The 70,625-nt window shown below is 36.5% G+C and overlaps 5 protein-coding genes across 5 annotated transcripts; 2 read left to right on the top strand and 3 right to left on the bottom strand.

The window, feature by feature from the left end:
* Window positions 1-17,320: 17,320 nt before the first annotated feature.
* LOC111402434 (tryptophan synthase beta chain 1-like) lies at window positions 17,321-20,317 on the top strand. The gene is made up of 5 exons (XM_023030728.1): window positions 17,321-17,748; window positions 18,494-18,850; window positions 19,135-19,568; window positions 19,713-19,807; window positions 19,972-20,317. The coding sequence occupies exons 1-5, from the start codon at window positions 17,392-17,394 to the stop codon at window positions 20,172-20,174; spliced, it is 1,446 nt and encodes a 481-aa protein (XP_022886496.1). The 5' UTR covers window positions 17,321-17,391; the 3' UTR covers window positions 20,175-20,317.
* LOC111402433 (polyadenylation and cleavage factor homolog 4-like) lies at window positions 20,252-27,091 on the bottom strand. The gene is made up of 7 exons (XM_023030727.1): window positions 26,549-27,091; window positions 24,962-25,063; window positions 24,597-24,860; window positions 23,230-23,814; window positions 21,934-22,749; window positions 21,293-21,841; window positions 20,252-20,696 (listed from the first exon to the last, which is right to left on the bottom strand). The coding sequence occupies exons 1-7, from the start codon at window positions 26,900-26,902 to the stop codon at window positions 20,652-20,654; spliced, it is 2,715 nt and encodes a 904-aa protein (XP_022886495.1). The 5' UTR covers window positions 26,903-27,091; the 3' UTR covers window positions 20,252-20,651.
* A 1,978-nt stretch (window positions 27,092-29,069) lies between these two features.
* Window positions 29,070-38,043, bottom strand: LOC111402431 (derlin-2.2-like). Its single transcript, XM_023030726.1, has 6 exons — window positions 37,729-38,043; window positions 37,304-37,403; window positions 36,545-36,759; window positions 36,378-36,461; window positions 35,866-35,919; window positions 29,070-29,619 (listed from the first exon to the last, which is right to left on the bottom strand). Exons 1-6 carry the CDS (start codon window positions 37,825-37,827, stop codon window positions 29,437-29,439), a joined length of 735 nt encoding a protein of 244 aa, XP_022886494.1. The 5' UTR covers window positions 37,828-38,043; the 3' UTR covers window positions 29,070-29,436.
* A 2,672-nt stretch (window positions 38,044-40,715) lies between these two features.
* Window positions 40,716-43,155, top strand: LOC111402430 (UPF0051 protein ABCI8, chloroplastic-like). Its single transcript, XM_023030725.1, has 2 exons — window positions 40,716-42,202; window positions 42,785-43,155. The coding sequence occupies exons 1-2, from the start codon at window positions 40,772-40,774 to the stop codon at window positions 43,001-43,003; spliced, it is 1,650 nt and encodes a 549-aa protein (XP_022886493.1). The 5' UTR covers window positions 40,716-40,771; the 3' UTR covers window positions 43,004-43,155.
* A 24,884-nt stretch (window positions 43,156-68,039) lies between these two features.
* On the bottom strand, window positions 68,040-70,004 carry LOC111400718. Its single transcript, XM_023028108.1, has 4 exons — window positions 69,993-70,004; window positions 69,067-69,738; window positions 68,562-68,983; window positions 68,040-68,142 (listed from the first exon to the last, which is right to left on the bottom strand). The coding sequence occupies exons 1-4, from the start codon at window positions 70,002-70,004 to the stop codon at window positions 68,040-68,042; spliced, it is 1,209 nt and encodes a 402-aa protein (XP_022883876.1).
* Window positions 70,005-70,625: the final 621 nt, after the last annotated feature.

Here is a 70,625-nt window from a genome sequence, read left to right as displayed (position 1 = left end):
GACTTATCAACTTTATATCAACTCAACTCGGGAAAAGCAATTACCCGCCCACTCTACAGACGCGGCTGATTGACACCTATGAGCAGACACCTCATACCGTCAGATGTATACAAGTGCCCCACATCCAATAGTTCATTCCACCTATAAATACCCAAGGGTTGGGAAGAGGTAAAGGTAATGAAACTCTTACTAGATAGCACTCCATAACAAGTATACATATACATATACATACATGTATATATATATATATATACATACATGTATATATATATATATATATACATACATGTATATATATATATATATATACATATATATATACATGTGTGTATATATATACATGTGTATATATACATATATATATACATGTGTATATATATATATATTTTCTCCTCCCCTTTATTATTTTGCACAACCCCTAGGTACTGTTCTATCCACCTGAACCTGATTTGACCGTCGGAGTGTATACGGCCGCCACCAACCCTACTGGTCCCGGCTGTGTGCGTCTGACCGTGCGTTGATTGTGCACAGAGAGGAATACGTTGAGTAGCTCTCGGTTGGCCACGTGGAAGGTCCAATTTTTGAGGTCAACAGATTGACGCCGTCTGTGGGAAACATTTCCCGTTCAAAGTTCTGCATTCTCCACCGGAGAGATCATCGAAAAACTAGCGACTAACCCTGAAAAGGGCACGTTCTTGAAAAAGAACAAAGTCGAGTTATAATCCAAGTTCTCACCACCCTTTGAAAATGAGATAGGATGAGTTATATTCATGAAGACGACAACCCCATGAGAGGCCTCTAAAGAGGAGGTGCTCCATAATAATGTTACTCACCAGAGACTCCATCACTGGCGACGCCGAGGTGGAAGAACAGCCATGCTCACTGAAGGAATGACTCAAATAGCTGCGGGTATGAGAGACATCGCAGCTCAGAATATGGCGATGCATGAACTTCTCATGCAAGCCCGAGGTCATCAGGGCTCTCAAATGCCCCAAGGATCTTACCCAGTGGAGGAAGCCCCAGTATCTCGTTCCCGAGGCCACACCAATCAGCACAGAGAATGCCCCCTCGAAAGAGAAGCGGACGCCGAAGCCACATCTTTTGTGCAAGGGAACCAGCCATCAGAACCACACTTGGGGGACAATTACCCTCAAGAATATGCGGAACAGAGGTCGGTAAGCATCTTCGATCGGATTGGGGAAGATCCTAGAAATAGGGTCCGCCCAGTGAGAAGATCAGTTCGGTCAGACCAGGAACAAGAACAGGCTCCTCCTCCTCCTAGAAATAGGATGGACAAGAGGAACCTAGTCGATTGGGGGAGTCAAGGAGAAACACCTCCACCTCCCCAGAACATTCAAGATGATGAAGGGTCAGATGGGGTCTGTCGTTCTTATGAGATCGACGATGATGATGATAACTTCCCTTTCTCAAGGGAAATTCGAAGCTTCCCAATGCCAGCAAATTTCATGCCCCCTAAGATCTCCAAGTATGAAGAAAGGGGGACCCGGAGAAGCACCTCACCAAGTATATGACACAAATGAGTCTCAAGGGAGCCTCGCCTGCTCTGAAATGTCGAGCCTTTCATTTAACACTAGGCGGAGCCGCCGAAGTGTGGTACAGCAGGCTTCCCCCCCTAAGCATTAGAAGTTGGCCAGATTTGAAGAAGGCATTCTTGAATCAGTACCTCTCGCGAAGAGAAGGAGAAGCCCCAGTACAACGCTTGCAAGATATAAGGCAAGCCCCTGGAGAGACGCTGCAAAGCTATCTCGCCCGGTTTACGAACAAAATCACATACTGCGAACATGTCATTGACAGAGAAGCCCTTTCAGCTTTGAAAGGCGGCCACAACATGAACACTTTGTTCTGGAGGGACGTGCGTAGCAAGAATCCTTCCACCTATAAGGAACTCTTGGAAATGATGAGAGTTGAAATCGTGAGTGAAGAAATGCTTGATCACCGAAACCGTATCGCGCAGAGACTCCCTCCTCCTCAGAGGTAGGTAGGTCGAGGACCCGCAGCACACCTTGTTACTCAACAATGGACTCAGGCAGGACACACAATAGCTCCCACCTCCGGATAGGCATTGGCCTCCGCCACACTAAATGCAGTGCCGGTATTGGCATATAAAAATGTTACTAGCGAAGTGGGGCCATCAGGAAGAAATGATAGCAAGAAAAAGAAGAAGAAACGATCAAACAGGCCCTTGGAAGGAGCAAGGTTTTGCACTTTCCATCAACTCTATGGGCATGACACCAACGAATGTAGAGATGCTCCTCAACGTTCAGACCGGAGCGACCCACATCCCTCCGGGAGGAATGAATATCCTCGCAGATCAGTCTCCCCAAACAGGGGAGATCGAAGGCACAGAGAGCAGTCACCCCGGAGAAGAGAATTAAGGGACCAAGGGAAGTCCAGGCAGAGAGATCAGGGCCCATTTTCTGGGGGCCAAATCATCAGGGAAATCGACACCATCATTCGTAGACCCTACATCGGTGGCAACACCAGGAATGCCCAAATGAATTATACAAGGGAAGTAAATGACCCACCAATGATCACTTACATTGTCAATGAGTCCCAAGGGGCCAATAGGATGGCCCCAATTACCTTCTCCTAGGGAGATGCGCAAGGAGTTCACCATTCCCATTGCGACGCACTGGTTGTGAGAGCCGTAGTAGCCAGAAACGGGCTCAAACGCATGCTCGTCGACAATGGCAGTTCGGTGAACATATTGTTCGGCTCCACCTTTGACAAAATACAGATTGAACATGGGTTGATCCCCATGACCGACCCACTATTCGGGTTTACTGGGGACAGCATCATCCCATGAGAGCGGATCACTCTGCCCGTCGAGATGGGTTCGGTACCCCTAGTGGCCCAACACTTCATGGAATTCTTAGTGGTAGACCACAGATCGACCTATCATGGAGTATTAGGCAGACCCGCTTTGAAAGATTTTTGGGCCGTCACATCCATCCACTACTTGTGTATGAAATTCCCAACTGAACATGAGATTGCAATAGTCCGTGGCAATCAGATGGGCTCCAGGGCATGTTACTTAAACTCCTTGTGAAAGTCGGAGCTCCGAACTGTTAATGTAATCCTAACTGAAGTTCCCACTGAAATTGGTACAGACGTGGAAATGCTCGACACCCCTGAACAAGGGCAGACCTCTGAACAAGAGGAAGACATCGACATGGAAGAGGCCCTTGAACAAGGGCACCATCTTGATGAGTTAGATCCCCGAATAATTGACTCTGAACCAAATGCAACCCCAATGGAAGAACTGAAATCTTTCTCCGCCAACCCAGAAGACCCCAGTCAGGTCTTGCGTATAGGGAAGGCACTGTCCCCCGAAGTAAAAGAAGAGATGATGAGCTTCCTGAAAAGGAACTTGGACGTTTTCGCTTGGAAGCATGAAGACATGAAAGGAATAGATCCAAGGATCAGTTGTCACCATCTTAACATCAACCCTTCTTGTGCCGCCCATCGACAGAAGAGACGTGCCCTCAACCCGGAGAGGTACGAGGCACTGAAAGACGAAGTAAACAAACTTAGCCATAGTGGTTTCATAAGGGAATTCATCTACTCGAAGTGGATATTCAACCCGGTCCTGGTGAAAAAGCACAACGGAAAGTGGAGGGTGTGCGTAGACTTCACAAATTTGAATAAGGTGTGTCTTAAAGACAACTTCCCACTTTCAAGGATAGATAAACTTGTGGATTTCATTGCTGGACACGAATTGCTGAGCTTCATGGATGCATAGTCAGGGTACAACCAGATACCCATGTTCTGACCTGATGAGGAAGCTACGTCGTTTATTACGAACAGAGGTCTGTACTGCTACAAAGTTATGCCCTTCGGATTGAAGAATGTCGGAGCTACATATCAGAGGCTGGCCAACATGATGTTTGTCGAACTCATAGGCAAAACCATAGAGGTCTACGTGGACGACATGTTAGTCAAAAGCCTCCAGGCAGTCGAACACGTAAGTCACATCGACTGAACTTTTCAGATACTTAGAAAATATAAGATGAAGTTAAATCCCCTTAAATGCACCTTTGGAGTGGCTTCGGGTCAGTTCTTGGGATATATTGTCAATCAAATCAAAGGGGAATTGAAGCAAATCCAGTGAAAATAAAGGCCTTGCTAGAGATGAGGTCACCTCAAAAGCCAAAGGAGGTCCAAAGCCTCAATGCTCGGATAGCCGCACTCAGTCGCTTCATCTCGAGAGCCACAGATAAAAGTTTGCCTTTCTTCAATATGCTTAAGCAAGGAAAGAAGTTCCACTGGACTTCTGAGTGTGAGGAAGCCTTCCAGGCGCTGAAAAAGCACCTCGGAGAGGCACCCCTCCTGTCGAAACCTCAACCAGATGAGTCACTACTGCTATAATTGGTGGTTTCAGACGTGGTGGTCAGCGTCGTCCTAGTTAGAGAAGAAAGGGAGCGCTAGCTGCCAGTGTACTACGTCAGCAAAGCACTTCTCCCAGCTGAAACACGCTACCCATATATGGAAAAATTGGCACTCGTCCTTATCACGACCTCAAGAAAACTGAGGCCATACTTCTAGGCCCACTCAATCGAAGTTCTCAGCAATTTCCCATTGAAGCAGGTGATGCAAAAAACAGACGCATCAAGACGCTCGCTAAAATGGGCAATCGAGCTCAGTGAGTTAGATCTATCGTTCCAATCTCGACACGCCATCAAGGGCTAGGCCCTTGCAGATTTTATGGTTGAATTTGCCAAAGCCCCAGAAATGGAGGCGACAATGGAACCAGCCGAGCCCCCTGAGTGGAAACTTTTCGTAGATGGGTCCTCAGGAGAGATTGGCTCCGGGGCAGGGATCGTCTTGGAAAGCCTGGAAGGCCACAAACTAAATTGCGCAGTAAGGTTTAGCTTCAAAGACTCGAACAACGTCCCTGAATACGAGGCCCTTTTGGTAGGTTTTAGACTTGCCAAAGAGATGCAGGTCAGAAGGCTCCTGGGGAGCAGTGATTCTCAACTTATAGTGAATTAGGTCAATGGGAACTTTGCGGCCAAGGACAGTAGCATGGTTGCATACTTGAAGTTGGTTCTGGACCTAGTTCCTCATTTTGAAAGGTTCAAACTGACTCAAGTCCCTCGCCTAAAAAATACACATGCAAACGCCCTTTCAAAATTGGCCAGTAGCAAGGATTCAGAGCTGCTAAGGGTTGTCCCTATCGAGCACTTATTTGCCCTCCACTTCCGGAGGTGAAGAGGTACTATGGATAGAAGGCATCCCATTATGGATGCAGCCTATCATCACCTATCTGAAAGATCAATCTCTGCTTGCCTCTAAAAGTGAGGCGCGAAAGTTAAGAAGAAGGGCTGCACACTTCGTCCTGCAAGAAAATACTCTTTACAAGAGAGGCTTCGCCTCGCCACTTCTCCGATGCGTGGGAGGCGAAGAAGCCACATACATACTCAGGGAAATCCATGAGGGAATCTGTGGAAATCATTCTGGAGGAACGGCTCTGGCACACAAGGTTCTCCGTCAAGGCTACTTCTGGCCGACCCTGAAAAGGGATGCTTGCCAGTTTGTCCGAAAATATGACAAGTGCCAGCGCTTCTCAAATATCCAAAGGTAGCCTTCTTAGAGCCTTTCCGTAGTAACCAGTCCTTGGCCATTCGCCAAGTGGGGTATTGACTTCATTGGTCCACTCCCCAAAGGAAGAGGAAGCGTAACTTTCGCCATTGTCGCTATTGACTACTTCACTAAGTGGGTCGAGGTCGAACCTCTTGCCAAGATCACCGGGACGAACACTACTAAATTCGTCTGGAAGAACGCCATTTGTAGGTTCGGCATTCCCCACTCCTTAGTGTCCGACAATGGAAGACAGTTCGACAACAGGAAGATGCGAGAATTATGCGACGAGCAAAGCATAAAAAAGGACCTCTCAACGCCTCATCACCCTCAAGCAAACAGACAAGTTGAGGCAGTGAACAAGACTATCAAGCACACCCTGAAAAGGAAGCTTGACACCTCAAAGGGGGCTTGAGTGGACGAACTCCCCCATGTCCTTTGGGCCATCAGAACATCTAGTCGAGCTGCAACAGGGGAAACATCATTCTCGATGACCTACGGAGCCGAAGCCATAAGCCCGGTCAAGGTCGGGGTCCCATCACACCGTCGGATACACTTCGATGAGATTAGCAATGACGAGGCTCGAATAAGCGAACTCCACTTACTTGAAGAAAGAAGGGATGCTTCCCAAGTGAACTTGGCCAAATATCATCGAAAGATGACCTGCTATTATAACTCCAAGGTTAGAAACAGAACTCTTCGATTGGAGGACCTTGTCCTAAGAAGGATATTCCAATCCTCAAAACCAACAGGATCCGAAGTGTTTGGATCGAATTGGGAAGGCCCTTACTGCATTCGCAGAGAGTCCCGACCTGGCACCTTCGAAATTGAAGACATGGCAGGAAAGGAACTACCTCATCAGTGGAACATCGAACACTTGAGGAAGTACTATCAATGATGAGCCTTTGTTCCGATTCAATCTCAATATTGTCTAATGAATGGGAGTTCTGATTTGATCTCAGTTGTAAATTCCCTAGCTTACTAAGTGCTGAAATTACCTTGGTAAAGTGTGGTGTAATTTGTCAAAGTAATGAAACTTCGGTTATGTGTCACATCGATTAGTAAATTCTTTTCTCAGCCCTTCAATATGTTTACTTAAGTGATCCGATCCCAAATTGTTAGCTGATTAACGCTAAGAGGCACTTCATGCTTACTTAAGTGATCCACTTCATATTAACTTAAGTGATCCGATCTTCTATTATTAACTGGTTATTATTAAGAGGTGCTTAGTCTTGAATGTTCATACAAGGATAAATAGATTAACACAATAAAATAGCAGAAGCACCAATATTTAACAAAATATTTCATTTCATTTACTTCAATTCGAAATACAAAAAGGTGAAAGCCATTACAAAAGTTGGCCCTATTCTACCGGAGGGTCTTCTCGGGCTGCTTCTGCCTCGACCACCTCCGGAGCTTCTTCAGCAAGCCTGTCAGGCCGGCCTTCAGTTGGTCCACCGAACTCCACCTATAAAGTGGAGATGTCCAGAGTAGGGTGGACCTCTGTCAGCTGACCCAGCAAGCCTTGGGCACTCCAGGAGGCCCAAAAGTTGGCGAAATCATCGTACAGGGGGTGTTATTCGAAGTGGTCAATGAAATTCTGAACCGCCACCTCCCCTGCCAACTTCAACTCCTCCTTCAAGGAGGCGATCTCCTCAGATTGAGCCTCCACCTTTTGCCTTAGCTTCGCCTTTTCTTTGTTTGAGGCCTCCAGAGCCTCCGTGGCGAGCCGGTGGTGCTCGTTGGCATGATCCACTCGTCGAGTCATGGCAGCCACCTGATACTCCACCTCATATAGCTCCTTCTTCAGCCGCTTTACTTCAGCTTTGGGGGCAGATATCTGGGCCTCGTCCTCTTTCCTACCTTTCTCCTCCTTAGTGGCCTTGGCCCAGGCCTCCCTCACAGCATCCCCATAATGCATCGCCTCCTCGAGGAGCTTGGCGAGGTCCTCCCTCTTAGCATTTAAATCCTTCACCAAGCCCTCCAGTTGGATGCTGGTGCTGAGTGCCCAGGCCACACAGGCACTGTTGGCCGCCACCAGGTCTTCGGCCGTGCAGGAAGCGGTGTGGTCCATTCAATCTTCAGTCCAGTATTTGTTGTGGACCACCACCACTGCAACTGTTTCCAGAGGAAGAGCCTCCAACACTTCTTTAACCGGCTCCTTCGGATTGGTGCCGAAGAAGTCGACCTCCTTAGAGGGACGAACTCTTTTTCTCCTTTGCTGCCCCGGCACTTGGGCAATAGGAACCGCAGCAAGTGGCGAAATGGCCGGGGTAGTAGCAACTTCTGCTGGTGCAAGCCTCTTCTCCGGAATGGCCACCCTGGTTGGAATTGTAGTATGCTTCAGAATAGGGAGTGGCCTCGCCACAGTTGGGCATTTGGAAAGGGCGGCACTCTTCTTTCCCTTCCGTAGTAGATCCACCACGGGGTCCTCTGCCACCTTCTCCTCCATTGGAGGTTGGAGCTTTTACTGGCATCTACCAAGTCCTCCATTTGCTTCTTATAGGTGAAGGAGAAGGTCTTCAGCGCCCGCGCCTCTGGCATCATCCTTTGGATGGTCTTGAAGTCGGGGCGCACGGGCATCTTCTTGTTGAAGTTATCTGCAAAGAACAAACAATGAATCAGTACAAGTGTAAAGACTTCAGAAATATGGAAAGGTGAAGGCTTCGGGACAGTTACCTTAAGATGCCATCAGGTCGTGTGTAACGAACTGTAGATTTTTTCTAATCAGCCGGTGGTATAACCTCTTCTTCTGAGGCAGCTGATAAATGATACAAATGGTGTCAAAGTCCTCAGAAGACAGTTCGTACCGAGGAAGAGTACCTTCAAAAGAAATGCAAAGGTTAGTCACGATCCGAACCGAAGAGAAATATAAAGAAACGCAACTGCGATACTCACTAAGTGTCGAGTACTTTGTGGGGATTGTAAGAGGTGCCAGGGGGTCCCCCTCCATCGTGTCCCATCGTCCCGCGGCCCAGCACCACGAGCCCTTCCACTCTTTGATGGAGCTTGGCAGATCGAGCACAAATGGAGTATGGAAACCCCATGAAGTTAGGTAATACCAGCCCCAGGTCTTATCCCCCCAGCTAACACTTTAGGGATATAAAGGGTCTGAAAGACGGAGAAGGGCAGTGACGCCTCTTTCCACAACATCTAGGAGCCCATCATTTGGCTCCAGGAGTTCGGGTTGAGTTGGGTCGGGGCTAACCCATAGGACCTAAGTACCATCCTAAAGAAAGGGTGGATTGGAAGCCTAAGGCCGGCTTTAAGAATCGCCTCACTTATGGCGCCACACACCGGCCTAGGATAGCAGGCCCTCTCTTCAGGCTCGGGGAGGATCAGATCTACGCTATCTAGAATCCTATATTCTATCCTAAGTCTCTCTAGGTCGGCCTCCTTTAGTTTGGAGCGGTAATCTGATGTCCCTCGGTGCACAGAAGTATCAGTCGGGCTATCCGGCCTCCTCCTTATGTTCTCTCCCCAATAATTGCTTCGGCTATCTCAAAGGAGGTCGCCACAGTGGGCTCGTCCATCCTTACTAATTCTAGCCCCCTCCCCGAGCCAGAACTTCCCTCAGACGCTATTTTTCAGAAAATAAATATCCTAAAAAATACTGAAACTTACAAATTCAGAGGGTTCCCCAGCTGGAAATGGTCAGAAAGGAATGTAAGGTCACTGAAAATCGATATTTCTCACCGAAAACACTCGAAAAACGTCGAAAATCGCGAATGGTATGAGAGCAAAATGAGTTTTCTGTTTGCACAAAGGTGAACAGCTCCAAAGACGCTCAAAGTCCGCCTTTTATAGAACACTTCAGCTGATCTCCACCGTTGAATTCAAATGCAATCAATCTAGACCATCCGTCGCATCATCAATCTAGGCCGTTGAAATGAAACGCCAGATTTTATCTACACCTAAGATCTTGCTGTGACCCTCACGTTCGCATAAAAAGTGTCACCTCGGTCACCACCAGGCATCGACAATAAGTAGCCGTAGCAACCTTTTAGGAGAATGGGCATAGCACCCAACTGTCACATTGGAAATACGCAATAGCTGTCAAATCATTTAACGTCAGATGCCTACCTCGAGTCGATCTCCTCACTCAACTTTACAAAGCTTAGACGCACCTGGCGCGGAGTCCCCTGTGGGTTATCGCCTCGGTCGCTGCGTTCCCTCCTAAACTTTACAAAATTTTAGCCATCTCCCAACTCGTCGTCCCCTATGGGTCAGCGCATTAGTGACAGATGAGCTCCTCACTCAACTTTACAAAGTTTAGATGCACCTGATGCGGAGTCCCCTGTAGGTCATCGCCTCGATCGCTGCGTTCCCTCCTAAGCTTTACAAAGTTTTAGCCATCTCCCAACGCGTCGTCCCCTGTAGGTCAGTGCATCGATGGCAGATGAGCTCTTCACTCAACTTTACAAAGTTTAGACGCACTTGACGCGGAGTCCCCTGTGGGTCATCGCCTCGGCCGCTGCGTTCCCTCCTAAGCTTTACAAAGTTTTAGCCATCTTCCAATGTGTCGTCCCCTGTGGGTCAGCGCATCGGTGGCAGATGAGCTCCTCACTCAACTTTACAAAGTTTAGACGCACCTGATACGGAGTCCCCTATGGGTTATCATCTCGATCGCTGCATTTCCTCCTAAGCTTTACAAAGTTTTAGCCATCTCCCAGAGCGTCGTCCCAAGTGGGTCAGCGCACGGATCACAGATGAGCTCCTCACTCACCTTTACGAAGCTTAGACACACCTGATGCGAGTCCACTGTAGGTCATCGCCTCGGTCGCTAAGTTGATTTTCTTCCTACACATCATCTAGTCTTGCAGCACTTCGGTCCTACATAAGTAAGTGTTTTCCTTACGCAGTAGCGAAGCTTTAGAACATCTGCCTAAGATCGTCGCTTTGGCTAAATCAGAAGGTCGACCCACAATCTCCCACAAGTCGCGGTCCACGTACCGAAGCATACACATCCGGTCAGAAAGGCAAGCCCACCCATGATATAAATATTCATACCTGGACTAGGGGAACCACTGTTACGTCCCTATCTGAACCACCTCAGAATATCCACCACAAGGCACTCCGATCTGCTGGACACCCACCCGAAGTGGTTCCGAAGTGATCTCTCCAATGTCAACAACCTGCTATTACACTGCGCGCCACAGACAATTCTACCGAACTGACCGAAGCGCTCTCGCCCATGATGTCGAGGCGAAGTGCACTCCGGGGACCTCTGTTAGAAGATACGCCGCCAATTTCAGAAGGAGATCTTTGCCAAGATCATTTCTGTCCCTAAGGTTTAAATTGATTTGACGGCTCCATGAGGCTAGTTGATGTGACTTATCAACTTTATATCAACTCAACTCGGGAGAAGCAATTACCCGCCCACTCTACAGATGCGGCTGATTGACGTCTATGAGCAGACACCTCATATCGTTATATGTATACATGTACCCCACATCCAACGGTTCATCCCACCTATAAATACCCAATGGTTGGCAAGAGGCAAAGTAATGAAACTCTTACTAGATAGCATTCCATAACAAGTATATATATATTTTCTCCTCCCCTTTATTATTTTGCACAACCCCTGTGTACTATTCCGTCCACCTGAACATGACTTGACCGTCGGAGTGTATACGGCCGCCACCACCCCCGCTGGTCCCGACCGTGTGCGTCTGACCATGCGTTGATTGTGCGCAGGGAAGAATACGTGGAGTAGCTCTCAGTTGGCCACGTGGAAGGTCCAATTTTCGAGTTTAACATATACAATTCAAACAAGTGGTCTATATATTGTAGTTGGAAAGATTTGTCTCAAAGACACAGTAAGCCTTACCAAAAGAAGTTACTCTTGAAATTTATCTCCATACATGAAGAGACGCGCTTGTTAGAAAATAATCATACCAAAAGTCATGATCTTTCATATGAAAAAATTCAATTTTTCATCTAAATATTTTTTGAAACATTTCGTAGTGCTCTATATGATTTTCCAAGTATTTCATTTCAAGTATTTAAGCGGCTTAAATTTGATTTAATTTCTCATTCACTAAATAACGAATTTCACTTACAAAATTCCAACAATAAATATCGATTCCTTTTCATTTGAATGTAACATTAGGAATTGTAGTGTCAGCCGATAATCCAAACTTTGGAAGTTTCAAATATGATAATAGTACAACTTATATAAGTTATTGTGGGACGGTTGCAGCCGAGGCTCCCATCAAGCATGACAGAATCTCGGCTCGTGTGGCAGCCATGAAATTAGCACGACGGTGGCGGTGATAGGGGATATTTTGACGTTGAACCCTAATTTTTTGGGAGGATTTGGTCACCGATTACCTGAAATTTACTTCATCAACCACCTGGCACGGCAAGGCTACGGTGTTCCAAGTTATTTAGAAAAAAGGTTTCAACTTATAGCGACTTATCAGTGTAAATCCAGGCATAGAATGCTATTTTCATCTACAAATCGAAGGTCAAGTATTAGTATAATTTTCTTCCTAGGTTGATACATTTAGGGTCAATTTGATTGCAAATATTAAATTTGATTGGAAAAAAAACGAATTGAAGGGAATTGAATTGCCTAAAATTTGTTTTAACGGGAATTGTCAATTAATAATATTTGATTAGTATAATTTTTCACATGAAAAATGTTAAAATAAAATATTTTTTAGTGTTTATTTGACTTTATTTTTCATGAAAGTTGTCAATTTAAGAGATATTCACTTCTACAATTGTTCTTAAAATTTGTTTCTATTGCTCAAAAAAATAAATAAATCCAAAAATCATCTATATTTTAGTATTCGTTTGGTTTTGTTTTACATGAAAATTATCAATTTAAGGGATATCTTCTTTTATAATTATTTCTAGAATTTGATCCTGTTGCCAAAAATTAAAAAAAAAAAAAAAAGGTGGAAAACATAAAACCACCTACCCAATGAGAAAATAAATTCCCCAAAAACCAAGAATTGGTGCTTGTGTGAGGCAAAGGTGGAAAATGAATTGGTGGTAAAATTTTGGCTATCAAACAAGTCAAAAGTGGAAAATGGAATTTATTTTTCATTTTCCATAGAAAAATTGAGCTATCATACATAGCTTTAGAAATATTTTGTTATAGGAGATTTTCAGATATAAAAGGTTCACTCTCTCTCTCTCTCTCTCTCTCTCTCTCTCTCTCTCTCTCTCTCTATATATATATATATATAATTGTCAGTGGATAATAAAAAATCTCCAACTAACGGAAGAAGTTAAAAAAGATTAACTTTATATCTCATGAGCATTTTTTATGTTTTGAGTTATATATATATAATTGTCAGTGGATAATAAAAAATCTCCAACTAACGGAAGAAGTTAAAAAAGATCAACTTTATATCTCATGAGCATTTTTTATGTTTTGAGTTACCTTTCGTCTCGTCATAATCTTTGTAGGGTTTTTATCAGTATCTTTATTGTCCTCTACGGAGTACGCTCGTATTGGTCAAAAACCTCTATTTGGAATGTCATATCCCTTGTCAATATATTCATGTGCACGTCCATGTCGATAACAAAGATTTTTCTATCCTATTTATAGAGGTCCCGTCTCCATGTGAATGGGTGCAAGAATCACTTTTGCCATTTATTAGATAATTATCAAAACCCACAACCTCTTGTTTCGTTATACCATATGAAGTCTTTTGGGTATTTAAGGTAAAACAAAAGCGAATCAATGGAATATGAATCGGAGCGAAAGATTTAACTATGAAAAGAGAAGCACATTTTATAACTCAAACTATAACCACTATGACAAGATTATTGTAAACAAATAAATCTTTTATTATTAAATAATTTTATATGTGATTTTGGTAATATGGACGATTCAGGAATCAAGCATGTAATTCGCAACACTTTAAAAGTCGTCATGTCAAAATTAGCGATCAATTACGACACACCATGGAAGAGTTAGTGAATGAATTTTTTCGAGTTTTAGTAAGTTTAACATATAACCAAAGGCTAATCCAACATATAACCCGACAAACCCTGTCTACAAAGGCGATCCAACCCATGACCCGGACTAATCAGTAATTTGGGTTGGTCCAACTGTTGGATAGAGTTTCAACAGTCCGACCCACTTAGCCTTTAGAAATGCAAGGGACTCACATGCCTTTTGAACTATAAAAGTAAACACTTAGGTTCCATTTGATAACATTAAATTCCATGAAAAACGTTACATTCGAGTAATTCGTTTTCTACTTTGGCTATTTGATATGAAAGTGAAAATAAAGTTCGAATTTCAATGTACAAGCGCTTAAAGCATGTTTTTGGCCATTGAGTGAAAATCGAATTCCTATGGTTTTGATGGTTTTTTCTTATCCAACTTACATGGAATAGGTTTATTTTTTCCACATTTGCAATCAACCAGACCCTTATATCTTAGTGTATTGTGCATGTGACGCTTTAGAGGCACACTTTGTGCTTCACATGCATGTTGTGCCAGAAATGCTTTTGTGATGTGCCAATCAGCATAGTCAAGAGATGCAAAAGCACCCCTAAAAGTTCGATGATGGCCAATTTTTGGTGGCCAAAACCCGACACTTTTCAATAAAGTAGAGACAAATTTCCGATGAGAATTTGTTACTGAAGGTAGTCCGTCATAAAATTAATGACCAACATTTCTTACAGACTCTGAGTAGTATTGAAAAGGTGCAGACTTTTTGATGAGGGTGACTAGTCAAAAGATTAAAAAGCATTTTCAAAATAAATAATAGAGAACTTTCCTACAATTCTCGCAGTACGTTCAACCTCACTAAGATAATAGATTTAGGCATGGATGGAAACAATGGAATGTTTTGTTACTAAATTAGAATTCTGTGTAAAGTTGAGGTACCGTTAAGGTAATTAACCAGCCTGTCTACATAGGAAAAACAGAAGTTGACACTGATTTTACCAACTTTGTGTGGCAATGGGTTTTTGGCACGTTTTGAACGAATTCACATGATGTGTTGTGTTTGGCACTTCACGGATAATATATGAACTCGCGAAATGCAAGTTGATATTAAGCTTAGAAGTTTATTTTAAGTAAATTTATTAAAAAGAACGTTATAAAATACATATTATTTATTGATAAAGTTAAAAATAAGTATTTTTACACTATAATTGAATTTTTTTAAAAAAATATATAATTTACACAAATGTGGTTGGAGACTCCATGTTTGGCTAATGTGTATAGTTTTTTTATAAACGATTGAATCATTTTTTATTCACTTATTTCAAGGGGCCTAAAAATACTATCAATTATCCATCTCTCATTTTCATCCATATAAATTTAATAGATTATGAACAACTCCTAAACACTTTACTTGTTTTTTAGTCAAACGTACTCTCGCCTAACTAATATTGAAAACCTCGATTAATATTAATTTCACTCAATGGATTCGATATTATTTTTATGTTTTTCGAAAACTTTAAGCCCTTCAAATATCAAAACATATATATCACTCAATATTTCGTTTGAATAAGAAATAGAAGATAAAATCTTCCATTTTTCAAATCCATATTTAGGGATGTCAACTAGTTAAATCGGCTTGCAAGCCGAAACTTAAAATTCGGGTTCGATTCAAGTAAAAATGGTTTGGGCTTTTTTGACTCGACTCGAGTCGAATCGAGCCGAGCTTTTACTCGACCAAAAAAATCTAGGCTCGAGCTAAATAAAATAGAGCTCGACCCTAGCGATGCCGAATTGGACTTTTTCCGGACTGAGCCATGGCCTGTCCAATCCAACGAGCCAAATTGACACCTCTACTCTTATCCTATCTTAACAACAAAAATCGAGGTATTTCTGAAAATATAAATGAATTTTCATGAATTTATTTGGAATAAGAGATCATAAAAATTTCTAGAAACATGTCCACAACGTTAAACATTTTCTGTGCAATTAAAAACTTCATAAAATAGAATTTTTGCATTGAATGGCGTGCGGTGGGAGACAACACTAGATAACGCTATACAATGTAATAGATAAAAATTTAATTAAAAAAAAAAGGGAAAAAAAAAGAAAAAGAAAAGAAAGAAGCTCTGTTTATCATCGTTGTCTACCAATGAGAAAACTTGTGCTGATACGCAGCAATTCTTAGTTGAAAACACACCAATTTGGTTATATACCTAACTTATCTCAACGTCGTACTCACGTTTTAATTGAAGGATGTTGGGATATGAAGCAATTTGTAACTATTCCTGTCTTGTCGTTATTTTCTAAATCAATTCTCACTTCACAAGTAACAATGACACAGAGTAATGGGAAAAGGAAATGCTAAAGGGGCGGGGATTGGAAATGTCACCTCGGCCCTTTCGCCAATCCCTGCCCCCTCCCCCTGTATTTGTGGCAAATTTGAATGGGAAAACTGTACAATGGTCCCTCACCAAAGACCTTTTTCTCAATCTTTATCAAAAAGCAAATACATCATTTCCATTTTGTTAAGGATAAAAATCAAACATTGGTTAAATATCGAAATATTAATCAACTTAAAAGATTTTGGACTACTCCTTTTAACAAGTTTGACTTTATTAAGATGGACCCCAAATCTTAACATGGTATCAGAGCTCATTAAGTTCTAACGAGTAATTTGATCTGTTTAAGACTCTAAAAATGAGTATACAGATTGCAAGATTGGTCTGCTCAAACGAGCCACCATTTTGCTGGGCCATATTAAGCGATAGAAATCCCACATCGATTAAATACCGAAATATCGACCAACTTAAAATATCTTAGACTACTCCTCTTAACAAGGTTGACCTTATTAAGATGGATCTCAAGTCTTAACATTATACAACAATTTGTCCGAAATAAAGCTAGACAAAACTCTCGAATTGAACTCAAGCTGAATTGAACTGTTCTTTTTAAATTAAATATTCGAACGAGAATCTGAATTGAAAACAGACTGGTTTGGTTCGATTTTCGATTATAGACGAAGAACTAAATTTTCCAAATTTTTTTATCATAAATAAGTCAAATTATTTTACTTTTTTCTAAGTAAATTTGCCAACTAATTAATTTAGTCCGGATCCAAAATATAATTTTCCTATTTAAAATTTTCAACCCAAGCTCAACTTAATCAAATTGATTTAAGTTTTACCCAAATCTCTTATTCTACCATAATGTCGCTTTTGTCGTTATGGAAAAATCGAATTGAAAGTTCGACTGTATATCTCTTCATTATTGTGAATTCGCTATCTTTCTCTTTTGATGATTTTAATAGTCAAATCTTTAAATAAAAAAAAATCTCAACAAAAAGAGGTGAAAACATATCATGGGATTGGACTATATTATTTTATAAGAGTTAAAATTGAATATATCATTAGTTAAATTAATATAACGTTGTTTTAAATATAAAAAAATTAAGTAATTATTGTACGGAACTCGGGAATTGAATGAAACCAAATCGAACCCGAACGTTTTCATAATTAAATTTAGATTCGATGATTTTACTTACTAAATATTCAAAAATTCAGGTTCGATTCTACTCTAAAGGTACCGACTATATCCAGCCCTACTCAGAAATATGAAGTGGAGAATGTTTTAAAAAAGGTTACGTACTTGCCAATCTACAATAATAGGTTATAGATCATAATGCTCACGTTTTTAATAATCCTTGCATTAAAGTGGATCACGTTTCCATAGTACAATGACAAGCAAGGATCGACTACAACATGACACATGCATTTCCTTCTGCCTATCTCTATAAATAAGTAACCCACGATGTGATTCATCTGAAACTACAACCATCTACACAAACTCACTCTTTATCTCCTCTGTCTAAGTTTATGGCTGGCAATAATCTGCAGAGTACTATTTCCGTTCATGGTAGAACTTTATATCCAACTTGTAAATTATTAAACTCGTCGAAGATGCTAGGTTTTTCTCTGCAGTCACGAACTGATAGAGGTTTGATAGTGTGCTCAGCTGTAGGTCATAATACACTGAATTCAGATGAACTTGGTTTGAGAAATCCGACAAGAACGTCAGAAATTTTGGAACTAATTGATCAAGGTGAAAAAACGTTAGCCAACTCAGGAAAGTTTGGGAGGTTTGGAGGAATTTTTGTGCCGGAGACACTTATTACTTGTTTGAAGAAGCTTGAAGTTGAATTCAACTGGGTTCTACATGATCCTCAGTTTCAGGTTTGTTTTTCTTTTTTCAAACTAAACCACTAAGTGGCATGGTTTTATTAAAAATTGACTTAGAAAGCGACATCGTCTGGCCTCCAACTAAATGTGCAATAAAAGTTAAACTTACCCCTTCGGGAGCACTGGCAGATCCACATGGGATCATGTAAGGTCATATGACCTCACAGTTTTTTGGATTTTCTTCTTTAATTTTTTTCCTTGCTTAAAACATAATTTTCTGTCAAAGTAATGAGCCAGCACAATTAATTTCCCTAACCCAATGTCTAAAAAGTTCAAATCCAAATCCTATTGTAGTAACATATGGTCTTATTTTCGTTAACAATATGTTCTTCGAAAAAAAAATTATTTTTGACCCCACAATTCAAATTGTCCGGGCCACTCGAGAGTTTTGAACACTTCTTGAAAAATCGGGATATCAACTACTCGGTTTGTACGAATGGCCTTGATATTATAGAACCTTACCTTTGGGTTACGGTTACAATTTTTCTTTCGTATTGATGTTAAAACTCAACTTCAAATTGAATTCTTTGACCCTTGAACTTGACTCTTCATTTTTAGGATGACGCTACACGTATATAAGTGTGTCCATCCCGTATTATATATAAGTAGCATTTTTCTTATTTTTATGATTCAAAGTTCAAGCTGAGTTTGAAAACAATGTTGACTAAAGCTTTTATGGGCGACACTTCAATAAATAGTTAAGAACTAAACTCTTGTTTATCATATTGGACTGTTGCAGGAGGAACTCTCAATAGCGCTAAAGGACTATGTGGGGCGAGAAACTCCCCTATACTTTGCGGAGAGGCTCACAAATTATTACAGGAATAAAAATGGTGAAGGCCCGGAGATTTACTTGAAGAGGGAAGATCTGACTCACGGTGGAGCACACAAGATCAACAATGCCATGGCTCAAGCAATGCTCGCCAAACGCATGGGGCGAAAAAGCATTGTCGCTGCCACGGGCGCCGGCCAACATGGGGTTGCTACGGCCGCCGCATGTGCTAAGCTAGGCTTGGATTGTACAATATTCATGGGCAGCATAGACATGCAGAGACAATCATCCAACGTGCTTTTAATGGAACATACCGGTGCTCAGGTATTACCAGCAAATTCCCTTTCACAACCTACCCTTTCTTTTTACTTTAATAATATTCCGATTCACATTATTACCACATATCGACCTAATATTTGGATATGCAAAAGAGATTCGAGGAAAAAAACTTGTATTCGTCGGTGAAAAGCTATACATTTTAAGGGAGGGAGAACTACTATAATAATCCGCGTAAACTTGACTCGTTTTTCCGATTTCCTTTTTGTAGAAGAGATTAAGACTTGATTTGTGACATACCTAAGATATGCACATGAACTCAATGAATCCAGGTTAAATCTGTTGCTGGAACTTTTAAGGATGCGACTTCAGAAGCAATACGGAGCTGCGTTGGAAATCTACAGGGCAGCTATTACTTGGCAGGTACTGCAGTCGGGCCTCACCCTTGCCCGAGCATGGTTCGGGAATTCCAAACCGTGATCGGAAAAGAAACAAGAAAACAGGCAATGGAGAAATGGAGTGGGAAGCCAGATGTATTGGTTGCCTGTGTAGGGAGTGGATCAAATGCATTGGGATTATTTCATGAATTTATAAGAGATGAAGATGTTAGATTAATTGGAGTTGAAGCTGCTGGATACGGAATAGATAGTGGGAAACATTCAGCAACTTTGGCTAAGGGAGAGGTGGGAGTTTATCATGGGGCCATGAGTTATCTTTTGCAAGATGATGAAGGCCAGATTATTGGACCACACTCGATTGGTGTTGGGTAAGTCGTACATTTCCATCTACATCACGAGCTAATTCAGTTCAAATAAGACTCTTATCAATAGAGCATCTTCCTTAAGAACTGATCATTATACACGTATCAAATGCCCGTGATAATCTAAATAGCTGAATGGTAAAAATGCAGGCTGGAATATCCAGGGGTTAGCCCAGAACTGAGTTTCCTCAAAGACATTGGCCGTGCTGAGTTTTACTCAATCACCGATGAAGAAGCCCTGGAAGGTAAACAGCTATGCATTTCCATATAATTCTCACACAGTGCACTTCATACTGTGTGGAAAATAGTTACATAAACAGGAGCATTCAGCTCATTCTGGCTCAAAAGTATACACAAACTGAATATCATACCCTGCAACTAACTGCGTCGTCCTTTCTCTAATGAGCAGCATATACACGGCTATGCCGACTTGAAGGGATATTTCCGGCATTAGAGGCTGCTCATGCATTGGCATATCTGGAAAAACTTTGCCCTACATTAGCCAGTGGTACTAAGGTGGTCGTAAATTGCAGTGGTCGAGGTGACAAGGATGCTGGAACCGTCTTTAAGTATCAACACAAGATGGAAGGCGAGCAGGAGCAATCAGAATGAAAAACTAAATAGTATTACATTTGAGAAATACTAAGATAAACCAAGTAATATGATATAGAAATTGTACTAATGGATCGTCAAAAGAATTACTTCGTTGTATTATATTAAGAAAGAAAACAAAGTTAGAATCTTATTTATTGAAACTATTCAATACTGTCTAACATTGTATGCCAAACATGCACTAAAATGACATAGAAAAACTCGAGAATTACTAAATAACAAATATCTGCCAATTCTACATCAAACGTAATTGAGGGAAATGATGTTAAGAACTGATAATCCACCAAGATTCATAACGCGGATCAGGATTGGAGTCTTGAGATGAGCAGATACAGGATGCTGGATGAGCATTTGCTAACAGTTTCATTGCATGAAAATGAGAATGGTTCAATACCGCATACATCATCTAACAACTCAACAACTCAACAACGGAGCAATGTGTTATTAATTTACAGTGACATACAACATTTAACTACTCTAACACCGCATCCTTTTCCTTTGACGACCCTCTTCAGTTGATTCCTGCAGATAAAATTGGAAAAGGGACATCAGGTTAACAAAACCCTTGATGTCACATATACAACATAATTATCAGTGGCCACTATTGTTCATCATGCAAATACATCACAATCATAATTCGTCATGACTTTATGCACAAACTTAAATAGCTTCTTGATGATGCAAGCAACTGCTGAAGATGTGTGCATTGAAACTAGTATTTTTGCAGTAAGCTGATATTTTTTCCCCATTTATGCTACCTCTTGTACGTGTGTACTATTCAAGGTAAAGTGCATTGGATATTTTACTTGAAATGAACTCGAATCAGTTTACATAACTTGCAATCAAAATGAGGATAGCAATAAAATTCTATCCTACAAACAGAAATTTCACAGGCTGAATATGGGCAGATATTAATAACCCTAAACTCCAATCTCCTATATTATTTTTTTTCCAACATATATTGGTAACCCAAAGAGCCAAATACAAGGACAAACAAGATCTATTCATACATCACTGCACTTTTTTATATTTAAGAAAAGAAACCAGATACCGTTATCAATGTTGATGTAAGCAAGAAATGATCTCATACAAAATGATTTAAAGGGAAGTCCGCTTACCACTTCATCTTTTGTAAAATTTTCAGCTGGAATCACATGAGACTCAGACCTGCATTTAGCATGTACTATAGGACCTAACTGTGACTTGTCCATCCCTGCGGGTGATCCAGCATGTGCATTCATGTATACGGCCCCCCTATACATCCATTCGTCCATCTCATCACTGTAAAAATCATCAAAAGGCTCTCCGCACAATGCGCAAACATTCTGATCATCATCAGCAGGAACAGCCATTTCTTCATCTTCTTTCTTTTCCACATCAATATCAGCGGGCAAAAACCCTAAAACTGCTTCAGTTCCCACTGCCTCAGCCCCACTGAGCCACATACTTATGCTCACAAACCACTTGGGAGAAGGCTTCAGTTTACGGGTTTTTAAAGTCCGGTTCTTGTTGACATGCCAATCCATATGTTTGCTATGCTCTTCTTGACTTTTGAATCGAAGGCCACATGTTTTGCATTGTCTAGGAAGATCAGCATATAGAGCAGTTATTGCAGACTCATGACGCAACCTAAGAAGGTCTTGATCAAACTCCACTCCCACAGAATCCTGCGCATTATATCAAAAGGCTGTGACAATCTTTTACGGATAGAAATTTGAAATCAACAAGCTAATCCAATATAGAGGACATTAATGCATACCTGTTTTGTTAATGATATCAAACCTTGTGCTACAAGAGAACTAATTAAACCCGAAAGTGCACCCTGTGCTGGAGGGTTTGTTGCCGCTTGATCTATATTTCCAGGGGGTATTGATTGAGTTGTGCCAGGTGGTGGTCCCCTGGGTAAAGACGGAATGGTTGTCCCTGGTAAATGTAATGATGTGTTTGGGGCATTGAGGATCGGCACAGATGATTGCACAATCGTAAATAGATTAGACAAGGCTGTACCAATAGGGGGACCATGTCGTGCGTATCCATGATTTCGAGGTGGTAGTAGCTGTGGATGAACTACTGGTTGGAATAGCTGAGTAGGAGCTCGAGGCATGTTACTTATTGAAATGCCAATATTGTCCAAATGCTGCTCAAATTGATTTGACTTGTTGATAATGACATTGCCGGCATTCATAATAGGAAATTGACCCCTGATGTGGAATTCCGGAGGAAGAGCAGAAAGGGAAGGTGATGGGTGTGAATTGTGTAACTTTGCATGATACCATGCTTTTGTTAAAGCTGGTGCATTGGCTGATCGAATCTCAGGAGCTAAAGAGTCAACATTAGAATGGGACCCGAAAAACTGTCCATCTACACTTGAGAAATTTCCAATTGTAGGAGGCTTTTGCTCATCAGATGCGGAAAAGGCTCCAATTCCTGAATGAGAACCACCTTCTTTGGCATTCAAATGATGTTGCAACTGCTGACGTGGTAAACTCCATGATTCTCGGGTATAACTAGAAGCAGCTATCTGGTTTGAGGCACTGTGTGGACCAGTTATCCTACTAATTCCTCCATGGTCAGACTGCATAAAGGAGCAAAAGTTAAAAAAACATACCTTCATGTTTCAAAAGAACACAGCAAAGAATAAAATACTTCACAGAACACGTGTCAGGGCTTCTGAATCCACTCAAGAAGTCAGGGCTGCAGAGGTTGAGGGAGTAGGTGGGTATACATGCATGTTGAGGCCATTGCATCAACCAAGAACATGAATAATTGTAAAAGAATGTTGTACATACTAAATAACTTGCATAGTGACATAGTGGGAAAGAGAAGAGGGAGTCCACATCGAGCTGAGTAAAGAGAACGCTCTGATCAGATAAAAACTTCATAAAGCAATATAGAACTCTCCAAATCCATGATGGTAACAGAAGAGACAAATGGGTAGTTAACAAGTACATTGTACTTAAATCTTTACAGAACAAGCACAAAGCCTCTTCGCCGTCAAAATTATTTGAATTGAATACCAAATGAAATATAGGGTGATTAAGATAAGTAACCATACACTAAATGGGAGAACACCCTCAACAATGGAAGAATCAGTAGTGGAAGAAAATTGCTCCTGAAACGAGTTGCTTCTGAAATCAGTCACCAAAGGTGCAGAGCGTTGTGCAGCAAGACTGTACTTGCCCTGGTGTGCTAAATTTGGGCTCATGTCATCCCAATCAAATTCCTCCTCTTCAGTATTTTGCCATGTCCGGGAAGCAGTCTTTTGGTCAAAATCATTTACACCCATTTGTTCGACCTTTGGATGTTTGAGGTTCAATTTTTTGTCCCTGTGATCAATTCCATAAGCATCAATCAAAGCTCTAGGTCCTTGAAGGTCAACTCCATTATTAAGAACCGCAGCAGAATTTTTAAGACGTTGATCAGCTTCACCATGCCAATTTCTTGCTTGCAATTTATTTGTCTCTTCCTCTCGCCCCTTCACTCTGTTAAGATCATATTCAAATCTAGAATTAGATGGTGAGGCCGTTTCAGAAGCCCTTCGATAACTATCCACTCCAAATTTATGAAGTGATGGGGGTGATGATGAACTTGTGTGGCCTGTGAGTGTCCAAGTAGAAGTGCTTAAACCTTTGGCTCCAACCTGCAAATTGCATAACACAGCAAACTCAGAACTCAGAAGACAAAATGATCATAGCCGGTGATAGATTCCTAAGAAGGCTATATTCAACACTAAAATACCTCTACAGGTTATGCATTTTGGGATGGTCACGGATGTAAAAATCTCAACAAAAGAAATGGTTGATTAGATTCCCATCGGGTGCAATGCACCTCCTTCACATGAGGGTGAGCAAAAATTTCAAGTGAAGGCACGGTCAAATAGGAACAAGCTTAAACCAACAAATAATAGAAGAGACTGAAAGAACAAAGGGATATCTGCAGAGATCGAAGCAAATACTAGAGAGTGAGTTTTTTAGACTTAAATCTCAGACAAACCAAAATTTTCTAGACTAAAACAAATAAATTTCTTTAATTGATATTTTTGCGAGAATAATATGGCCTCTCGAACATTGGGACTCCAAAAAAATTCTAACTAGGATATCCTAAACACAGAGAGAAAGTCCAAAATCTAATACAATTAGTAAAGTTTAAACCTAGTATACTAGGAAAGTTTCAATCCCTAGGACAAGAAATCCTAATTCTAGTTGTAAACCTATAAGATATGAAAACTTAGAGACCATATAATACTCGAACAAAAAATACTAGTCCAAGAAGGATTCAGTAAAAAAATGAAAATAGTGGGGAAGCACTGGCCTCTTGTAGCCATTCCAAATCATAAACAGCATAGAACATTTTCAGGATATTATAGATATCCTGATAGGCTCTCTAGGTACAATTTCACAAATTGATGTACTAAAAGCTCACCGTGTCTACAGTAGAATGTCGAAACTGATGCTGTGCTTCCAAATATTCAGGATTTATGTGTATGCCATATGTTGGGCATGGAGATTCAGAAGCTTTCAATGGAGCCAAACCAGGTGGTTGACTATTTACATCGGGGGAAAATTGCAACTGCGCCTCAATCAAGCGAAGTACAGGTGATGGAAAAATTGTCGACCAGGTACCAAAAAGGTGGCGCATATCAGGATGCATGCTATGATGGACTTGCATGTAGGCCTCACAGAAAACCTTGGCAATCAAAAGAAAATGAGAAATCAAAGGATGTTAAATTACAGAAGCTAATGACACCGTATGACAATGTGTGCACTAAACCAAGTTAACTTATTTACCTCAGGCAAGCGTGCAGAGAAGTGTCTAATATAATCCTTGCCTATGTTCTTCACTATACTATCCAATAGATACAACTTAGGTAATTTTTGCTTAACTGGAACCTGGTAAAGACAAACATCAGGAAATGAAGTACAAAATATCCAAAGGAAAATAGATGCCCTCTTAAATATTTGGCAAGAGAAAGTATGAGCTATGACACAGCTATAGATACAACAAACGTCCTGGTGAAATTTTTTAACAAAAATATGAATGCTTGTTAACTATCAATATTGAAAGATCCGCATAGACTTGAGTAAAATGAAGAAGCAACCTCCGCTATTTATCTACAAAAAGGTAAGGAAACTAAACAAAGGCTAGAGTTTGTAAAATAGATCTTTTTATCCACAGTTACAACATCAGGTCATTGATGCAACAAAGTACAGAACAAGACATAAAAACTATAATATCGATGCAGATCGCAGGCCATTCATGCAACTGGAAAAACTTATAAATAATTATTAATAATTCCCAAACTCATTTATATGCTCAGCAACAACTCAGCCTTAGGTTTAGATTTACGGCCTTAAATATCACATTAGCAATCGACCAACAATTCACAACCATCAGTTGCTCAATGGTCAGGACCCTGATATATCAGAATGAATTAGTTGTGAAACACTGTAGGCAGAGGCATTGAATGTAAATGATGCATTTTGATTGCACTCTCTTCAGTTTTGAGAACCTGAATAACTAAAATTTGCATATCGGAACTTGAATTACTGTAAGAACATGGATCTTGAGATGCATTTTAAGCAATCTACTTGATATTAGTGGCATAAAAGCTCTACCCATAGAACATTACATAGATTTTTGTTATAATTTCTGTCATAAACTTTCAATGGTGGCCAATGTTGCCAGGAGGATAAGATTACAGGAACTCTTCTGAGGGATTTAAAAAATAATACCACCACATAGAGCTCAGCAATCTTGTAATAAACTTGTCTTTCTCAATTCAACAAGAAGAATAATTATATTTATACGCGATCTTGGCAACATTAGCATATGTACACAATGCAGTTGTCGTGAATTTTCTGTAGCTGTTTGATTTACTATGTAATTCAAGAGTGAATAATGCATACATCTTGGGGGAATGCTGAAGCTTCTAGCGACTCAAACCCCAAAATATTTTATGTAATTAAGCAAGTTTGATTGCATTGGCAGCTTGAAATTGGTAATTTTAAAAATCAATTATAGATTGTCCGGAAAGAGTCCCAATTTGAATTCAAATTCCCCAATTCCATGCTACTGAGGCGTTGTGATAGTTCCCAATTTGAATTCAAATTCCTCAATTCCATACTACTGAGGCGTTGTGATATTTCTTTTGCATTCGACTGTTAGATCAACACGCTCGTGGTATAATTAAACTCCCAAAAAAAAATAACAAAAAAATTTTTTGAAAGGGAAAGAGAGTAGAGTTTCAATCTTTATGCACTTTGAACATTGAACTTCAGAACTTCTCCTCCCAATACAACTGAGACGATTGGAATCAACAATTACAAAACCTACACAACCTGTCGAGAATTTCAAAAATACCCTCGATGCTATACCTCAATAATCCGATTGCAAATAGCATTAGCTATGCCCTTGCCATGCGCTCTCTGCTCTCCAGCAATCATCGTCAGATCGGTAATGATAGGCTTCGCATTCAAAGTGAGTTCCGACAGAACAATCTCGTAAAGCCGCACAATTTCATCGGTACCCATGTTCGAATCAGAGTCATGGCCCCCATTATTAAAAAAGCTAAGTTCTACCTCTCTCTCCTTCAACATGCCCCTGAAACGATCGAGAATTAACGGGGGAGACGGCTTATGTGGTGCGACGTCGTTCGGCATTGCAGACTTGGTGAAACCGCCAGTCTTGAGAGGCGTAGGGTTCTCGTATCTTGAAACGCCGCCGTTCATTATTAGGGAATCGGCTCTTGATTCAAGTTTTTTGAGACGATGAACAATATTAGAGTCTTGAATCACCGTTAGCGGTGGAGAATTGGGCGGAAAGGAAACTTTATGTAGTCGCTGTTTGAAAAAGGGATTTGCGTTAACAAAAATAAGGTTGTGAATTGTGATTGAGGTACGATTTTTATAGACAAAGAGTTTAACGTGAATCTTTACAAGGCGGTGAGATTTTAAGAATCCTGACTAACACGGTTAGGCCTCAATTTGCATGTTGGGCTCGTTTTAAAATTTGTTTAATTTTATAACAATTTTTTTTAAGAGAACTAATTTTAAAATTCAAATTTTAATAAAATTAGTTTATTTCTCTTTCATTTCATTTCTTTTTTTAGTTTTTTATTTTTAATTGTTTAATGTGGTAAATTTTGCCTTTTACGTTTTATTATTTCTCGTAATGATTCAACGAAAATCAATTTTTGCAGCGCAACAAGAATTTGTATCCTCAAATCATATCAAAGGGGTTCGCATTTTTTTTTTTTGTGGAAATTAAGTACTTCCTTTTTGGGTTGATTTTTAGCGAGGAGATTCGAACTCCGGACACCATGGTTCGTAGCCACGTATTCTAATAAAAATATTAAAAATGTGATTAAATTCAATTTTTTGGTCAACTAACACAAATAATCCATATATCCATCCATTTGGACTTTAGATGTATGCACTTGAAAGATTTGGGATTACGGGTGCAATAAATGAGAGGTTAGGAGAAAACTGCAACATTTTGAAAAATTTGGGGATGCAATTACAATTATCCCTTTTCTTAATGGCCATTGAACTTTACACTTAATGTCATCTTGGCCATTGAATTTTTATTTCAAACTTAATCACATAATTTTACAAATGTTTCATTCAGACCACCACTTATAAAGTTTGATGTTCTTTTTTAACTGAAAATCATACATGTGACACGTGCCAAGTTATCGAACCATTATGATTTCTAGATAAATCCTAAGAGTTGGCGCGCACACCAAAAAACTTGTTAAAAATGACATACAACTGAATTAATAGTTTGAATATAACATTTGGTAAAGTTCATTGACAAATCTGAATAAATTAATTTTTATTGCGAATGTAACACTTATGTGCAAATTTAGCGGGCATTAGTGAAATAATTTTGTACCAACCGCCCAATGCCTAGTTTAGAACATTAGGATCTTTACTTTCTTTATTTTGAAAATTTTGACCTTTATTCTTTCACTAGATCAGTAGTTTCTACCCTATCTATCCACGTTTTCAGCCGAATTTTTTACCGTTATTGCATGTTCACCACACTTTACCGGGAAATTTTGCTTATGATGCAGCATGTGTTTTTAAGTGTTTAAAGGGCACATGGCGAAGATCGAAAGAAAAGAGTTAGGGTATGTTTGATTACAAAGATGAAATTGAAATGAATTGAAAACGAATTTTAGGGAATTGAAATTTCCAAAGAATTGTAAATTATTTTGTTTGATTGGTATAATTTTTCATGTGAAAAATGTTAAATAAAATTATTTTTTGCTGTTCGTTTGAATTTATTTTATATGAAAATTATCAATTAAAGAAATAGATTTTACTGGTATTGGGGATGAAATTTATTTCCATTGTAAAAAAAAAAAAAAAAATCACTTCTCTTTTGATGTTTGTTTGACTTTGTTTTACGTGAAAATTGTCAATTAAAGAGAAATATTTTTCTACAATAATTCCTAAAATTTGTTTCTATTGCAACCAAAAAAAAAGTTCGCTACGATTTTTTTTATATTAAAAATTATCAATTAAAGAAATAGATTTTACTGGTATTGGGGATGAAATTTTTTTCCTTTGAAAAAAAAAAAAAAAAATCACTTCTCTTTTGATGTTTGTTTGACTTTGTTTTACGTGAAAATTGTCAATTAAAGAGAAATATTTTTCTACAATAATTCCTAAAATTTGTTTCTATTGCAACCAAAAAAAAAGTTCGCTACAGTAATGTGGTGAGAATTCGAATTCCATGAAAACATAGAAAATTGCTAGTTCCCAAAAAAAAACAAGAAAACTAATTTCTGGAAAAAAAAGTCTGTCAAACAGCCAAAAAGATGGATTTTCCATGGAAAACTTGGTACAGTCAAACGGAGTCTTAGTATTTTTACTACACCATACTCGATAGTAGATGAATGAAATTTTACCCGCCAAAAGCCATAAGACGATGATCAATTCAACAGGAAAACTATATGAACATATAAATTTCAACTCAGACGTGTGAAAAAGGCATTTCAATCTATCCATCCAGTAAAAGTTTCACTAAAAACAAAAGCACAAATATTTCCTATACCAAAAACTGAGTATCCCGCGTAAGTTTAGATTACAAGTTGCATCTTCTTCTTACAGTTGCTGCCTAAACTTGTTGAGTTGATGAAGATTGAGATTGGATGATGATAACTCGTTCAATGTATTGTCATATAAACACCTGATGGACCTACGAATTTTGATGCAGATTAAAACATAGGCCATCGTCCATTACCCCAGAAACCTGGTCAATTCTGTTGAACATTATCGACTGGTGGAGGAGCAAATCTCAGCTCTGCAGGCCGAGCTGCTACAACAGGCTCTTCTGCAAACAATGATTTAATAAAAGCCGGAGTACTCAGGGGACGTCGACCTGTCATTCGTGGATATACATCTTCAAGAAAATAGTAGGCATGGCCAGCTATCATTCCCTGAACCAAAGTTACAAATCTTTCTTTGTAAGTTAAAAACCAGTAACCTGAATTTAGAAACATGAGAGGCTAAAGATGAGGGTGGTCACATGCATACAAAAAAATAAATAAATAAATTGCCCATCAATTGCTAACTTGAAGAGTTAACTAAGCTAGGACTCAAGGAATTGCCTCAAAATCACAAAGATTAATCCATTGACGCAACCTTGATAACAAGCACAACAGTAATGGTATGGAGGTGATAAAGAGCATAGCCCTTTTAAAGATGCCTATAAGAACAATGGAAATAATTTTATTTTTTTCATGTAAATGTAAGAAATGCACGATGAGTTGTGAAGTATGTACCATATTAAAAGTACTTAGCCCTGGAAAAGGAAATGTTAAACAGATCAGAATTCCTATAACTGCCTTGAATTTGCTCCATGAAATTGAACGTCAATGACTTGGGAAAAATTATCACTGTCATGACACTTCGAGAACAAGAGAATAAAACCACCATATGGCTGAAAAGCATTGAGTTACCCGACCCAGATGATAGAAGGCAGTGATAAAAAGTAACTAAACCTAGATGATGTATATGGTGGAATAAAAGTTCTTTGAATAAGCTAATTTAGGCCCTTCACCTACAGCTAAAACATGCAGAGCCCACACTTAATGAAATTTAACTTGAACTTCTCAATCTTATTAATTCTAGCAGTTCTGATAATGAGTCTAACTCAAAATTAGAACAAGTATTTCAAGAACAAGAAGATTCTGAAACAGAAACTTCAATCCAATCTTCAAATAATGATAAAGAATTTTGTGGTTGTAAAACTATAAATTTTTAATCTAATGAAGAAGAGATTATTAAAGAAATTATTGGTCAAATTGATGATCCAAATTTAAAAAAGAAATTTAGTTCTCTTCTTCCTTCAAATTCAAATCCTCCAGTCGAAGATATTAATATGCAAAACATATTATAGCTCCATACCAAAATAGGCCTAGGAGATTCAGAGGTATTAGGAAAATAAAACAACCACTTCTAAATGAAGAAATTGAAAATAAACTTTTGAAATTACAAGATCGAAAATTGAAAGTTCAAAAACTGTAAAATATAATGTTTAAAAATTTCTTGATGACTATTTTTCTTAGAAAAACACTCTGCTCGATCTTGAACTCTTCATCTCCTTTCATACTTGAACCTTTTGAACTCTGATCTTCTAATTTAGAGGAGGAATCTTGAATAAAGCAAAATATTATTGCTTTTGCTATTTTCTTTTTGAAAATCTGGCACCTTCTTTTGTCTTTATCATCTTTGTGAAATTTGCAATCGTCCTTTTGAGAATCAAATGACAACTTTGTGAAAAAAATTTCCACCTTTTGAATTATTAGTCCAACTTTATCTTTTAAATGTTGGTAAAGTTGGTAAAAATAATTTATTATGTGACAAACACATTTTGAAAAAAATGTCTTTTGATCTTTAAACCCTGTATGAGAATTATTTATCCAAGTAGCTGGGTTCATATAGTATTTTTTATCTTCTTGGACTATGAGGCTATCAATATCAATCTCATAGCAATCATAACTATTATCAGTACTTTGAATTTAAGCTCTGATTGAATCTTTTTTGAAAAAATTTCAGCAAATTTGGCAAACTTCTCTGAAACTACCGTTAATTCTTCTGAAATTTTACATTGAGAAAGCATAGCTGATAATCTTGATTTTTCAGTTAAGAAATCAGCTTGCTTTTCTTTGAGATTTTTAGAATTCTCAAATTTCTTTGTTCTTGAATCGACAAGTTTACTATTTTTCACAACAATTTGTTTCATTGAATTTTGACAACCATTTTATTTTGAATCTTTTAGCAATCTTTTTGACAATATATTCTTATTCAGCTTGAGCAACAATCGAATCCCAACAAAATATCCAAGATACTTTGAGATTCGTTGCAAATTGAAACAAAAGATTTTCTTGAAACTGTAAAAAAGTTTTTGCCTTTTTTTGAAGTGTTCATATCCTTGAGTACTAAGAGTATGCAAAATATTCTCGTCAAAGACCAAAATAAATGAATCAAGTTTGAAACAATTTTGGAAAATTAGAATTACAAGATTGATGGAACAATATAAACTAGGAATGAGTCACTGGTCGAAAATAAAATACATTGAACCAAGCAAGTCCTATAATCAAGATAACTGAAACACTCAAATTTACCATTTGATAAATTCATACGTTTTTCTTCCCAAGTTTTTTGCCCCCAACCTTCATAAGACCAAACCCTTTAAATAGGAATTTTTGAAAAATCTGGATTTTGAGAGTATAATGGCTGATATTGTTTGGAATGTAAAAAATTTTGAAGAAAAATATGTGAGAAATTCTTCAAGGGAAGAATATCTTTGATTCCAGGAACTTTCCTTAATATTGAACATTTTTAGTTATCGAGAAGTTTTTGGAGGGTTAATTTCTGGAAGTTTTCAAGATCCTGTTTGATCGTCTTTTTTGAAATTAGTTGTTTTTTACTCACTGGGCTTACTTTGATTTGAATTATAATTCAATTTTGAAGCAAGGATTGTATTTTGAGAAGATGAAAATCCATGAGAATTGATATATAATCATCAATTGAAAAAAGAAGAATATTTGCCTTCTTATATTTTTTCTTAATTTTTGAAAATTCTATTTCTTTTTTTCTCTCAAGACTGTATAAACTCTCTTGTAAGAAAGTCTACAAGATAGTTTGATTTTCCTTGTACATATAATATTTTGAAATCGAAACATGACAAAATAGCTTGTCATCTAGCAAACTTGTTTTGAAACAAAATCTTTAACGTTTTTTTGCAAAACTTCTTTAAATGCTTTGCAATTAGTTTATAAATGAATTATTTATTAATTAAATCGTCTTGAAATTTTGAAATACACAGTACAATAGAAAAAATTTCCTTTTTCATAGTTAAATAATTCTTTTGGAAATCGGTCCATACACCACTATGAAACCTAATCCACTGTTCTTGATTTGATTCATTTGAAATCTGCTTTAACACTTCACCGAAGCCTAAATCATAGGCATCAGTTTCGATAATAATGGAGACAGTGTGATCAAGAATTGAGACATGGAATATTTTTGACAGCCTTTTTGACTTTTTGGAAAGCAATAGTATGCTCGAGACTCCATGGGTTCTTTTGTAATCTTTTGAAAAGAGTGGCACAAATCAACATCATCTCTTTGATAAAGTCTCCGACATAATTGACACAACTAAGGAAATTTTGAAGAAAAAATTTGTCTAAGATTTCATCGGGAAATTTTTCAATAAAATCTAGACTTCCTTGAATTGACGCTTGTCTAGAGGAGATTTTACTCAAATTTCCAGTGAAATTTTTACCATTGCTTTTCATGGAGACAAGTCATTTATGGTAGGAAATCAGATATCAAAGCCGCAACGTTGGACCAATTTATTGTAGAATGACCATGTTGCCCTTAACAGTTAATTCATTTCTTATAATTGATGGGCAACTTAGGTATTTCACTTTTTGATTTTCAAACATTGCTGCAACATGGGACCCATGTGCTGACGGATAACGGTCAAAAATTTGCTCAAAATCAGCCAATAATTTCTACCAGACAGCCCCTTGGAAAATATTCAATTAGGTACAATTATTCCAATTCAAAGAAGTCTAGATTTTTAGGTCACAATATTCAATTAGGCACATTAACATATTCAATTAGGCAGAATTATTTCAATTCAGAGAAGTCTTGATTTTACTGAAAAAATTCCTAATAAAATTTTAGACAAATCTTTTTTTCAAAGATTTCTTGATTGTATTAATTATATTGGAAACTTTATCAAAGAGATAAAGTTGATTGATTTGTGTCCCTCTTTTCAAAAGATTACAAAAGAACCCAGACCCATTGAGTCATGAGCATACTGTCAAAAATATTCCATGTCTTATCAATTTTTGATCCTACTGCCTCCATTCTTTATGAAACTGATGCCTTTGATTTAGGCTTTGGTGGAGTGTTAAAACAGATTTCAAAAGAATCCAATTAAGAACAGTTGGTTAGGTTTCATAGTGGTGTATGAACCGGCCCCCAAAAAAACTATTCAACTATGAAAAAAAAAATTTATCTACTGTACTGTGTATTTCAAAATTTCAAGATAATTTAATTAATAAAGAATTCATTTTAAAAACTGATTGCAAAGTATCTAAAGAAGTTTTGCAAAAAGACAAATCTTGTTTCAAAACAAATTTTTGCTAAATGACAAGCTAGTTTGTCATGTTTCAATTTCGAAATATTATATATACAAAGAAAATCAAACTATCTTGCAGGCTTTCTTACAAAAGAGTTATACAGTCTTGAAAGAAAAAGAATAATGGAATTTTCAAAAGCTAGGAGAAAAAATAAGAAGGCAAATATTCCTCTTTTTTCAATTGATGATTATATTTCAAATTCTCACATATCTTCCTCTTCTCAAAATACAACCCTTGCTTCAAAATTGAATTTTAATCCAAATCAAAGTAACCCCAATGATCCAAAAACAACCAATTTCAAAAAAACCGTTCAAACATGATCAAAAAAACTTTCAAAAATTAACCCTCCAAAAACTTTTCAATATTTTACCAAAAATGTTCAATATCAGGTCCTTGAAATGGAAAGTTCCTGGAATCAAAGATATTCTTCCCTTAACAATTTCTCACATATATTTTTCCTCCAAATTTTTATTACCTTCCAAACAACATCAAAAAGAGTCGTGAGTTTTATGAGGCTATCCTTACAAAAACAAAATCAGCCATTATCACTCACACTCCAAACTCTCAAAATTCAGATTTTTCAAAAATTTCTATTCAAAAGGTTTGGTCTTATGAAGACTAGGGACAAAAACCTTGAGAAGAAAAACATATGAACTTGTCAAATGGTAAATTTGAACGTTTCAATTATCTTGATTGTAAGACTTGTTTAGTTCAATATATTTTTTCTTCGAATAGTGACTCATTACTTATTTAAATTGTTCCATCAATCCTATCATCCTAATTTTCCAAAATGGTTTCAAACTTGGTTTATTTATTTTGGTCTTTGACGAGAATATTTTGTACACTCTTACTCATCAAGGATATGAACACTTAAAAAAAGAGGCAAAAATATTTTTACAACCTCAAGAAAATCTTTTGTTTCAATTTGCAATGAATCTCAAAGTATCCTGAATATTTTGTTGGGATTCAATTGTTGCTCAAGCTGAATAATAATATATTGTCAAAAAGATTGTAAGAAGATTCAAAATAAAATGGTGATCAAAATTTCATGAAACTAATCGTTGTCACAAAGCAATAAACTCGTCAATTAAAGAACAAAGAAATTTGGGAATTCCAAAAATCTCAATGAAAAATCAAGAAAAACTGATTTCTTAACTGAAAAATCAATATTATTAGCTATTTTTTCTCAATGTTAAACTCCAGAAGAATTAACGGTAATTTCAGAGAAGATTGCCAATCTTGCTGAAATTTCTTCAAAAAAGGCTCAATCAGGCTCAAATTCAAACTACTCTCAAAGTACTAACAATAGTGATGATTGCTATAGGATTGATATCGATAGCCTCATAGCTCAAGAAGATCAAAAATGACTACATGAACCCAACTACTTGGATGAATTATCCTCATACAGGGCTCAAAGATCAAAAGACATTCTTTTCAAAATGTATTTGCCACTTAATGAATTATTTTTACCAGCTTTACCGACATTTAAAAGATAAAGTTGGACTAATAATTCAAAAAGTGGGAAAAAATTCAAAAGTTGTCATTTGATTCTCAAAAGGACAATTGCAAAATTCACAAAGATGAAGAAGACAAAAGAAGGTACCAAATTTTCACAAAGTTGACAAAGATTTTCAAAAATAAAATAGTAAAAGCAATAATATTTTGCATTATTCAAGATTCATCTCCAAATTAAAATATTAGAGCTCAAAAGGTTCAAGTATAAAAGGAGATGAACAGTTCAAGATCGAGCAGAGTATTTTTTCTAAGAAGAAAAATAGTCATCAAGAAGTTTATAAACTTTGTATTTTACAATTTTTGAACTTTCAATTTTCAATCTTGTAATTTCAGAAGTTTATTATGAATAATATCTTCAATTTCTTCATTTTGAAGTGTTTGTTTTATTTTCCTAAAACCTTTGAATCTTCTGGGCTATGTATATCTCACACGAGAATAAAACCCTCGCTCAAACGGTCAAGATGATACAATCTGTACACAAAAATCATAATAGAATATGTATGGACATACCAACAAGTCCACCCAAGGACTAGCACCAACAAGGACAGAGAAACCAAGAAGAACCTGCAGAGAAAGGATAAATCCAAGGTCAAGAGCAACCATCAGAATGTGTAAAAGAACGTATGCGGGCAACTATACCAAAGAAATAGTGCATATTTACTTCTCAGATTTCATTTTTTGCTTTCAGCATTATGCCACAAGTGTTCATTGGTTGGGGGGAAGTGTGGTGTTTTGGGGTTTTTTTTTGTTGGGGGGGTGGGGGTAATGCCCCCATAATAAACCTTTCCCGCTATCTTTTAATGATCATAAAATTGAGCAGAGAGGGATATTAGAGCGTCAGATGCGGCCGAAAATAATACAAGTGGTTAAATCAATTAACAGAAAGCAATGATATGCAGTGGTACCAGAGTTATTATATTTAATGAGCAAAAATTATGAACATGAATTTTAAAAGTTTTGAAAAGGAGAGAATAGAATACAGCAGAATCTGAACACTGGCTGATGAAAGAGAAATCACTAACCCATGGAAGATACCCAGCTGTGAAAGTGAATAGGCCCAAAAAGCTCATATGGATGTATGGGTTCTGCTTGCTCCAAACATAAACCTACAATGAGGAGAAAAATAGGAGCTTGACATTCTTCAGGTAAATTAGTTAATTACGAGTTCTACTCTTTCAGGCAAACTAACCATCATAAATGTGAGCGAATTGCTAAGGAATATAATCCTAGCGAATGACTCTGAGATGTAAGGAATCATTCCCCCGATAAGAACAGTGCCAGTCAAAACAGAGGCACCAAATAAGATCATGTAGAAAAAATCTGCAGTCCTTCCCCGGAAGGAGTTCTCTTCAAGAAGCTTGCAGTATCGAGCAAGGAAGAACATGTGAAACAAAAAGTCCAGGTCTGCAAAATATAAGAATACTTATCATCAGGATAGAAGTGAATAACTTCCCAGTATCATCCTATTAGAAACTATTTTCCTCATTAAGAGGAATTACCTCATTCGTGCATTCAGGTACGCAAACACACGAATAACAGCAAAAAGCAATTCCAGTTTTTTCTAAATTTGCCTATATAATCTACACCTATGATTATCCCTCTTTCCATTTGAAATAATATATTCAGTGTCAAGTGGAAAGACAGTGAAACCTAAGGAGATTAGTAGCGAAAAACCTCTTGCGGCTGAAGAAGTTTAAAAGTTGCAGCTGAACCAACGAAATGTTGTTCAATCTATATGAATTAAATGTAGCGAAACCAACTCAGGCAACAGATCAAAAATGATTCTGAACTCCTAAAAGCAACAAACACTAATCAGATTTATTGACATTCTTCGTTTCTGTTTAGAATGAAAGGAAATTAATAAACTCCTGAACTGACTATCATAGAAAAAATTCGTAGTTCACTGCAATGCATATAAATTTGTGCAAACTACGAATATGCTCATTACCCATTTTGCGAAAATACAAGAAATTTGTAACGATCCGCCAGACTTGGTAATGCTTTACTACGAGAACCGGATTCAAGTACAAGTCATATGGTGATATTATCTGCAATAACATCAAAACAATGAAAATCTAAAAAAGACCAGCAATTTTCCATTAATCTTCCAAAAAATAAAAAATAAAAAAAAACCATAAAAGAAAAAATAAAAATTAGAAGTACGAGAAAAAAAAGCTACATTTTCTAACCCGGAATAATAATAAACCGAAAAACAAGTCTTTCAGAAATTAATCAAACCCATTTTATTAAGATATATATACAGACCAATCTTTTCATCCTCAAATAGGAACTTGCAACATAATTCCAACTACATAGATACACCTAACACATATTATATACGTATACTCGTGTGTAAAGAGAGGAATGCTTTACGTCGAGGGAGCAACCGATGGTTGTAACGATGGCAGCGGTAAGGTACGTTCGGGTGATGATCGGCATCTGCTTATACCATTCTTCCACTGCTTGCGCCATCCTTTTTCCTCTCTATATTTCCGAAAACCAATCGATCAAATCTAACCCCAAATTGGCAAACCAAAAATCCCAAAAAAGTGATAAACAATTGATAATTCCACACAACTCAAAAACCCTTTCAGTCCCACCAACAGAAAAGACTCATCTTCATTTTCGCTTTGGAATTGTAGCCAAGTTTCTTGTTAGTTCTTTAATACAGTATTTATAAGGTGATTGGTTAGAATATATTCTGCGAACGTTATCAAAGCGTGTAATGCACGAACCAATCGTTTATTTTTGTGACGATTACTAGCCAATTATATGCTTTTGAGTGGAAGCGATGAGAGCGTGTCCGACGTATGATAAAACGAGGTTTGATTATGTAGCATAATCGTAATCAATTTGTTAACCTAAGTAATTAAAAATAAATAAATAATAAGTACTAAAAAGATTGTATCGATCATGTTGACATCTTGGTGATATATTTGGAATTATTTATAATCGATTTTAATAATAAATATGTAACAATAAATTATAGATAAATAAGTAATATTCATGTGTTTCATGAAATACGTAAATAAAAAGTGATTTGATCGTGGAAAAAGAATCTTCAAGTGCTTAGCCATAAATTGCTACATATCGTCATCAATAATGTTTGCTCATCCATGTGAACAATGACGATGAATAGCGTTTATTCGGAACAAAGTTACATATCAATTGGTACAAGCAATGCTGGAATGACATTAATCTTTACGAAAATGCTCTTAACTTGTTTGTTTTACCTTTTTGTACCCCCTATGCTGTGGGCACGACTATGTACCAATTCAGCACAAATCATCTACTGTCAATGTTGTTATTTGATCCAATCAAATTTTCACATCTACTCAAGCTCGACTCAGATAGAGAAAGAACTCATGACTAGGGTATATTCGATAATCTACATTCCTCGATTTGTTGGATTGGTCGTGTCACGCTCGAACCACCATCAGTGCCTCTAAAAACTCTTTCATCATCCACAAGATCCCCTTAGGTTCCGCTTTCAACACATGGTACACACATCTCAAAACCCGATTTTCGACAATCATAAAAATTAAACTAACACAACTGTCAGTATATTCATCATTGATCTCCTTATGCCAATTGTTTTGGGTAATAAACACTTACCAACTTAAGTTCGTTTGATAGCAGATCTTCGTTGGGAACTTGAATTCTAATATTACTGAAGAACATTTTAGAGAGGTTTTTCGACACTATGAACAGCTACTTCATATAGAGATACCAATAGGCAAACGATGCGAGTTTGTTCAATATGCTGACAGGTAAACTGAGAATACTAATGGCTGTTTCTACCCTCATTTTAAATGCAAGAAATTGAGTATATCGACTTTCTTATGCTCCGTTTCCACTGGTTATAACAGAATCTGTGCGAAGGAAGCTCTACAGTTGGGAGGACAAAGCATGGGGCCATAGTCAATCAACCTATTGACTTTAGTGTGGTTCCAGGGTTTTTGGTCATTTCATCTATCGAACTTTTGCTTCAGGTTGATCAAAACCAGTATAATGGTGGATATTATGGATATGCTCCAATGGCGCAGGATCCAAAGTTGTACTATGCAGGCTATGAGGAATCTGGAAACTACCCCCCATTAGCTCACCCACAATATTTTTGTAACAAACGCATTTGGCCATCTAGATAATTTATGTACAATTTCTTCTGGATACTTGGATTTATAAATTAACAAAATATTCATCTATTGTGCAGTGGTCGAACTGGTTGCGGTAACAAAGATAGACCTTAGATGTTGCATATTGACATGGGGTCTTTAGGAATGTTTTTTGTTGAGTATTAGGGGGAAGTCTTTTCATAGGTTCAAGCACGTCTTTTTGCCCATTTTTTTATTATATATTTAACTTGATCATTAACATTTTTGGTTGTTCCATATTTACACGTTTACTAGTGAAATATTTTACCGCTAGTACTAGAGATGCTAACTAACAAATTTGTTGTTACCAAATATGACCTCAAAATCTACTACTTGATATCTTGCTAATGAGAAGAGATCCAATGAGCACAGTTACTTAGAATACCAATTAATTGGGGTACCATGTCGTCGATACTTAATATAAGATATTTCATCAATTAATTGATATGTCATATCACTGATATTTAATATAAGTTAAGCTACGATACTCATTGAATCATTAGTGTCATATTAATAGATTGCTTATCTAACTAAAATTTTAAGTTGATATCGATAGTGAAACTAGTTATTAATTTGAAAGCACGAATTCAAGCATTAAAATTGTAGCTGACTTCATCATTACCTCAACAGGATCCGTCATTTGGCCCTGTTTCTATAGAAGGGTTGATTAAAAAAATCAGTTCAATTTACTATTCCATATCCCAATGTCAAAATTTTCGGAGGTTGATTCCCTTTGTTCACTTTCCTTATATTGCTTCTTTTTCCATAACTCAATTTCGAGTAGGGATTTTAAAGTTGGATAAGGCAACTTACAGATAAGCCGACTTGGGTTCACAAACTATCTCATCCTAGAGTTGAGAAGCAAAAAAAAAATTTTGATTTTTTTAAAGGGTGAGCTGATTGATGAGTTAAACTGTATTTTCATCAAGTGAGTCGTCCTATGCTTGGCTCAACTTAGTGATCAAGCAACTATGCTGATTTTTTTTCCCAAGTATGCCATCATTTTTAAATTGTAAAATTTTGTTAGCCCTAAAAACTTATTAATATAAAACAAAAATTATTACACTCTCAAGAGAAAAAATTGAACCGAAAGTATTATTTTGATCGTAGGAGGAGAAATGCAAGTAAAATTTCCCATCTTTGTTCCCATTCGTAGGGCACGTGGTCCGCATGCGACATTTCTTGATCATCTATAAATTGCTGGTTGTATCCATTCTTCTTGAAATCTCCTTCTCTACAACCGCATTTGCCATTGTGTACGTATGGCTTCTCTTCTCGCCGGAGGAATTTCACCTTTATGTGCAAAACCTATTTCAGAATCCGCAAAAGGGTCTTTGTTTCCCCAATTGCCCAAATCTTCAAGCCCCGGAAACCCGAGTTCAAGAACTTTCTTGAAGATAAGGGCTGACGTCAGCTATGAATCCAATATTACAATCGAGTCGTCAGGTAAGAAATCATCGTTCTCTTCCTCAGATGATGATGACCCACTTCATAAGTTCTTGAAAAGAGATTATAAGTGGGGTTTTAACGAAGAAATTGAATCATTTACCATTCCTAAGGGTTTGTCTGAGGAAACAGTTCGGTTAATTTCTTCTAGAAAGAATGAGCCTGATTGGATGCTTGAGATTAGATTGAAGGCTTATGAGAAATTTCTTAATATGAAAGAGCCTAAATGGTCTGATAATCGGTACCCAGAAATTGATTTTCAGGATCTCTGTTATTATTCAGAGCCCAAAAAGAAGCCTACTTTGAATAGTCTTGATGAAGCTGACCCTGAGCTGGTTAAGTATTTTGATAAGCTTGGGGTGCCTTTGAATGAAAGGAATAGACTCGCTAATGTTGCGGTTGATGCTGTTCTTGATAGCGTTTCAATTGCTACTACTCATAGGAAGACATTGGAGAAAGCCGGTGTGATTTTTTGCTCAATATCCGAGGCTATTAGAGAACATCCAGAGTTAGTTAGGAAGTATTTGGGTAAGGTCGTACCCCCTGAGGATAATTTTTATGCCTCTTTGAATTCAGCTGTGTTTAGCGATGGATCGTTTGTGTATATACCCAAAAATACAAAGTGTCCTATGCAAATATCGACCTATTTTAGGATAAATGCCATGGAGACAGGGCAGTTTGAGAGGACATTGATTGTTGCAGATGAAGGGAGTTTCGTGGAGTATTTGGAGGGGTGTACTGCACCTTCTTATGATACGAATCAATTGCATGCTGCAGTGGTGGAGTTGTATTGCCATGAGGGTGCCGAGATCAAGTATTCGACAGTTCAGAATTGGTACGCAGGTGATGAGGAAGGGAAAGGTGGTATCTATAATTTTGTTACAAAGAGGGGGCTATGTGCTGGGCCTAGATCGAAAATCTCATGGACACAAGTGGAGACGGGATCAGCCATCACTTGGAAATACCCAAGTGTTATATTAGAGGGTGATGAATCAGTTGGTGAGTTTTATTCTGTTGCATTGACCAATAATTATCAGCAGGCTGACACTGGAACAAAGATGATACACAAGGGGAAGAATACTAGAAGTAGGATAATATCGAAAGGTATATCAGCTGGACATTCTAGAAATTGTTATAGAGGTCTTGTCCAGGTTCTGTCAAATGCGGAAGATGCTCGAAATTCTTCCCAGTGTGATTCAATGCTTATTGGCGACAATGCTGCTGCTAACACTTATCCATACATTCAGGTATTTTATTTGAACTTGATACACACTTTGCTGTGTGTTAATATTGAATCTTTATTTATTTTTTATTGTTATCTTTCTTGATTATATGACTGAGCTAATTTCGAAATTTTAATTCGAATCGGGCATTCCCATGATCACATGCTTTATAATTGAAGATAGTTATTGTATTATCCTCGATACTTTTCTAGATAAGAAAAGGAATACTGGCTTTTGATTGATCAACTCGCATCACTTAATTAGGATGTTTTATCCTCATTAGTACTTGATGATGTATCGTAATTGACATTGTTTTGGTATGCATTTAAAATTTGGTTCTGTGTACAATTTTTAATGACAGAGGAATAAAAGGCATAGGACTCTTATATGATGTTCTTATATATATTGCCTTATTGGTACGTGTTTTTGATTACGTAGTATTAGATAGAAGTGGACAATATAGTTTCTGAAATTTGAACTTCTTTTTCTTCTTTAATAACATCATATGCTGTTTAATTTTGGACAATATACATGCCCATATTGTAAAAAAAAAAAAAAAATCATATTGCAAACTTCTGGTTGCTGTGAACTTTATTCTCTGAACAGACGAAGAATCCAACTGCCCGTATTGAACATGAAGCCACGACCTCCAAAATTGGTGAAGACCAGTTATTCTACTTCCAGCAGAGAGGTGTTGACTATGAGAAAGCTATGGCAGCCATGATTTCTGGGTTTTGTCAGGATGTGTTCAATGAATTGCCGGATGAATTTGGAGCTGAAGTAAACCAGCTCATGAGTTTGAAGCTTGAAGGATCTGTTGGTTAGGCTGTATTATAATAGACCTGTAATGAGATGAAATTTGTATCTCTCTTTGTAAGTTTTGATCTTTAAAATATACAATCTTTTGAGATGTAACTATCCTTAGCATTAATTTCTCTCTTCTTTATGTATGAAGTGTTAAAAGTGCAATTTGAATATTCTTACTAGCCAAATTAAAATGTTTCATAAAAAAATTTAATTTTATGATCATTTAATAATTAATATCGATAACTCTAGGAAGATTTTTAACTCCATGTATCATGATGCCATATAAATGAACTATTCAAGCAGATACTATAATCACTCGTTACTTGTGTAAAACTTTTCGTAGAAAGGTTAAAATACATGTCATTTTAATTATTCATTCTTTTTATTCAATGTTTTCTGTTACAGTTTCTGACTTTACGCAGGATAGACATTTAGGAATTTTTTTTTATAAAGTTCCAAAATATTATTTTTTTCTAAATTATGTCTTTTTTTTTAATCACACATTCTTCGTTAAAATAATATTACGCGTAAATAAAAAAAATTCCTTATTTTTTATTCATACATTCTCCATTAATCCACTATTCTAAAATTTGTTTTTTCATAAAGATGGGTGTCGAACACCCTCATAAAATATGCCAGATTAAAAAAACTCTCTATCCTTTTTTATTTTTTTTTGCCCCCTGAAAAAAGTTTAAATGCATCGCTGTTCACTTATGGACAAAGCAAAAGGTAAAACTAAACAAGTAGTATTTGGCCCCCTTATTTGAAATTAATTTGTTGAAAAATAGTATTTTTTTTTTTTTTTTAAGAATGTGTGGAAAAAAAAATGAAACTACTAGTAATATTATTCTATTAGAAAATATGCGATTGATAAGAAGAGAGAAAAATTAATTATAATTTTAATGGGGACCAAACAGTGCGTATAGAAAAAAAATTTGATCTTGACCTTGAGTTCTTGATATCGTTCAAATCAAAAATAAAAAATTACATCGATTGTTATCCAGTGGCAAAAAAGGAAAAGTCATTCAAAATACGGTGTCTCGACAATAAGTACACACCACGTTCCTTTTCCGGTTGTGAAAGAAGGTACTAAGACATGACATTAGGACTTAGGCTCGTAATAATTAATTCACAAAACCATTAGAGAAAATTACCTAAAACCCTGGAATTAAATATTAATTTTCATAAACAAGTGGATTAAGTTTAAAATTCAGATTTCAAGTGTTAATTATAAATTATTAATTTAATTTTATATTAAATAAATATATTACTAATAATTCAACCCAACCCATCCAACCTCTAACTCCCACACCCATATCTATACCCACACCAACTAGCACTCTCTCTCTCTCTCTCTCTCTCTCTCTCTCTCTCTCTCCCTCTCCTTTTCATTTCCCTCTCTATAAATATTTTGTATATCTATCATTACTCCAGCAACCACCCATCTCGTGCTGCGCTGTGAGAGTCGTTGACAGCTATTCACATTGCGCAATGAGGCGCGCCACCAACAGAAGAGTGCATTCTAAGGTGAGTTTAGACCTACCGGAGCTCTAGATCTGGCGTTATGTTGGTGGGATGTAGGCTGATGGCGACGGTGTTCCTAGATCGATGCATAAGCTTAGTAACTCGGTGGATAGATCGAGTCTTTTGTTTTTTAGAAATTGTCAACAGTGGCTCTGTTGATGGTGTGATGGCGGTGGGAGTGGTGGTTGGTGTTTGTTGAAGGTGTTGGTGAAGTGATGGTGGTGGTGATTGTTGTTGATTTGAGGTTAAGATAGACTTGAGTTGAAGGTGGTAGTGGTAGTGGTACTGGTAGTGGTAGTGGTGATGGTGGTGGTGAGCGGTCGTGGATTGTAGTGTTGGTCTTTGGTGTATGAAAATTTGTTTGGGGTGACCCTATGTGATCAAGTATGTGTTAATTGTGATTGGGTGTGATCAACTCCATCTTCATTGTAACTATTTGTGACTAAATTAACAGTGACTCACAAATTAGACTAACCTGATCGCAGATGGTCACATTGAAAACAAATTTGATCACAATTAACCATATATAACACAGGACATTGAAGGTAATTTTTATGGTTGTGGATTTGAGTTGAAGGTGGTAGTATTTGTGCATTGGAGGTAATGTGGTGGTGATTGGTGGTAGATTGTGGTGTTGTTATGCAGTGTGTATAGATTTGTTTGCGATGACCCCTTATGATCAAGTATGAGTTATTGTGATTGGTTGTGACCAATTTTGTATTAATTGTGACCAGTTGTAACTTGCTCACATACCGTCACTGTCAATATTGATCAGGTCACAAATAGTCATATATAACACAGCTTTAGTCATAAACAATAAATTTGATCACAGATAACACAGTCATAAATCCAGTCACCTATAATGTATCATTACCACTACCACAATTTTTTAAATTTTTTCTGCAATGAGGGGTGGAACTGGGTATAGAGAGAAATTATTTTCAATTCTTGAAGACTTTTCCACCAAGTATACGGTGGGATGTAGGGTGGTTTCGTGCGTTGGGTGGGGGATAATCTTCGGGTTTTTTATGTCTAAAAAAATTATTAATTTTGTGGGGTGGGATAATTAATTTCAATTAATTATATATAATTAATTAGAATTAACACATGAATTTTGAAATAATTTTATAAGTCAGTTAGTTTTGAAATTTGATTCTTATATGTAGGAGTTCTGTATTGTTTTCAAAACTTTGTCATTTCTATATAATATCAATGATGATTTGCACTCGGCCGATGACCAATATCTATTGCCTGTTACATTCAATGATGAGGCCCAAAATTTCGATCCAATACTTGAATTAATGTCGCTATGTGAAAATGTGACTTTTAGTGCTAAAACGTTGCATCCAATATTGGGAAATCGCATTTTGCTAGTGACCATTAGATCTTGATGGATATCAATGGTTGACAACAGAAGTATCTTTTTGGTCCATAGAATGCCTTCGATTTTTCTTTTTGGTTCGGGTTAGGATTTTTGAAATTAAACAAATTACTGAACATCAGTCTATGTCTTCGATTACTTGCTGAAATTTAAAATGTTGACTTTTAACCACTAAATTTATTCAAACATTGAACATTTCGTATTGACATAACATCAGTTTAAATGTTTAATGAGATTAGTGACGTGAGTAACAGAATGAATATAGAGGGCATCGTCACAACATTAACAAATTGTCACATCTTCTATTGCTCACTAAACTTTGAAAACGCCTTCAATTGTTTGTTGAAACTTTGAGGTGATCAAAATTTGGCCACTAAAAATTTAAAGCATCTTTCATGCTCACTTAAAGTTGAAAAATGTTTTTGTTGCTCACTAAATTTTGAAAAATGTTTTTAATTGCTCACTGAAGTTTGAGGTGGTTGAATTTTGACCACTAAACTTATAAAAATGATGTCGATCTATTGCTCTTTAAAAATGTGTACCGCAAGAGCATGGGTCATGTAAAAATAATAAAATGGACAAACGAGTTTGAATTTTTCAATAAAACATACAATAAATTTGAATTTTTTAAGTAATGAAAATAATTTAAAATTCTACAAAAATATATTAAAATTAAATTTATATATTGTGTAGTTGAGTAATCATTTCTTGTGAGATTGACGGCTCGGACTCGTTTGTTCATTTTATTACTTTTACGCTATTCGTGCATTTGCGGTACATATTTTTTAATGAACAACAAACTAACATCATTTATATAAACTTGGTGACCAAAATTCAATCACCTCAAATTTCAATGTGCATTCAAATATGTTTTCAAAGTTTAGTGAACAATCAAATACGTTTCCAAAGTTTAGTAAGTAATGAAGACGCTTTAAATTTTTATGACCAAAATTCATTCACCTCAAAATTTAGTGAGCAATTGAAGCAATTTTCCAAAATTTAGTGAGAAATCAAAGACGTGTTAATTTGTTAACTATGTAATGGGGCGACACCAATACATTCCATCAATTAAGTTGCTAATTTCGCTAAAGGTTTGCAGTGGTTGTTATGCAAATAAATAATGTCCAACGTTTAGACAGGTTTAATGACCAAAATTCAACATCTTAAATTTCAATGAGCAATCGAATGCATAGAAACAAGTTCAGTGACCATTCCTTATGGGCTGTAATTAATATAATGTGGTAATTTTAAGTATGTGAATCGGAAATAAACCCTAATTAGGGTTTAAGTTGATAATGGGATGACTAAATAAATTCCTATAAAAAGACTAGGTCACATCTCCTCTCCATATTGGTTTTCATTAGTTTACCCCATTGATAGCTAATACTTTGTGAGGAGCAAGGAGAAGAAGATCTGGCTACTATTACAACTATTATTCATATCAACAATGACTTCCGCAGGTATGAATTCGATTTATCAATTTATAATTTTATGTGGCCCACTCATTGTTATTTATTCGGTTCTATATATATATAACAATTTTGATTTATTGCATATAATATCTTGCTCAAAGATGTTATTATAGGTGATATTTTTTGAAAAATGACATAAAGCAGTTAACGAGTTTACCTTGGTCTAGAAATTTTTTTTGCCCAAAGGTGTTGGTATTTCGAAAATCAATGTGATTTTGTTAACTAACTATATGATGCATTTTAAGAGTAACTTATAGCATGTTGTATTGTCGGTCCAAATATGACTTTATAATGATGCATTTAGGCTCTTACCGTAATAAGATTCATATGCTTTTGATTTTAATTACGGATTATCTGATTAATAGCCCATATTAGTTAGTTGGATATTTTATCATCCATTTGATTGCATGCACTGTGTTTGGATGATATTGAGTGCGATATTTTATGTTTCCACAGGTTATAATGCCTCATCTCTTTCGAATCAATTGTTTGCTATTAAAACTTTGATTGAGAATAACTATGTGAGCTGGGAACGAGACGTAGAATTAGCACTTAGTCTTTTGGGCCTGGACTCTACAATGGAGAAAAAGCTTGAGAAATCCACAGATAAGAACACTATTGAATATGTAGCCGAGTATGAAAAGTGGGAAAGGACCAACAAACTCTATTTGAAAATCATTAAGCGATCGATATTTGATTCCATTCTACGTGCCATCCCGAATAATGAAAATGTCAAAAGTTTTATGGATGCCATAGGAGACAAGTTCATTGAGTCTGATAAAACCGAAACTGGAGATCTAATGGATAAATTGATGAATATGAAATATGATGGTACAAGTGGTGTTAAGGAGCATCTAAACTAAAGACTCTCAGCATTCTCATTGTGGAACCTTTTTTGGTCTATCATATTTTGAATAGTCTTCCTAGCCAGTTTAATCAGCTTAAGTTTGATTACAATGCTCAGTGGGATAAATGAACTTTGAATGACCTCATAGCAGTGTTTGCCTAAGAAGAGTATAGGATGCACGTGAAACTGTTGAAACTGTGTAATTAGCTTTTAAGCCATCACGGAATAAAGAGTCTTCTCATAACCATAAACCTAAGTTTCATAAGGGTAATAAGTCCCATCGAAGTCAGCAGAATAAAAAATTTTAGTGGTCCTAAATGAGTTATAAAGAAAAATGATCAATGCAAGTTCTGTAAAAAGAAGGGTCACTGGCAGAAAGACTGTTTTAAGTTTAAGACTTGGTTGGAAAAGAAGAGTTCTCCAGGTATTCTCTTGACCTTAGTTTGTTTTGAATCTTCTTAGTAGATGTGTCTTTGAATTCTTAGTGGTTAGAGAGTTCAAGTGAAGGTTGAATTCATAGGAGTAGTGAAGTTGACTTTAAAGTCTGGTTTTTCTCTTGTTTTAGAAAATATAGTTTATGTTCTGCAAATGAGACGAAATTTAATTTCTACATCAAAACTTGATGCTTGTGGTTTTACATTTAATTTTGATAATGGAATGGTTGAGTTATTTAATTATTCTCGCTTGATTGAGAATGACATTTTATGTGATTATTTATATAAATTGTCCTTGGCTCCTTTTGGTGATGTCTCGTGTGTTACCAATGTATCAAAGAAAATGACTTTTATTCGTCAATCATCCTTTATGTTGTGGCATAAGTGTTTGGGTCATATTTCTAAAGATAGAATGGAAAGATTAGTAAAAGTTGAGATACTTCCCTCTTTAGACTTCTATGATTTTGACACCAGTGTGGATTGTATAAAAGGAAAGCTAACTAAGTCTATAAGAAAAAGTTCAATTAGGAGTAATGGAATTTTAGACTTGATACAGTGGACCCTTGCCTTCCACTATATGTTGGAATAAATACTTCATAACTTTCATTGATGATTTCTCACGATATGAATATGTTTACTTGATTAACGATAAATCACATGCACTTGATAAATTCAAAGTTTTCAAATTGGAAGTAGAGAAACAATATGGAAAAATTATCAAAGTTGTAAGGTTGACAGTGGTAGTGAGTACTATGGAAAATATGACGAGTCTGGTCAAAATATAGGTGATTTTGCAAAGTTTTTACAAGAGTGTGGAATAGTGCCCTATATACCATGCCAGGAACACCCGAACATAATGGTGTTTCTGAAAAATGTAATCGAACTCTAAAAGATAAGGTTAGAAGTATGATAGTAAAATAAATTTGCATGAATATTTGTGGGGTGAAACCTTGAAAACTGCAATGTAAATTTTGAACAGAGTTCCAAGTAAAGCTGTTGCAAAGACACCTTTTGAATTATGGACAGGATGTAATCCAAGTTTGGCTCACTTTAAAGTTTGGAGATATTCAGTTGAGGTTATGACATATAAAAAGAAATTAGATCCTAAATCAACTCTTGGCTACTTTATTGGGTATCCGGACATATCAAAAGGATATAAATTTTACTATCTAAATCGTGGCACTAGAATTGTGGAGTCCATTACTGCTAAGTTTCTGGAGAATGATTTTGGAGATGGTAGGAGTTCCATGTTGAGAGAAATTTTTATTGAACCTAATCAAGTTGTTGTTCCAGTTCCTATTATACTGGAAAGAGTTGGTTCTCAACCAATTGAAATTGTTAATGAAGAACCAAGGAACCAAGAGGAACTTCAAATTCCTCAAACAACGATTGAATTAATTTCTAAGCCACAAGTTATGAGATCACAAACGAAAAGAAGATCTGCATTGCCTAGTGATAATATTTCATATTTCTTAGAGAGCGATTTTAATATTGGGCATATTGTTGATCCTGTAACTTATAATCAACCATTGACAAGTTCTGAGGTAGATAAATGGATAGCTACCATGGAAGATGAAATGAATTCTATGGAAAAGAATAAAGTTTGCGATCTTGTTGAACTTCCTCCAGATGCTAAGGCTGTATATAACAATTGAATTTTCAAAAGTAAATTAGATTCAAAAGGAAATGTTGAACGAAAGAAAGCGAGATTGGTTGAAAAAAGTTTCACTCAACGAGAGGGCATTGATTATGTTGAAACCTTCTCCCCTGTTTCATTGAAAGATTCTTTTCGAATTATCATGGCTCTTGTGGCACACTACAATTTGGAGTTTCATCAAATGGATATTAAGACAGCATTTTTGAATGGAGATCTTTTTGAAATGGTTTATATGAAACAACCTAAAGCTTTGTTATGAAAGGAGAAGAAAACTTGGTATGTAAGTTAAACAAATCCTTATATGGTCTCAAGCAAACATCTTGATAGTGGTATTTGAAGTTTGATGAGGTTGTGACCTCTCTTGATTTTAATGAAAATACTATTGATCAATGCATTTATCTCAAAACCAGTAAGAGAAATTTTATTTTTCTTGTACTGTATGTTGATGACATTCTGTTTGCTAGCAGTAACTTAGGGTTGCTTCATAAGACAAAAAAATGTTGTCTGCTAATTTTGAGATGAAAGATCTTGGAGAAGCTTCTTATGTACTTGGCATTGAAATACATCGTGATAGAAATCGTGGCTTACTGGGACTTTCTCAGAAAGCTTATATATGACGTATTCTAGAAATGTTTAATATATAGAACTGTGCACTTGGTTATGTATCTATCATAAAAAGAGATAAGTTTAACAAAACTCAATGTCCAAGAAATGAGCTGGTAAGGGAGTCTATGAAGATGATTCCATATACTAGTACTGTGGGGAGTTTAATGTATACTCAAGTTTGCACTAGGCCGGATATAGCATATGCAGTTAGTCAGTGTCCTTAGCAGATTTCATTCTAATCCAGGACAAGAGCATTGAAAAGCAGCTAAGAAAGTTATGAGACATTTGAAGAAAATTGAAAGTTATATGCTTACATTCCAGCGTTCAAATCATCTTGAGGTGGTAGGATATTTAGATTCTGATTTTGCTGGATGTCAAAATGATTTGAATCAACCTCAGGTTATATTTTTTACATTAGCTAGTGGTGCTACCTTTTAAAATTTCCAGGAACGATTTTGAGCATAAATTTCACTTATGTTTTTAATATTATTATGATCTTGAGATATGACAGATAAAGACATAAGATGAGTTTCCTTTGGAGACATGTGGCTTCATTTTGATTTGAAGCATTATGAGGATCGATATGAATTAGTACAGTTTTTTTATCATGTTTGGTGCTAAGTTCATACCACATACTACCACATTGGTTGGAGGATGGGGATCCACGTGGATAAGGATGTTGGCATTTGTAGCTGTGGAATGGTCTTACATCGTTTAATTGATGTAATGACTTCCATGTTCGATGTTAATATTCTTGTTAGACCGGATCATGTTACGTAAGGTGTCATCATTGGAGCTATACTTTTGTGGCCACCTATGTAGTCTAACCCAGGTGTTCAAACTTTGTTATAGCAATCAAATGTTTGCCCAAGTGCGAGAATGTTGGAATAATTCCATACGTGGACTTCACATTTATTGCAAATTTTACGGGTTAGGTTATGGCTCATGATGATACTTGTGTTTGAGCCAAATTTAATAAGTGATCAATTGGACCTTTTGCACATTATATGTTGTAATTAATATAAGTGAAAATTACCAAAATAGTCAATTTTTGGCTTTGCATTTACAAAAATGTCACTTTTTTTTAGGCATTGTAAGAATGTCAATTTTAGACATATTTGCCCTTTAGATAATTTGAAATACCCTACATGTCCTAATTAAATGAGATTTGACCAATGGAAGAAATTGTACCGACATTAAATGAGATTTGACTCAATGAAAAAATTGTACAAAAATATGCACTGTGAATCCCTATAACATAAAAGAGTGACTTTGTTTTGGTACTGTTCATAGGAGTGGTGGCTTTTTTTTTTTTTTTTTTTTTTTTTTTTTTTTTTGCTTTTTTGTTTTGGTCTTCACCCTTTACTTGCTCCTCATTTTACAATTTTTCACCTGACACACGTAAACCATTGTCTTCCTTCTTCAGTCATTTCATTTCCCATTTTCATCATTCATTTTGGGTTTGGCAAGAAACCTTTTTCTCTTCCTCTTCTATTTAGCATCCCCCCCCTTTCATTCTTCTCCCGATCTTATGTCTTCCTTTTAGGTTTTTACTTTTCATTCTTCTTCTTCTTGATCACAACTCGTAAATCTATCTTTTGAGTCGAGAATTTCTGCAATTCTCTTCTGATGTACAATCCTTTTTTTTATTCTAGGGCATAATTCGATTTTTGTTTTCTTGTTTGAATGTCTTCGTTGGACTGATGGTGTATTTTGAACGACGTCAACATGATCGAGGTTTCTACGAAAGCAATCGACAACATATACGGTAAGATCCATGCTTTGTATGTTATCAATGGGCTCAATCTCGATTGCAATATTTCTTCTTCTTGTTGAGTTATTCTCGTTCTTTTTCGTGATGTGTTCTTCTTGTTTGTGAAGAGGTGTTTTCAATTTATGTGTGTTTTTTATTATTCGGTGTTTTATTGATTTATAATTTATTTTGGTTTTATTTGGTTTCAAATAATTTTTTTTTTCACTCTTCTGTAACGAAACTATGATCTCTTCTAGCTTTTTTTTTTTTTTTTTGGCCTTCGCAAGATTTGTATTTTGTTAGTTTCGAACGGACTTAGTCTCGGTTGCGATCTCTCTTCTTGTCGTTGAGTTATTTTTGTTCTTTTTCATGACGTGTTTTTGTTTGTGAATGAGTATTTTCGATTTATGTGTGCCTTCTCCGTTTTGGGGGCTTTGTTGACTTTTAATATATTTTATTTTATTAAGTTTCAAATTATTGTTTCCAATTTCATTTAACGAAAAGATGGACTATTATTCTTGTATTTGACTTTTTTTTTTTCAATACATTTATGCATGCGTGTCTTCTAAATGTGAATTGGGTGTTTACATATGGAGTTGAAACTAATTCATGCATGTGTGTTTTTTGCAATAGTTATTATTTTTTTGGGATGCACACTTTTTTAGTTTAATCTACATCCAAACATATAAATATGGCCTCCCAGATTCACATATATGTCCAAATAATTTTTGAATATTTTTTTTCCATTCTTTTTTTATACTTATAATTAAATATTTTCTTATTTGATTTTCAGTTTATAACGAGCCCTAATTGATTTTCCAAAGGGTACTGAGAAGCAGTTTTAAATTGGAGTTTTGAAGAGTAGTTATCCAAAAATTACGGTGGAATTTGAGGAGGCATAAAGTCCAGCAGCAGGTATTTTAATTTTCCTTTTGTCTTTTTATAAGCAATATGGTTTTCCATATATTTTAAACTTTTTTTATCCATAAGTTAAAGAATTTATTAAGACACGAATGTTCTATGAAAATAAAATGGAAATATGGACCTCTTTTTTTGTATACGTTGTGCAATGTGAAAAAGTAACGCAGAGTCATGTTGAGGTGGTCATTAGGGTTTAGGGTGTTGCGTATATATTTTTTGATTCCTTCAACAGTGGTCGTCAATATGAGATTTTTTGTTTAGTCTATGATTTTAGTTAATTTTTTTTCTTTCTTTTATAAAATTGAACCTAAAATGCTTAAGGTCTATTCTTTTGATGATACTCTTTTTTTTTTCTTTTTTTTTTGTTCGATCTTTGTAGAAGCCGAACTCAAGATACATAAAGTTATGTCAAGGGGGTGGTTAGGATTTGTGATGTTATATATTTGTTTTTCGATTTTGTCATCCATGGTGTTGAATACGAAATTTGTTGTTCAATCTACGAGTTCTGTTTATTTATTTATTTTTCAATCTTTTGGTGTTTAGTTTTAGATTTTTCACTTTTTGCTTTGTTTTTATGAGATGAAGACTAAGGTGAAAAATGGTTTCCGAGCTTATATACTAGGCTTTGTTGTGTTGTTTATGATGGATTCAATATGCTATTTTGTTAACTAGATGGGTTATATATATATATATATATATATATATATATTTATATATCTCTTGCAATGAGGTCTTCAACGAATCGATTAAGGTTTGTTTAACAAACACTGGACATTGATTCATTTGAACGGGTTTATGTATGAGCATTGTAGTTATAAATGTAATTTGTGTGTTTCTTTATGTATGACTCTGACATGTAAATACCCTAAAAGATATTGGGTTGTGTTTGTCCAAACATAAAATACAGTTTTATTTTTAATAATAGGTTTTTTTAGTAGTGTAATTCTAGATCCGCATGCATCATGATGTGGGATTTTGTAGCTAATACTCTTTCAAAAAAAATTTTCTTCATATACATAAATGTAATCTAAAGCCAAATATGGTGTTCATATTATTATTTTTTAATTGACGCGGGTTTTTGTAACCTATGTTGATGGATATAGATTTGGGTGGTTCTCAAGTTGATATATTTTTTGTAACTAATATCAATGGATGTTCATAATGATTTTCCGTGTTTTTTTTTAGACTGCGCAATCAATTTGAAGATTCCTACATCTAGACTGTCGATTTTTATTTCTTTCTTTTGTGTTCGTCCTTCTCAGTGGCTCTGTTCCGATTATACATTTACAAGTAGTTTATATTTTTCTATTTTTTTGAGCATTTTGTTTTGGGAGCTTTCAATTTTTCTTATTCATTAGCTAGAAACGTACAAAACTATATAGTAAATTGAAGGGCTTGAGAAGGTGCAAGATATGCGATATTTTTTTTATATAGAGTCCGAGGAATGTGAAGCTGCATAATTAGCACATATGGCCTCTTTAGAAAAAATACACATCATTTTCAGTACTTTGTCCCTCCAAACCCAAAGACTCTGTGGTGTCTTTAAAATATATTCTTTCCACATGTGGATGAGTCCTGGTTTGGCAGGGTTGTGATAATTTCAACCTTTCTTCTTTATAATATGGAACCTTATTGGTCGGTAGACAATGCATTCTTGCAATGTACTGACATGTGAATGTGATTGTTTTGATAATCATATTTTGAGTTGCCTGTTCCTTGTGCTAACATACGTATACAGTATTGCAACGTAAAAGAAGAATTGTCATAGAGATTAAACTCTAGACTTGGTTACCTGCGCATCATCCTTTTTGACTCTTGAAAAGATGCTTACACGTGATTCACTAATCCTTGATGTTTATTTTATTGCATGTATGAACGTCTTTCATTTTTGTTGTATTGCATTGATGCCAATTTTGAACTAAATGATACCGTTTACAGCTCTTTCGCTATAATAGTAATAAGTTAAAATATTTCTTCGTTGATGTAGACTAGTCATGTTTTAGTTTCTCATAATTGCAGGTTCCAAATAGAGCTACTAGCCATTACCTTCTCGTCAGACTTGCAATTTCCCTGAACAAGTAAATTAAACTACTTTTTGCTTCTGTCATTTATTCAATGTACAAAAGTTCATTCATTTCTCTTTGTGCCGTATGATCATTAATAGAGTTAAAATAAATAAATTTTATTCCAATGGAAATTATAATTCTAACAATGAATATAATTTATCAATTTTTGTCTCTTCAAATACTTTACTTGAGAAAGTTCTCCTTTGACTGGAACATAATTTATGGTTTTGAATACATTATTTTATCAATGTTGTTACCTCAAAATATTTAGAAACATATACTTAAATTTGATGTAACTAATGTTTAACGCAATAATTTTTTTTTTTAATATCTACTCTATCATATAGTCAACTAAATTGTAGCACGTGCCTTGCACATGCGTCTCACTAGTTTGCAAAAAAAAGGAAAAAAAGTTGTACAAAAATCTGCCCCATTTTTTATACCCTCATTCATATTCTTCTCCTCTCTTCCTCTCTCTATGCCGATGCATTCGAAAGATCCAAGAAGGTCAAAAGTCCACTTCTCTTTGAAGTCTAAGCCTGTCGTCGATGACTCGCCATCCACGCCACTACCTGCCTAGCCCTACCGTACCGGCATAAAATCTAATTTCTATGTAATATGTATTTAGATTTCAGAATTCTTTCTCTTATTTTGCATCCAACAATTTTTTAAGTGAAGTAGGCTAAATTAGGGCTATTTTATTGAAGTTTTGAAAATCATTATGAACATTCTAACCAAAGTAAAGTATCCAATATCCAGTTTTATAAAGAAACTGCTTGGCGATGAATTTTTTTTTTTTTTGGGTATTTCTCTCTAGTTTCAATTCGAAGGGGGAAATTAGAAATAGGAGATAAGTGGTGAAGATTTGACTTGAAATTCTTGTGGAGACGCTAGAATGTGATGTAATGATTCCATTTCTCTTTCTCTTGAAGTCATTATATGAATATGATTCTCACACAATCAGTCAACTTCAAGTTTTGCAAGTTCTGTAATTTGAGGAACAAAGTTGGAGTCTTGGCTTGTTTGGATCTTAAAGGTTCTTTCTGAAATACATAGAAACTCTATTTCAGAACGTGATTTTTTTTCTTTTAAACATTTTCCTGGGAAGATGGGACTTCTTATTTTTGCTGCTGTTTAGTAAGACAAAAACACAAGAACTAATTTTATTTATTTATTTTTTTTATCTTTGACCTTTATGAATGATTTAGATCAATATTCCCGACCCTTTTCAACTCAGGAAATTGACTCTTCATTTGGATTTCAAACTTTGGAGTATTTTGAGGTTATGCCTTTTCATTTAAAATCAAGGATTTTGCTTTCCATGGAGAAGAGGAGGCACTTTTACAATACCAGTAGTATTAAATGGAATTGGAGTTTTGTTACTGTTGTTTAGCTTTACGATTTTTTATTTTTGTTATTGACACAGATTGCAGAATGACAGAATAAAAAATGGCCAAAATTACAAAACCGTTATAATGTTGTTGCACTATTTATAATTGGAGAATGTGTATGGCAATTGGACGAACTTACTACTATGAAAACAATATTATGTATTTTATGGATTCAATGAATTGGGTTTTGATTTGTTTTCCACTTTTCAATCAAGTATTGTAACTCAAACTCAAAGTAAAGAGGGCTTTTTGATAATTTATTGTTTATACTCTAGATAAAACTTGAACATGTACATATTATTTATTAATAACAATTCTTTACTTTGAGATTAAGATTAGTGATTTCATATAATGACAGAAATAAACGTGACTCATATCTCATTGGAGGTTTACAGTTTACTAGTACACATTTCAATTGTAAGAAATATAAGAATTTTAGATATTGTAATGGTGCAATTTGAAGGTGTTTGACATAATTTGCACGTGCCAAATGTATTAAATATATCTTCACGTTTAATTTAAATTTATCTTCAATAATTAATTTTATAGGTTAAAAATTTTTTCGTTGAAGCTTACTTTTCTGGTGAATGATTTGGATAACGGCTTTCCGAGATACTGTGGGTTGTGGGAGTTGGTACAATGTTACAATTACGTTTGTTAGCATAAATTTCTGCATCCATTCATGTTTTCGTGTACATTTATATTTTTTTCTTTGTGGAGTTTAATTTCATAGTTATCATATGTAGGATGCTATTGAAGCCTTGGTAGAAGAGGCACTGCCAAAGTCAATACCACGCTGGAGCTCATCGAAGAGAACCCGAGCAGCTCAAGTGCATAATTTGTCTGAAAAGGTTATTTTTTATAGACAGAAATTTGTAGTTTTACTTTTTTTCCTTTTAAGTTTCATTTTGGAGTTTGTATGTATATATTCCTATAATGAATTCTGTGTTTTGATATTATGGGATGCATTTGGCAGAGGATGAGGAGCGGGATTAATGAAAAAATAAAGTCGTTGCAAAATCAATTTCCAAATTCAAACAAGGTAGAAACCACAAATTGTTTATTTTCCTCTTTAGTGGATAGTTATAATGTTGATTTCATTAAATCTAATGGGGTTTATTTTGTTATTTCCAAATGTTTATCTCTTGCAATTGTGTTAGACGAACAAGGCTTCAATGTTCGATGAAGCGATTGAGTACCTCAAGTAGCTCCACTTCAAATACAAGTTCGCACTTTATCATGTTTTTGTGAAAAATAATAGAAAATGATAGAAGTCTTGCCTTTTGATAAAATGTTATTGTCAAAGCTTGGAAATTCAATATGTTTCAAGGATTATTACTAAATTTTTGTAATTCATGTGAATTATTAAGTTACTATTCCATTTGCTTATGCTTTTGTAGTGCACTTGTCGGTTTGATAATCTTATTGGCAGACTATTCATGGTTTGATCAATTGGTGTTTAAGTGATTAATTGTCTTATCACTGATCCACTTATGACATTTTTGGTTAAGTGGTTAAACCCCCTTCACATTTGTTCTGTCTTTCCATTTCTAAACATTTTGTGTTGTTTTATTATTATTATTTTTTTTGGGAATAAGATGGGATGGAAATCTCGTGGATTAAGTTGGGGTTTGCTCTATGGGGTATGTTTTCCTATTTGATTTTGGTGATTGATGGAGAAAGACGTGAAAAATTTTGCGGCATTACATTTTTCGAAGCTTAAAATTGTTAAACAAAGGAAATTTATGTGATTTCTGGTTTTTTGGCCCCAATTGAAGATATGTTTTTGTACATGATTATTATTTTGCTAACTTTTTTCACTGAAGAGATTATTATCTGTTCACTTAAAAATTTTAGGTTAGAACTGCATTTAAAGCTCGAAATAGTGTGATCTGGTTTATTTGACTTAAAGTAAAATTCTCACATTCTTGTAAATCATTCCTTAGCTCCCTTTGCAGTTGACATTTATTCATTTGGGGACAATATGAAGTAGTTTTTACTTGAACTAAATTTTATTAGACAATGGTTTACCACACAAATTATGTTTGCACACAGCTCAAATGCTAAAGTCTTGCAAATGTTAAGTCTCTGTTTCAAATTTCTTTTTTCTGGTTCCGTGTTTTGATATATAAGAGGCTTCACTCAATTATATTTCAGACATCGAACACAAGTATGGAGAGGGAGAGCTTGCTTAAGGAGAGGGGAAGAGAAAGAGAGAGAGAGAGACGCGTCTTTGAATTGTGAAAAGAGCGTTGTGGAGAGGAGCATGTTGTTCCCAGTCTGAGGTTGCATGTGGAGTTTACTTTGAATTGTAAATTATTTTTAATAATAAATTACCTATGCTGGCTAATTTCTCAAAGATCTTGTTTGGAAAAACTCTAAATTCTCAACTTATAAGTTGGGGTTCACAAACATATCTTCAAAATCCATATAATCGTGGATCTCAACTTAAAAGTTAAAAATTTAAAAATTGTCCAATTTATTCAATTTATAAGTCAACTTATTTTGATTTATACAATCTATGAATCTTAACTTTATACTTACATGTATATAAAGTATTTAAAAACATTATATCAATTTTTATCGATATATTTCTTGTGATTTATATGTACCACCTAATTCTACTATACTCATTTATATTTTTTTATATGTTATATTATTTATAGTTACTTGTCAAACATATGTTGAAATGGCAACCTTTTTTTTCCCTAACATGCTTTTAGTCTTCTTCATTTCTCATCTTCGTAGATACAGAAGTTTTCAATAAAAAAAGACTTATGGAACAAAACTCTGAAAATCACATTTTAATTAAATTATGATAAATGATAATGAAATACGTTGCCAAAAATATGATGAGATGTGTGGGTTTCATAAAATTTATAATTACAATTATTTATTAACTTCAACTTAAAGTTTTATCAAATTTTTTAACTAAATCTTGTTGACAAAGATTTGTTGTGGTTTTATGTCTCACCTTTCAACAATTGTAATGATTTCTGGTATAATATGGTGGTGGCGGCAATAATAAGACAGTTTAAGTCACAATTTTAATTAAATTATACATACCTTATCATAATTTCATATCATCACTTATAAAAAACCTTAGTGGTTATTGTTGCTGAACTTTTGTTTGTATTGGACAGAAGACGTGAATATCGAAACATCTTGTGCTTGTGCAATTTTGTATCCTTCTTATGAAATTATATTTTCATGAAATTTCAATGGATAACTTTATACATACGTGGAAATTTTTGGTGCCACCAATTCCTGTGACTGCAAATTTGATTTTCTATTGTACGTTATAAAGAGGATTTGGTTTTTTATTATTTCATTTCATTGAATATAAACTATCTCATGGTAGGATTTGGTTGCTTAATTTGATGGGCTGCTTACGATGAATTAATAGTTATTTTCTTTCATTTCATTGATTGTCTTAAGTATTTTTAGTATAAAATGGTGTCATTGATTGTTTTAAGTATTCCCCTTATTATTAGGTGTACGATATTGTGTCCTACCTACTGTGACCTTTAAAATTGTTTCGTTGAAATGACTTGCACACATGTCATTCACTGTCTCATATTGAGCTTCATTTATGGTCACTTATTTGAATTTGTTTCCTATTTCTGAGAATAAGTACGCTAACTTGAACGGCTACAAATCAGTAGGTCGTTTTGATTTTTTCTGTATCTTCTACTTCTATGTTAGTAATGATCGTCATAGTGTTGCTGATATTTCTCAACCCTTTTGCATGTGAATAATGTTTAGGGGAACAATTATTGACGTGTGCTTCTGATTTCGGTGGTATGGTCATCATCCAGACATGTCCAACAGCCATTCTATTCCAAGCCTCTCATTTGTACATACCAGGTGAGGATTCTAACAATTTCTTTAATTTTCAAGTGGATTAGACATATGGTGTGTTTTTATGTGTCACTTACGTTACAACCAATGCCTGTACGGTGACATATGCATAAATACGATTGCCTATCTTTCCAGTTTCTAGCATGCATGTATGTCTGTGTGCCTTCACACATCTTCCATTTTTACTTCTCAAACATAATTCTATGTGGCAGTACACGATATGTTGAACTTGCAGCCCTTAGCACACATACCAACTCCTAGTGAACTGTCGACCTCAACACTTGACCCTCTATTTTTCTCGACAATTACCCTATCGTCCATGTTTGGACATCAACCGTTGGTATCGACAGATCACCACAGACAGTCCGTCAATACCGATGTTTGATCTCTGTACTTCTAGTCAGTTCACTGTTTTCATGAACGATGTCGCTTCATTAAACCGTTGGAAATTACACAATATTGTCTATGTTTATAATCTAATCCCATGGGTTTTGTCAATGCACATTGTAGGACAGATGGAGTTTGAATTCTTGATTTCGAAAGATGCACGGTTGTGGATCCACATTTTTCAACGAAGCAACCTGAAGTACGTCAAGACCGTGACGGACCATTTAGACGAGCGACAATGCGAGGACTTTCGCAACTTCTCCCTCGATTATTTGGCTGAGGTTCTAGACATTCAATTCTCCGCTCAGCTAATCCAGTAGCTAGTGTTCAGAAGCGTCCGTACTGAAAAGGTCAACGAGCTTTGGTTCAACGTGCAAAGCCACCTGATGAGATTTGATCTATAAGAGTACGCTCTTGTAACGGGGTTAAGATGCAATCTATTCCTGAAGGGTGATTATTTCGATCAATTGATTGAGAGGAGGAGGTTGAAAGAGAGGTACTTTAAGTCCAATGACAAGATTTCACTGGCACAACTACAGTCTACTGTTGCCCGATCGTCTACGAACCGAGCAGATCGCTACAAGCTAGGGCTGGTTCTTATTGTCGAGGGAGTTTTTAATGCTTCGGATAATAATGTCGATATTCATTTGCCGACGCTATCAATTGTCTACGACCTGGACTTCTTTTTTACCTATCCTTGGGATAGAGTCAGATATAGGCGTTTGTTGCACGGGTTCCGAGGTAGCTTCGCAAGAAAATTTCAAAAGGCCAAGAAGAGAAAGGAGATTACTTACGCGGTTTACGGCTTCCCCATTGCCATGGAGGCATGCAAAGTTTATAACATTATCCTAGCATGCATGATTTATCCCTTCGGTACCATCGTACCTACAATCAGTCCAATTTTAATGTGTTTCTCTTGTTGCAACAAATTTGGGTGTAAGAGATGATTTTGGAGATTGGAGAACGTATCAGTCAACGAGTCGGTGATCGAATGCCACGACTTCTTCGTTGGTCCACACGAAAACAGCCACAGCACCGTACATACGATGCATTTTTCAAGAATGTACAGGTACAACTAGAACATGTGTTCGTTTCCATTTTAACGCCTCGTGATAATCTCCTACGTTCTCATGTGACTATCGTAACCTTATTTTGCAACTGCATGTATACGCCATACTTCGCCCCACCAATGCAGAGGTCGAGCAACCCTATTTTTCCACTCTCTTGCAGTACGACAATCCCCAGTGTCTGTGCTCGATGACATTGCCAGGATTGTTCTTGCATCGCATTTTAATTCATCCCACGTCGATAGTGGAGTTGGTGGACAGTCGGGAAGGCAAGATTTGGACGACGGAGTGTCTAGTGGAGGAAGTAGTGAGGATGAGACATCCGGAGATGATGATTGCAATGGGCAGCCAGGAGGTGATCGCGACGATGATGACAGTGAGGATCGTGATGGTGATGACAGTGAGGATACTAGTGAGTCTTCCACGCCTCCAATGGCACCAGTTTCTTCTCCAATGTGAGAGCCTACGACACAGACATGACCAATTGGAACATCTGGATCAAGCCTTACCAAAGGGAAAGTGGAGGAGCTGCTATTGGACCAAAGAATCTCTTTGAAAGGTGACTCCGGACCATGAAGATTGAAATTCAACAGCACGTGACGTTTGAATGTACAAGACTCCAAGAGTTCATTGCTGCCTATGTGGCCCCACTTGCTCCGACCACCATTCCGAGCATGATAGTGCCAATTTTTGAGGCCGGTATTTCAGGTAGTTTACCACAAGGTATGACTCTTACGTGTATAATCGTTTTGCTTATCGAACTTGACCATGGTCCAACCGTGCTCAACGTACCTATTTTTCACATTTTGTTTCATGTTACAATTGGAACGTAGACATACATGGATGAGGTACGGAGCCATGCCCTGACGAGCATGACATGGCAGTAGACACAAGACGTTCACAGCTTCTAGGTATATGGGTTATTTACAAGCGAATCGAAATTTGTTATTACATGGTCCTTGCATGATGCTTGAGTTGGCAGATGTAATGTACTCTCACTAAGTGACTGTTATTTTCCACAAGCGGAGCTTACACTGTGCCATGCCTGAACGAGGATGAGCTGCCTGTAGGAACCGAACATCTGCCAGGTATTGTGGATAATTCGTGCGCAAATCGAAACATGTTATTTCATGGACTTTGTATGTTGCAAAACTTGACATAACAAATTTACTCACACTATTTTACTGTTATTTTTAATAGACGGAGCTCACGTTGCGCCATGCCCGGATGATGTCCATGAGTCGTTGCCCACTTCAATTGACGATCTGCAAGGTATTGCATCCTTTACAAGCACTTTTTGCAATTTTATGTTATGGCCTTTGCTTCCGTTGCAACTTCGTGAAATAGCAACAACTTATTTTCGTAATATGATTCTCGTAATTTTCGTAATATGATTTTTGTATTGAATTAGATGGAGGACGAAACCAGCCATACATGGCCATGCCTGATTTGAACGATATGTGGTAGTTCACCAAATTTTTGCATTTTCTTGCGTAGTATGCACTGTTATTATCTGCGAACAAATGACATGGAATGCTATGCATTTTCTTTCGTTGTATTAATTAGATGGAGCTGTCACGGAGCCCTCAAATGTAACCGGGGTCAGCGATGCAGAGTTGGATGGTTGCAACGTGATGAATGGTGAAGGTAAGTTCATTGCATACGTTACCAGTGCATATGATACGTATGCCTAGCGGAGGGCATTTCGGGTAACTCACTCGGTCCATTCCATTTTTTTGTAGGTGTTGTCCCCAAGGTACCTGTTCCAACCCCTGTACCAGAAGTAGGAGGCAGAGTTACTATGGCAAGAAGGCTCTCTGCCTGGCTGCAACGTCCTGCTCCTGCTATGAGGACTCCATACACGAGAGGGAGGGGGGAAGAGAATAAAGAAGTAATTGTGAATAAAGTGACGGGATGGTAGGATGATGATGTTGTTTTTTTTTTTTGCCTTGTAATTGGAGGCGTAAAGGTGGTAAACGATGTTGAGGGCAACAATTATTCACTCGTTTTTACGTTTATTCTAACATTTATGCTTGAATTGCTCTTGGCATGTGTGTTGGAATTTTGACGTGGCCCTAACATTTCGCGTTGTCTGTGCATTATGACCATACTCCGTGTCTAATTTTGATGACGTTTTGTTCTACTGTTATAGGCCGGATAACTTGACCATGTGTTATATTACGTGAACCTTACGAACGTAAGCTCACATGATAAGTGTTGTTTGTCACACTCATACATTATCTTGCTTGATAATTTTCCTTTTGCAATGTTCAACTCGTCCCTTCCCATCTATTGTACTTCGTCTAATGTGTTTCTTCGCTTTTTAAATAATTTTTCTGCATTCTTCTAATGATGTGTTATCGTTGAAGTTAGCTTTTGAAACATGATCTCTGCATTCTTCTAATTTTAAAAGATGTCTGACTTTCGATTTGGTTTCTGTTTGATTTGTCATGAGTACGCATTTAATTGTTTTCCTTAAGTGTTTTTTAGCTTCGAAGGATTTATTCCTGGCACTACATTGCTAACTGACAACATGTTTGTGGTACGATTGAGCTATTTGCAATGCTAATTTTGGTTTAAAAAAATATTATCTGTTATTTTACCACATGATGCACATTTATATTTGATTTTCCCTAGGAAATGTCATGTACACCTAAAGTTTTGCAATTTCGGTAAATTTGCTACTTTATTTATGCAATTTCATTGGAGGATGACGGTTTATCAATGTAACCCATTTTATACTTAACACTCTTTCGTGCTGAATCTTATGTACTAAACGTACTATTACTATACTTAAAAAACCAAAAAATATCGTTATAATGTTTACATTGTGAAACAACCTAACAACTTGTTGCAATCTAAATGTATGACATATTGTTGCAATATAAATTCAGCGGACGCCTAGGATCACATACAATTCAAATATATCATTCTTTATATTTGTCAGTTATGGCATATTTTTGCAATCTAGCCCTTTACGGCAAGCTTAAGATCACATGCAATTCAAAGATAACAATATCTTCTTATTTGAAATTTACGGCATATTTCTTACTACGTTAATGTACCATAAGCTTAGGATCACATGCAATTCAAAGATATGGTTCCTCATACTTTTAATTTATGGCAATTGTGGGAAGCTTAAATTTACCATAACTTTAGGATCACATGCAATTCAAATATATCATTCTTTAGTCCACTGCAACGATGGTGGGTATATCGGGGTCTGACAGTGTCACATTAGGGAGCCGCCATTGTCATGTGTCATTTTCCGTAAGAGTAGAATCACATGCAATTCAAAGATAATTTTGTTTCAAATTTGTAATTCATGGCATATTTTTCAACATAGGTTACAGAGATATGAGCTCGTACAGACGAAGGCCGGGTACGGGAAACGAGGCTTTGGTGCACTTCCATGAGATGCGACGAATAGGGAGAAAGCGTGGAATGTGTTGTACAGGCATATATTCTGTCAACAATCCGTAGGGATGAATTAGTTATCTTTCTATACTGTGTAATATTACCATCTAGTTCAAACATTTTATGTGGCATTTATTCGAAACTGTTAAGTATATTTGAAATTTATATACAACAACCCTCCATTTGCAATAAAGCCACTTGGCTCGCACTACTACGGTATACGTCTGGACTTATTTTCAAATTTCTTGTTTGTATTTATAACGTGCAGGTACCTTCGTAATATGAAAATATGGTTAACATGATAAGCCAATAAAAGCGCCCAAAGCATGACAACCATGGTGCAACTAGTTGACAACGGAGTTAATGTCTATTTCGTTTTTGTTTCATTCATCGTGTAACATGTGCGTGATAATGATGCCCCATTATTGTGAGACACTACAATTACAACCATGGTACAACTACTATATTTTTTTTTTCACAAACACATTTCAGCTGCAGGAATTTAAATTTAGTGAATTGTACAAAGAGAATAAAGAGTCTTAAAGGTCCTACTAATTATGGGAAAATGGGGAGTAAAGGTACTCTAAATTTATTAAACCATCACACCAATTACTTTTCAAATGTACAGGGAAATTGAACTTGGTGGTTGAGTAGATGATGACTATAATTGCTTCTCGCCTTCAAGTTGCTTATAAATACAGTGTGAGTTCATTGTCACTCCTAGACAACTTAGTTCAATGGCCTTGTGAGAATTTCTACCTCTCACAAAGACATTTCGTTTCATCAATACTTTACTACATCAACATAATGATTTCGTCCACATGAAACACCGAACCGTTCAACATGGATGAGCTATTGTCAGTTCATCTCCGTTATTTCTAATCTACATTTTGTCAGACGATGAGTAAATTAACCCTCGTAAGGGTAGGAAAGCCATTCTCCAATTCCCTTTCTCAACTTGGAAGATGTTGAGAGTGACGGTGGGCAATCACAGAACGTTGTACTCGATGCGATGGACGCTGGATATGAGGAATAGTCCGATGACGACGGGCTGGAGTACGTCCCACAGAATGAGGTCATTATCATCTTTTTTGACGAGTCAGGTGAAGACAGCGGGGGAGAAAGTTCAGTAGTCGACACAAAACCAAAATGTCTGCATGAACATGTTCCTAAGCTGTAATTCGGGTAGTGTATTTTGTGTACTCCAGTCCCATCGAACTGTCGAGAATTACAGATTCCTATCTGTCGAGAATGACAAATTAACCGTTAGGCTGTAGATCTATATTTTGCACCACGTTCAGCGGATGTTATGAAATGATTATCATGAGCTGAATTGACTCCACGGATTACGATGTTGCAAATTATAATAAATTTCGAGGGTATTGAATATAACATTTTTAAATGGACAAAACAGGGAAGTGGTTTCGCATCCTCCCTTCATTTATGTTGAACGGTCATAGAGTATGATTGGCTAATTGTACGTTGTCAAAGATATTCTGGCAAAAATTTTTACTTATGCTTATTCTGAATAATGTAAGCAGATAATGTGTACGCAAACACCATTATTTGTGTTGATGTTAACAAATGGGGTTCATCATGTGTGCAATTCGGTGAACTAATTACAATGTTACAATTTACAGTACATTTGGCTGGGGATTGAAAATCGTATATTGTAATACTGTGTGATTCGTACAAGGTTTTGCTTACTACTTTCAAGTATTTTGAATGACCGTACAGTTGGAGGGTTAACTATACGTCTTTGAAGACATTGTGTCGAACATATTATAATTATGTCGTTTCCTGTTCACAGAATCTACAGTTTACCATGTACGTAAAGCTGATCTTGAATGTTGTGCACGCTTTCCTCAACTATCAGGAATGCAAAACACATCTGTTCATTTCACATGTCGGGATGTTGCGTAGGTACTGAACAGAACAGTCTAATATGAAATTCGTATGTGCTCAAAAGAATGCCGAACATCCAAAAATAGTAATTATCACAACTTTATAAGATAACTTCATAATGTACAGTGCAGTACGGAACATTGAACATACAACGTCGATTACACTGAAAACCTTTAAGGAACTTGTGATACATTGGGATTTGAACATGTGCTCCAATTATGACCAAGTTGAGCACAACGAGTGCATTTCCTGCTCGACCATGCAGACTCATGTCTTGAATGCTTACGTCGGGTCGGTGGTATACCTAGAGGGCGACGTACGAGTGGTGGCAAAATAGAAGTAAATGTAATTAAGCTCGGAACAACCTAGTTCACTTCACGTCCAACAGGATATATAGCTTCGCTATAGGCACCCCTCCAGCATTCAGATGTGTAATAAGGGGAGCAAAGGTCATACATAGACTTTCCTCTAAAGCAATGAGCACGAGTTGCATGAACACATGGCATAGGGTTTAGTTGGAATTCACGACACGTGCATGTGTCTTCGAAAAAGTCAACTATGTCCATGTCATTGATATTCCAATTTGAGTTAAGTTGTTTGTCAACAAATAGGCTCGAACCCTAATTCCACTTTCGAATGTCATCCGTAACTCGTTCTCCATCCTTGACGTCAATACGGTACTGTATTCGATCGCATTTTTTTGATGTTCGTAAAACCACTTCTGCATAGTACTCCAAATGTGTTCAACCAAGCAGGTTATCGGTAAAGAACGGGCTTGTCTCAACATGGAGTTCAAATACTCTGCGTTGTTGTTCGTCATAATGTTATAACGGTGGCCAATAAAGAGTGCTCGAAACCAAAATGAATAACCTATACGCTGTAAGTACCCATGCGCTCTTGCGCTCACCCTACGAATCTGTCCCACGAGTCTTTCAAAGTCCTCGACCCGATAAGTTGTAGCAACTCGTTTGAATAGATATATTGCACTTGTGTTCCTATATCGTTGTATTACGTTCTTTTCGAGATGCCAAATACAACAACTATGGTGAGACAACGAAAACAACTGAGTAATAGCTTTGTCAATGCTCTTTTTCCTGACTGAAACAAATACGAGGTCTTCGGAGTCCCCTATAAGCTCTTTCAAGTTGGACATAAACCACTTCCAGGATTTATTGGTTTCAGCATCCACGATCCTCCATGCCAACGGATATATCTGTTTGTTACCATCTTGAGCAGTTGCCACTAGAAGTGTACCTTTGTATGGACCCTTCAAGTGACTGCCATCAACACAAATAACGGGTCTCAAGTACTGCATGTAACCACGAATGCTTGCATCGAAAATAGGAAGAAGTAATGAAACCTATTTTGAGAATCAAGTTCGATGTGGGTTACTGTCATCGGGTTACTCTCTCCTACGACGTGGCAGTATGAAGATAATTTCTGGAAACTGGCTTCTGGTGTACCGTGTAGCATAGTTAAGGCATAAAGCTTCTCCCTACAAGCTTTGTTGTAACTGATTTTCACACCAAACTCACGTTCCATATCACGTGCAATAGCGGTAGGGTCATACGATCGGTATGGAGTATCTAGTTTTCCCAAAATGTGCTCGAAAATTACAGAACTAATGGCATGTCGATGTGCGTTACGACGAAAATCAAGGGAACATGTGTGAACGTTGATGAATTTACGGATCATGAAGATTGTAGATTGCTTGACAGTAGAAGCACGTAGCATCCACTTCCAATTATCGTCCACACATACAACAGTAAACATTTTCATGCTTGACCTGATCAGCCGAAATTGGAACTTCTCTTGTAAAGCAAGCACACGAATGTTCGAGTACAACTGTTTCTTGCTAAAGAATATTTGCTTTTCGACGAGAACGACGGCTGTAATCCACTCATCTATGCCCGAACTTATGGAGTGTGATGACATTGGCTGGTTAATGTTAGCAATAATAGCACCATCCATACCATGTGATGGGTTGTCTAAGTGCTCAACGGATGCTGCAGCCTCGATATGGTCAATTGGAGATTCTAGTGCTTCGGTGTTTGATACATTGTGCTGATGATTGAGATCACCATGTTATAAATTTTAGGGACATTCCATTTGGCTAAATAGGTTCGTTGCACAATTTGCTTTCCTCGTCATGTCAACACTCGAGAGCTCAATTTTTAAAATAGTGATGCAGAGTACAGTTTTCTTATGAACAGATATGTACCAATTTAGGTCTTCATCATTGCGTATCTTTGCCGGAGGTATATTCAAATTCGGGACTTTGAACTCCAATTTGATTTCATTGCGAGATTCAACAATACCAAGTTTGTCATTCAATCGTAACACAAATTATGCTACAGTAATGCTTCTAGGCACTAAAATAGAAGTCGTTTCGTCCTCTCTTCACTTCCATTCGTCATCCACGTGAACAAAGTCCCCCAATGCGACACGATGAATCTCAAATCCTGAGTCCTATATAATATGTTGGGACTACAAAAGTGAGAATTCTGCATATTCATATGTCGAAGGATTTAATACCGTCAAATTGGTTTCATTGGAATACTTTGATCCATGTAGTACCAAAAAGAGAAAGCTTTTTAGGTGTCGAAATCGATAATTGAATTCTGATGTGATCCGACTTGCGCCTCGAATTATGAAATATTTGATGTATGTTGGCGAGAGATCGAAACCAATATTTGAGCTCAATTTCGGGCCAAAAGGAGTTAATAAAGCAAGAAAAAAGAAGCTCAAGCTGGTGAATTTAATTACACATATTTTACTGTGAAATTAGAGAGTTAAAAGGGCTTGAAATAGGAATCATTTCAAGGCTAGGAATGGGAGACAAAATATGGTAGATCAATTGTGTTAGCCAATGGAAGAGGAAGCAAAGGCAAGCTGGAACACGTGAACTCAAAAACTGGTCAGATTGTCTGCAAGCTATGCGCCCGCAAGCA

The sequence above is a fragment of the Olea europaea genome, chromosome 10 (genome assembly GCF_002742605.1).
Source record: "Olea europaea var. sylvestris chromosome 10, O_europaea_v1, whole genome shotgun sequence".
Classification (NCBI taxonomy): domain Eukaryota; kingdom Viridiplantae; phylum Streptophyta; class Magnoliopsida; order Lamiales; family Oleaceae; genus Olea; species Olea europaea.
The sequence above is the reverse complement of the archived record's forward strand: the minus strand, read 5'-3'. Positions and strand labels throughout refer to the sequence as shown.

Bases quoted from the DNA above. Each gene is read 5' to 3' on its own strand.
- LOC111402434 (XM_023030728.1), top strand. From the start codon at position 17,392: ATGGCTGGCAATAATCTGCAGAGTACTATTTCCGTTCATGGTAGAACT. The intron at 17,749-18,493 runs GTTTGTTTTTCT...GGACTGTTGCAG, and splicing joins TACATGATCCTCAGTTTCAG to GAGGAACTCTCAATAGCGCT. The intron at 19,808-19,971 runs GTAAACAGCTAT...TCTAATGAGCAG, and splicing joins CGATGAAGAAGCCCTGGAAG to CATATACACGGCTATGCCGA.
- LOC111402433 (XM_023030727.1), bottom strand. From the start codon at position 26,902: ATGAACGGCGGCGTTTCAAGATACGAGAACCCTACGCCTCTCAAGACT. The intron at 22,750-23,229 runs GTATGGTTACTT...TCCTTTATGCAG, and splicing joins AGGGTGTTCTCCCATTTAGT to TCTGACCATGGAGGAATTAG. The intron at 20,697-21,292 runs GTAAGCGGACTT...TTTTATCTGCAG, and splicing joins ATTTTACAAAAGATGAAGTG to GAATCAACTGAAGAGGGTCG.
- LOC111402431 (XM_023030726.1), bottom strand. From the start codon at position 37,827: ATGGCGCAAGCAGTGGAAGAATGGTATAAGCAGATGCCGATCATCACC. The intron at 36,760-37,303 runs GTAATGAGCATA...TATATTTTGCAG, and splicing joins CTTGTATTTTCGCAAAATGG to ACCTGGACTTTTTGTTTCAC. The intron at 36,462-36,544 runs GTTAGTTTGCCT...TCCTCATTGTAG, and splicing joins ATTCGCTCACATTTATGATG to GTTTATGTTTGGAGCAAGCA.
- LOC111402430 (XM_023030725.1), top strand. From the start codon at position 40,772: ATGGCTTCTCTTCTCGCCGGAGGAATTTCACCTTTATGTGCAAAACCT. The intron at 42,203-42,784 runs GTATTTTATTTG...TTCTCTGAACAG, and splicing joins ACACTTATCCATACATTCAG to ACGAAGAATCCAACTGCCCG.
- LOC111400718 (XM_023028108.1), bottom strand. The intron at 68,984-69,066 runs GTAACCCACATC...GGTTACATGCAG, and splicing joins GAGAGAGTAACCCGATGACA to TACTTGAGACCCGTTATTTG. The intron at 68,143-68,561 runs GTACTTACAGCG...TCATTGCTTTAG, and splicing joins GTGAGCGCAAGAGCGCATGG to AGGAAAGTCTATGTATGACC.